This window comes from Eleginops maclovinus, chromosome 23, assembly GCF_036324505.1.
Source record: "Eleginops maclovinus isolate JMC-PN-2008 ecotype Puerto Natales chromosome 23, JC_Emac_rtc_rv5, whole genome shotgun sequence".
Lineage (NCBI taxonomy): Eukaryota > Metazoa > Chordata > Actinopteri > Perciformes > Eleginopidae > Eleginops > Eleginops maclovinus.
Window position 1 is genome coordinate 1,829,302 of NC_086371.1, and position 63,199 is coordinate 1,892,500.

Sequence of the window (63,199 nt, forward strand, 5' to 3'; positions counted from 1 at the left end):
GTCACAACACAACCTGAAACACTACTGGCATTTACATTAGGAGTACTCAAAGGAGATAAAGTGGCGGTTTCAGGTAGTAGTAAGATTTATGAACATGCATTTACATGTTTATCCTGCAGATTTGATTATTGCAATGTCCTGTTTTCTTGTTAAATCTTCGCCTTGTTCAGAATGCTTCAGCTATAATCCTGCAGAAACAGTACCAGTAAAAGCTGAAGCCACCTTGCACCAGGTTACCTATCTGAGCTAATAGCATCGTACAGAACACACCGTAATCTTGCCCTCCCTGCTGTCCTGGTCTTTGCTTCAGCTAAAAATATATCAGTTAGCCTCAGAGTATTTGCCTACCGTGCTACTTATCTCTGACATGTACAAGAAGCACCTTCAGTTGAGATATCAAACGTTGCTTTATTATCTTTATTCCAACGTAACTTACAACAGGTGCATCACTCTTTTTACTATCCCATTGACACTTTGAGAAATGTTAAACTTTGGGGGCTGGGGGTTTATTGACTTAATGGATAAAGGCAAATCATAGTAAAGCTCTGTCTGGTAACTACTGTCAGGCACCCTTTAGAACCAGGAAGAGACAACGCTCATACTGTAATGAGGATGTCTTGACTCTGTTTAAAAGTTTAAAGCAATAAGAGGAATTTAAATGTGTGTTAACGTGTGACTGATGTGCCTCATTCTTTCACATTCAGTTTGCACAGTGAAGGCAGGTGCAGCATGATAAATATCCATGCTTCTGTCCAATGTATTGAAGTGTAAGGAACGACAACAATTAAATGCATGTGTAACAATATCGCAGCAGGAATGGATTGATAAGTTTAACAGACATCTTTTCCATACCATCGTAAAAGGGTGATTCATACAAGACGGTTGTATTTTGAGCTGTATGGTCGGGGTTAGTGTTACAGTTGGGGTTAGGGTTGGCAGTAAACCAATAAACCGAGGTCAGAGCAGGTTAATTACAAGGTAAAATGGCATGTGAAACACTTATATAGCCTTTTGTTTGTTTACTATGTCTGGCAACACACCCTTCACACCTATCCTCACGAGATTACGTTTTATTGACGCCTTCAAACACGCTTTGGCCTCGACTTTAGATAGATCTTTATGATGGTGCAAAATGCCAGAAAACATCAGAACACCCCGTGAGTTTATTTTGTGGTTATGTGATCTGAATTGATAGTCCTGGTACATGTTGCTTTATCCTGCAAATCTCGAGGATACAAAGTTAGTCATTCAACCGCCAACCACAGGAAACGAGTCCTGATGATGACAGGAAACGTCAAAATGCTCTATAATGCTTCCTATTTTTGTGACTCCACTCCCAATTTACAGCAGAACAATGATTACAGCAAAGTGTCCAAGACTACTTTAGACAATGTCTTTGGAAAATCGACCATTCGTTTCATCTAGTTTTTTAATCCGTGTTGAGAAATGGAAATACCTGAGTAATAAAGTCTCTGCTGAACTTAACACAGACATCATTAGGTTTGTGTATATTAAATGCATGTTATTAAAGAATTTGAGGACAACTTCAGCAAATATGCACACAAACCAAAGCATTTCTTTTAAGACTTTCCATTTTCCACTGATCAGAAATCACAACATCTGCTTTTATTATTATTTATTTATTGTATTTTTAATATAGTATTCTTTTAGATATGAAAGAGAGTAGCAGCTATCAGACAGAAAACCATAAGAGGAAAAACAGCAGCAGAAAATGACATAACATGTCTACTTATTTCCCACAGAGAACTTGAACCTGGCTGGCAGCGTATCAAACGGCACCAACATGCCCTTGCGCTCCATCAGCATGCCAAGCCAGACACTGTACCGAGGGCCCATCCACTGCATCAGCAGCACCCTGCAGACGGAGGGCCTGCAGGGCCTGTACCGGGGGGCCGGGGCCATGATCCTGAGGGACGTCCCCGGGTACACACTCTACTTCATCCCTTACACCATCTTCTGCAACCTGCTGAAGCCGGACGCCTCCGCCACCCCCCACCCGGGAGCCATCTGGCTGGCTGGAGGACTAGCAGGTAAATCTCCCCGATGATAGAGAGGTGCAGGAATGAGTCCTAAAAACCTGGAAATTAGATCTGAAGTCATGTGACGTGACCGTGCTGTAGTTCCTTTATAGCCCAACATTAGCCGTCTTTAGCTTAGCGGTGGAGACGTGAAGTCATGTGATCCTGCTGTAGTTCCTTTATAGCCCAACATTAGCCACCTTTAGCTTAGCGGTGGTGACGTGAAGTCATGTGACGTGGAGTAGTTCCTTTATCCCGTGGGTTTTTTGTAGAGGGGCCCTTGTAATGCTTACTTCTGATCTGCTTACAAAAATACGTCATCCATGCACCACTCTTTGTCTATCTTAACGTTTCTAATCAATATAGTAGGATATTTTTGTGTGGTTCTGTTTGCCAGCAGAGGTTGATGGACATTCGTTTTACCGTTGGACAAATACTGGAGGGTCAGATACATAAAGAGAGAATACACATCTTCTTCTACTGAATCAGAGCTCATGGGGTTGGAATTAGCATGCAGTCCTCTGTGATTCATAAAGGGTGTGATTGCTTTATGAGCTGTTTGTCTCAATCAGTGATGTATCAACGGGGCCACAGAGTTTAACGTGTATTTTATGAAAGGATTTGTACTAGTAAATGAACTGAATGCTTATTTGACACAAATGAATGCCAGACATGGATGAAGTTCGTCGGTTTCTAATGTATTTTAGTGAGGATTTCTTGAAGTGCGATTGTGAAGATCTCTTTCTTTCACTTTTGATTTGCACATTTAACAGAGGAGCAGCGTTATCAATATCCGTACGATGTTAATCAGTGAGATGCATGACTCCATGGAAAGGTTATTTGATTGTAAAAGGTTATATTTTGAGGTGTGTATTCAGGGTTGCCTCTTTCGTTTAAGAGTAGACCAATAAACCGAGGTCAGAGCAGGTTCATGACTCGGCACGTGAAACATTTATTGACCTTTATTTGTTTACTATGTCTGTGACGCCCGGACTCTTCGATGCAAATAGAGAAAGAAAGAGAGGGTTAATTAGTCTGTGATTTAGATTTTGGTTTCCATGCATGTCAGTAAAGTACATTTGGTATGAATACAGAACAAGTTTGGAGCGAATCTGGTCTCAAAATAGCTCTTTTTGTGGACCATCTGTCAAATAGCTTTAATTATATGCAGATGGAGAGGTCATTAGACAAGAGGAATGTAAATGTAAAAAAGAAATTCTGTTTCACTGACATGTGAACGCATCGAGATCCAAAACTCAGCGTCCACGTGTTTTTGTTTCAGTCAAATCATCCCGTTTTTTCAAAGTAAAGCTCTGGTTGGTCGAGACGGTGGAAGTGTGTGAACTTATAGGAACAACATGTTCCAGCTGCAGTGAAAAAGTGTGTGGCCTGTGGTGTTTCGGTCTCAGAGGTTCAGCTAAGCTGGAAAGAGGAAATCAGCCGTCGTAAATCACAGATGCTTTGGTGTTTAGCCCGCCGCCAGGTCTGCATGTAAAGAAATAATGCCCTTTGATATGAAAGTTAACATTATTTAGAAATATATTTTAGAAAGTAAAAGTGATTTATTGTAACTGAAATGTGTAGATTTCATTTTGTATATAAAACATTCATAGGAAAGCTCAGTACCATACTATATTATGCTCTTTACTCTCACACGTTTAGATAATAGCCGTTTGTTTGATGCTGATATAAAGCATGCTCTTCTACAACATGTGAAAGCCGTAAAAATGAAGATCCATGACTCCAGGATCCACTGGTTTTTCAAAGTAAAAGCTCTGAGCAAATTGGAGTCATTTTGGCAAATTCAAAGTAAAGCTGCACCCAACAAGTGTGTACATGACCAATTAATCTGCTGAACTAATCCTGGTTAGGTTTAGATGATCCTGTAGGTTTGCAGATTTCTTGATTAATCAGTATACTTACCCTCAAATCAATATATGACCCGTCAGGTTTCATGAACGGTACCTGAATGCATCATTACTTTAAGTCGGTTAGTTTTAGTCTTATGAAGCAGGTTCTTCTCACACCTTGACTTGAACCAGCAGGCTTTAGGAGTAATATTGCATGCTCAGGAGACAAGAAAGATGTACATTTCTTTACAGGTAACTGGAAATTGTAACGGATGACATTAACCCTCCCAACCCTGTCCGTAACCCTGGCAGTGTTTGTGCGTCCACACGTCGACAGCAGCTAAAGGTTTCTTTCTCTACTTCTTAGGGTCTATTTCCTGGGTGACGGCCACCCCCGCTGACGTGGTGAAGAGTCGGCTGCAGGCGGACGCTCAGCTGCAGAGGAAGTACAAAGGCATCGTACACTGCATCGTGCACAGCTACCGGACGGAGGGCGCTCAGGTGAGTCTTAAAGAGGAGTTAGGTTTACCTCTGAATAAAAACTGTCACAAAGACGGGGATGCTGAAGTTGTAAAATAGCAGCCAGAAGCAATATTATTAAATTGTAAAAAGTCACATATATAAAATCTTCTGCCCCATTTTTGATCTATGAAGTCCAAATCTGAATTCTGCTTAAGCTATTATATGCATTTGACAGAAATCATCATCATGCATCATCTTCAAACACCTGCAGAAGGACCAGAGACTGTAATGTCTTAAATCTCTGGTCCTTCTCACAACAGGAGCACGAGGTGTCTGCAGTGGTTTATACCTGAAGTGATGGGTCATAAAGCAATCTTCAAGGGAACGAGAAGAGGCAGCAAATGCCATTTGAGTGTGACCGTTTGTACGTCACCTACTGAAATAGAGGGGGGATTTGAGCGTTTGCAGACCACTTACATGCACACAATCCTTTATAACACACTACAGGAATAGGGCTTTAAATGAACCATATTCTATTCTAGATGGCTGTTAAATATTCTATAAATACATCATTTGGGTTTTAAAACCTGTAGTTTATCCCAGTCTTTTGCCCAGCTTCTGCACATAAAACACACGGTTAAACGTTTGAGGTCTGAAAAGCAATTCAACCCAGATACAGTCGAGCTGTTTCCTCTGAACCTGATTCCCTGAAGGGTTTCGGACCACGTGATTGTGCGAATCCCGAATGAACGCTCGGTATCCAGATGAGCCTCTCGATCAATATCTGCATGATATGTAGAAAAAACATGGAGGCAGTTAGCAGTCGTAAACAGAACATTTAGCTTACTTTAAATCAAAAACACTTGAGTATGTTCATTGCTTAGAGAAGCCTCCATGGAGGTTACACAAGGGGGATAGGGAGGAATTTTGTGGATCAACATCCACAACACGTGGTGTCCACGGAACAATGTTCACGAGGTTACAAAAAGTAGACGAACTGTAGAGACATGATTCAGCAGATATGTGATCAATAACAGAAGGTCAGTGTGATGCAACAGCGCGGGCTGATGGACGGGTCAATGACTGAATCACAGCACAAACTCAAACATCTGTTTATGGACAAACTGTATAATGGTGCATAAATAAGAACAGTATAGGAGGAAATAAGTTGTAGAAAAAGGAGCCAAAAAAACAACTAAATACTAGATTTTAAAATGGAGAGCTGTGCAGGTTTTAAAGAGATGTGCGGGAGTCACAGTATTACAATCAGTGGTGGTTCTGGACCAATTTTACTGGGGGGGTTACGCAATAAATGAGGGTTAAAGACAGTATAAATGAATTGAATAAAACACAATAATTGGTGTTTATTTCAGTAACTTTAAGCCACAGTTCTTTGTTTTAATAGATATTTTTTTCATTTACAGTATTTGTTTTTGTTAATTGGTTACAGTTTTGGAGGGGGGTCCCAGGTCAGAACCGCCCCTGATTAAAATGAACATGATGTTGGGGGTGAAATTCAAATATAGATAAATATAGGGAAATTAAATCCACAAGAGTTATAAGAAAGGATCTAATAATGACTCAAATGAATGCTGTAGGTAAACAATTAAACAGTGTTAAAAGTTACAGAGTAAAAACGATATGGATAAATAAATAATAGAAGCTAGAAACAACAATTATACATCATTAAATCCCCTAACTTTTATTAGTAAGCTCAATAATTTACAAAGATAACACGTGAAAACTAGATTACTATCATAAACTCTGTCCCTAAATTACCAGCTAACTTTTACACATCATTAGTTCCCCTAAAAATAACAGATTCAAATTCATTTCATGCAAGAATTAAGTTAATCAATCGTCCTAAATGTACTTATTTTTATTTCTAACTACCCTGTGTGTCTTTATTCGTCTGGATTCATATTCAGAACATGCTCTCATACTTTAAAAGTCCCAAATATTTAAAAATAAAACTGAAATTTTGAGGTTTTTTTTATTATAAAGCAGAAAAAAGTGAGATTTGAATACTGTAAAGTGTGGAAAGCATAGCGTAGCATTCTACCACATCCCAAAATACCTGAAAAAGAGCTTAATAGGTCCCCCTTTAAAACCAGGGCTGTGGCTCATTGTGTAATTGTTCTGGAAAACGAAAGCAACATGTGCTAATTGCTAACGCTATACGTTCCGTTTCGCAGGTGTTCTTCCGCGGCGCATCAGTAAATGCTATCCGAGGCTTCCCGATGAGCGCCACCATGTTCCTGACCTACGAACTCTCCCTGCAGTTCTTCCGGAGCTTATAGGACCGAGGAAACACTTTGGTGGGAGAAGGAATCAAAACTCAGTCAGGCAATCTCAGGCTAAATGAGCTAGCAGGCCCCAGTTTACAGTAGCTGTGAGTCAGCAGTTTTAAAGCTTACTGAGCTGTGAAGCTAATATGTTAGCGTGCTACTACTTCCCTTATGCAACGCGTAGACCTGTCGTTCCTCATTTGATCAATTATGTTTTGAAATGAGTTTTAAATTAGATTTAATACACTAAAATCATCCATGTGTTCCTGGATAGCGCTTTGGCTGCAGTATGCTACTTATATAATACTTGTGTTGTGTGTTAAGGTAGCATATTTAATGCTAATACCTTAAAATCCGTCTGCTCTTTGTGATTAGCACCGACTCTTTTTTAAATATTTGTATCGTACAAATACCGCTTGTAACCTGAGAGATACACACAGAATATACAAGGCTAGCTGTAGCTCCATAGCTTTGGTAAATTATGGTGATAATAATTCAGGTGTAAAATGTGAAATCAACAACCAGTCATCCTGCTAGCCGCAACATAACAGTAGTTGCTAAATAAATGCTAATACAATGCTAATGCCAATATGAGCTAATGCTATAAGCGTAACATAGCTAACGGAGGACATGGAAGGTTTTGATGTCAGTATTTAATTGAAGAGATGAAAGCCAAATACACCAAAAATACACCATTTTGGTTCATTTTATGGTGGTTTGGAGGCAAAAATGGTATATTGGGATCATTCTGACCTCAGACAGAAGCATTACACAATCATATTTTGTTTCATCAAGGCTCTTTAAAACACTAATTTAATGTCACATCTGTATATTCATTGACATCTTTAAATATTAATTCATTAATACATTTTAACAAACCTAAGCTCTTTTTTTTAGGACGCCTTGTGACCTGCAGTCGCCAAATTAGGACTTTATGTCACAATGCAGTATTTAAAAAATCACTTAACAGTAAGATCTGTGCAGGATTACAGTTTTTATAAAAGGATGTGACCTTTTTCACACACCTGAGTCTAAATGTAACATTTGTGTTAGCTTTTAATTTGAATCTGTTTGTTTCAATTAGGTTTTTACTTAATTTCAGAGAAAATATTTACACTGAACCTTTTTAATGTTTCTTTTGTGTTGTCTCACAACATGAATTGTTGCCTTTAAACGCACACGGACTGAATGTGCATCCCATGTTGCTGCCACTTATACACATTCTGTTTGTGTTTCTTATATTAAGAACAGATAGTTATCACAATACCAATAATACAGTTAAAATGCATTGATCTGTGCTTTTCTGTTGCATGTTTTTTGCTTTATAAAGTCTGCAGCGTACATGTTTAATCTTTAGTGTCAACAGTTAGACAGCATGTACAGCTAATGATGCACAAAGCCTTACCTTAGACTGAAAATCCTTACGTTTATGGATAAAAAACACATTATTAAGCCTTTTTAAGACAATCAATATAGACCAAAACCTCTTTATATACTTTCATAATATCGTCAAAGAAATATATGTGAATTTGTGTGTCATGTAAATACTTGTAAATATGTATACTGCCATTCCAGCTGATGGAGGGACTAAATTGTCTTATTGTAAATAAACCTAGATTCTAAACGAGTGTTTCTGTGAACCCGCTCTTCTCAGAACGATGTCTGTGACAGCGGCGTGATGAATAGTCATCGCCAGATAAACCCTTTTATCTTTAGTGTTTACATGCTGTTGGTTTTCATGGTGTAACGCAGTCTGGGTTGGCCCTTTGCCTGCAGACAGCTGATAACAGAACCTACTCTCTGTGTTTTGTAAGTTGACCTGAGTCGGCCTGTGGTGTCGCTCAGTGTCCACTAGAGGGCAGCGCTTCACAACACACACAGTGTTTCTATACACTAAAACTGCTGCTCTGCTGGTGGAAGATCCAAGAAAGTCTGATAAAGAAACCTTAATAATTCTTAAAATGCTTTCATTCATGAGTGTTCAGTCATAGACCTGTATGTCAATAAATATAAACTATAAAATGTCTGAAAAGGTTAAAAAAAATAAGTAAGATAAGAAAGTAGTACTCATATATTAGTCAGAGTACAACTCTACATAACATGTTATTTGTTAAGCGCACAATCCCACTGAGACAGACCCACCCAATATGTTGAAAAGGGTTTATGGAAAGGTCATAGTATGACAAACTAAATCAAAGTCGGTTAAAAGAGAAAGTCATAGTTCAGGACGTCTTAAATAATACAGACAAATGTCTTTTTATAGTCGGTCGAAAAAATATCCAAAAAGACGAGTTTTATTTGTGTTCTGTTGAACATGTTTGGTTTGTTGAAATATAAAGACATGGTACAGTAAGTAAAAAAACTAGTCTGAAGTCATAGTATGATAAATCCGGGAAAAGTAAATTAAGGAATCGTAAAAAAAATGTAACGTATGTCCAGAAAAGTCTTCCTACAGTATTTCGAAAAAAAAAGAACTAAGTATTGAATGTCAGAACATTTTTTAATTGTTATATGTATGTTAAAAAAAAAGTTACAGCATCATATGTAAAAACCAAAATGAATAGTACAGCATTTAGAAAACAGTTGTAGTCGATAGTAAATCGAAAATGGGATGGAAAGTTGAAAAGAAATCTTTGAAAAGTTATAGAAATGTTTACATGTTACCGTACAATTATTGAAACCAGAAGGCCTTCATGGGACCGATGAAAATATGCATTCATTTTTCTCAAAAGTCTGTCCTTCCTTTTTTAGACTTCAGCTGAATTTGTCGTGTTGGTGTAGGCTGCACCAGCTCCTTACATCCAGCAGGCGGCAGACTTGTACAGAGCAATTTGAAACACATTAATGCAGCTTCTCTTCTGTAAAACTACCCAATGCTGTCAAACACGTGGCATTATCTTGATTTGTGGCTCAAGTTACAGTACATTGATTGATATAGCAGTTTTGTCCAATTAACACACATGCATGAATGTCTCCTACACAAAATGAATGCAAGAGTTTCTTTGTGTATTCAGTACTGAGATATTCTTGTTACTTATTTTCCCAACATGTGTGATAATAGAAATACATCTGCAGGAAGCTAATACCACCTGCTACATGCTATGTCTTAGCTTTACAGAAAAAAGCTAATTTAAAGCCAATTTGGTTCAAAATATTCCTCCTTTTTTGTCAATTTAATTTACGCTAAGCCGTGTACTGTCAGATGACCTTCCACAGAAACATGTCATGCTTCCTCAGGACGGTTTGGTATTTTGCTCAGAGAACAAATTGTATAGCTATTCTAAGAAACACAGAGTATACACGTGATGGAAATAGATTCAAATACACAACTACGACACACACATTGTTGTCCCCGTTAGCTGTGAGCATAACCTGAAATAAAAAGCGCCCCTCTCTCTCCATATAAATGTGTTGTGTTGAGTTTCCTCACACACACTAAACCCCCTCCCCGCCGTCAGTCATTCAAAGCCCCTGAACGAGGGGAGTGTAAATGTCTCTGGAAATTACAAACGGCCCACACACACTAATCTGTCACCGAGTCTTTCATTCAGGATTAACAAGGCTGTAAAAGAGCAGCAGGTGGAGTGTGTGTGTGTGTGTGTGTGTGTGTGTGTGTGTGTGTGTGTGTGTGTGTGTGTGTGTGTGTGTGTGTGTGTGTGTGTGTGTGTGTGTGTGTGTGTGTGTGTGTGTGTGTGTGTGTGTGTGTGTGTGAACCAGGGTGTCACTGCAAAAGAGTCAAATGAATGAACAGCCTCTGAACACACATTTCAGTCTTCCTTCTGAACCCGTTTATAAAAAATAGGAACAGGTGTTATAGTAACTGCACTACCTTTACCTTTCACATCGAGAACACTGTGTTTAATATCCTTACACACACAATAAAAGGAAGGTTTGTAAAGACATTTTCTAATGGAGGGACTGAAAACTATCATCTGCTTTGGTGGGTCAATAATTTCAACATTCCTAGCCCCTTATAACGTATAAATCTACCAGATTATCCAACTGGATGTGACAAATGCATCAATTCAAGCTTAATTTGAGTTGTAACCTGTCTGTTTACACATGGATGATAAGTAGTTGACATTACAGCTGCAACAATTAATGGATTAGTCCTTTAAAACTAATTGTTTACGAGAAAATCAATCATTAAAACTGTCAAGGGTCCCTGTTGTGCTCATTTTCAGGTTTCATATTTGCACTGTCACTACGATGTTAGCCTGTGCAGACCGTTTACATGCACAGAAACCCACAGGAAAGGCAAAACCCCAAATAGTAACAGAACACACTGAATAAAGAGAATGAGAAACAGCAGAAGCTTTTTATAAACCTGTTTTTAATTAGTGTTATGCATTTAATTTCCAAAAAGAATGATTCAATTCCATTGATGAGACCGTTTTACAGTGATTGGGCTCCACACATAGTATATGACATGCAATTAAGGAACAAATAGCATAATAACTCATATTTTACATTCTTAACCTCTGCACCCTGAAATGATTTCACCCTGAATTAAAAAAAACCTTTTGATTCAAATGAAGGAACTTTTAGAAAACTCCATTCCCTTTTTTAATGATTTCCAACATCTGCTGTAGTCCATTGCTGTGTCTCAATCCTCTCTGCTCGTACACTGAAGTGGTGCACTGCGAACACTTAGTAAAGTACATGTTGACATGGGGGTGTGCTATCACTGTTGTTAGCTACCTAGCCACTAAGCTAGCTAGCCCATCGTGGATGTGAATCATTACAGACTGCTCTATTAACCAAATACAATGAACTGTGTCTTCTGTTTGACACTAGTATAGTATGTTTAATAAATAGTGGAAAAAAAGCCAGATGAATAACTTGTATTACTTTTATAGCGCTGTGTTTATTGGAGCAACTGTAACCGCAGCGTATGCTAAATAGCCAAGATGCTACGACGCTAAGTGTTAGCAGCGTTCCACACTTGCCTAATGGGACAATATCACAGCACCATACATCAGTACAAAAGTGTCCTAATTGAGACACAGCTCATGTCTTGCAGACCCCCCAGTAAAGAGAGCTAGCTCAGCAACAGAAACGCTAACATCATCTGCAAACTGTGAACGGCGCCGATTACGTCGATCGGCACAAATGCGCGGACTAAAGGGATTGCTGCCAGGTATCTAACCCCGCTCACTGCGGTGGAGCTCCTCACCTCTCACACCTTTTAACTTTACCGTTGTTAGAGGGGCTGGCGGTCGGTAGAAAAAGAATTACAGGTAGTTGAAGAGATGCCATAACCATTGTAAGTGTAACATGTATTCAAGTGCAAAACGCCACAAAGACTGGAATGTATTTAAAGAGATTGGTTTTCGTTTCGCAGTGACAGCGGCGCTCGCCCCAGAAGTCTCGTCTTTCACTGGAGGGAAACGTAAACGTGGTGAGAAGACGAGCTTTTGCCGAGCGAGACGCGCTCACCGGATTGAAAGGCAGGATTCAGCATGGCAGTCACAATATAATGAAACATGTCACGAAGAAGACAAATGGCATGACATCGTTACAGTGTTCAGTGTTAAACAGTCCAGCCTTGGTTTGGAGGAACGATAAAGTTTAAAGGTTTTAAAATTCTCCTCTCAACCTCTCCTCTTTGCATTTCATAGTTATATTTAAGAAGTAAACATGTTGCACACGGCCAGAGTAAATGATCCCGTGTTTATATGAGATATCTCCAAACCTAGGGGAGCATCTTTGCTTTTTTTTAGGGGGGAAAGGATGGACTGTGGTTCTCAGTGTTTCCGGGCTCCTGACAACAGAAGATGCTTTGATAATCCAGTTGAACACCGGCCAGGATTGGGTGCTTCCTGTTCCCTCTCCTGCTTAAATCTACCCTCATTCACCCACTTCTGCTTTAGTTAAGAAAATATACAGTCAATATAATCCATGTAAAATCATCACTAGTTTACAACCTCCAACTTCCCCTTTCTCTAACTATCATCTACAGAGTGGTGCAGGAATGAGTCATCAAACCAGGGAATGAGTCAGCCCATTATCACCTCTAATTCCCTCGTTTCAAAGTCAATGGTTTGTTGTTTTTTGGCTTTAATGACATATTATATGACAGAACATACGTCAGTAAATACCCCACTGGGGAATTTAAAAACAGCGGTTGCTAACAAGTGTCTAAATAAGACGACTAAACGTCAACACGCCCAACGTTAGCCTCCTTTAGCTTAGCGGTGGAGGCGTGAAGTCATGTGACCGTGCTGTAGTTCCTTTATAGCCCAACGTTAGCTGCCTTTAGCTTAGCGGTGGAGACCTGAAGTCATGTGACCGTGCTGTAGTTCCTTTATAGCCCAACATTAGCCTCCTTTAGCTTAGCGGTGGAGACCTGAAGTCATGTGACCGTGCTGTAGTTCCTTTATAGCCCAACGTTAGCTGCCTTTAGCTTAGCGGTGGAGACCTGAAGTCATGTGACCGTGCTGTAGTTCCTTTATAGCCCAACATTAGCCTCCTTTAGCTTAAGTATCATAACGTTTGTTATTTTCTGCGAAATTCCAAAATCAAATCCTAATTTCCCATAGTTTTTTGTCGGGGGAGCTTTCGGTTTGCCTCATCATCACTGCACCACTCTGTTCAACCAAGGATTTCTCTTTACGTGTCGCTCGACAAACACTTTTACACACTCATGCAACTAGGATGGATTAAAACGTTGACACTTCACTCGGGGACGAGCGACAGATGAGTTAACCTCACACACAGGTGACAGACATGGTAATAGCCCTTATCAAAGGCAGTTCACAAGCTGTGACGCCTCGAGACGAGTCCCGCTGAGAGACTACTGAACACACACACAGGATGTATGGCTGTACCTTCCATGAAGAGGCCATGAATTAAGACTAGTCCAGGATCTATGTCTCCTCTTTCCAGCCGGGAGAAACAAGGCTTGGATGAACTTAATCCACATGCTGTTGGAGGGAGTGTAGTAATCCCTGTCTTCATGTCATACATGAAGGTGATTCTGCTAAATCAACTCATGGATTGTTAAGCATTGAAACAAGAACGCTGCATTTAACATTGAAATCAATTTCTCTTTAGACCTAGGTTGTTTTAGTTACAGTACCTCTCTTTTTTCTTTAAATTGCACGCCCCCCATTTAGTGTTTAAAAGCCTTCAAGCTTTCAACTAACTAAGAGATGATGTCTTAAAGGCGTGATCACACAGGACCTCTGCATCATATTTAGTAGGAAATCACCTTAATGTTTTGCACCCAACATATCCAACCCCCTCTTAAGGAAGCCACCGTAGATAACAATGGTGCCAATGAGCAATTTATCAAATGATCAGAAAGTAGTTGACATAAGACGTTTTTACGCCAATGTCAGAGATCCTATCAAGAAGCTTTTCCACAGAATTTCTAAAGAGCTTAAGCTGTATTCACCTGATATGCGCTAACATAGCTCTGTGCTCACGTTGTCGCTGTGTGTCTGTAGCGAGAGAGCTATAATCGACGTCGCACACCACTGAAAATTGTCACTGAGCGGTGCCGTCAAGGTTCAAATAACTTAAACTTTGCCCTAGTTTATCGCTGACACTTTGACGCACAAATGAATCACATCACAGCGTTCGCTAGCTGCATACACCATCAAACTTACATTTACTGGCTGTTTTTCCTGCACGATTCTGCACCCAACCTCGTGGTTAGCAAAGAACAAACCCCTTATCATGTGAAAGCAGCTTGACTCTGCAAACTCACATCTTTGACGACTTAATCTCTGTGCTAGCTACATCTACTATAAACCGGATGGATAGAACAGCTCCAGAGCTTTTGGCAGGCGACTCTCCAGACGTTTTTGTATCTTAGCTGATGCACAAAGCTCCCGTGCGATCACGACCCTAAGCTAACCTCAGACAACCAAAAACATCGAACGCTAAACACCCCAACGACCGACCGATCGCTCTGGATCCGAAGCACGGATTCTGTTGCCTGGAGCCTCGTACAGAAACAGGGAAATTGTCTTCAACTTTTTGTTGTATCTTTTGATATTTGGTGTATTCTCTTCTCTACGTACATTTTGCATGCTCAACATTTGAAAGGAATGTGTTAAGTATAACTCGTGTAAGACGTGGCACGACCAGGGAGGCACCCATAGCTTCTGCCTGTGCACAAAATAGTTCAAAGACACATTTATACGGGACTACATGGATTAACAACATGGTCACAGACACGTAGAAAGACACACACATATAAACACACACACACACACACACTTACACGTGTAGTACACAGAGACAGTTATAACAAAGGCTTCTTTTTTTACGGAACATTTTCTTTGCGTATACATCAGCATACATGTTTAAAGGTACAGGAACGGTGAGGACTCTACGAACAGAAATGAGGATTTGTTTCTACAGAAAACAAACTTTCAATGTGGAAATATTCTCCTTTTTTTTAGCATTTTAAGTAATTATTGCGATCTAAACGATATGGCTTTGTCTAGTGGAAAGTCCTATCTGAGCTAGAAAATGGAAAATAAAAGGAGGTGTTTTTATCGTGCTTTGAGACAACTCTTTTTTTAAACTCATGGAAAGGTGTGTTTATCGTAAATCGTCGCATAACTACCCACTGAAAAACCCCCGGGTCATTAAGGAATAACCCACATGCTTACCGATAAACGTCTATATATTCCGGCAGTTTCACTAAATAGAGATTGTTTCCATTTACAGCACGTCTACTTTGATGCTCTATGACAAATCACCATGTTGGATTAAAGGATTCAGGAAGCCGAAAAGACTCAGCTTCTCAAACCGTTCTTTACAGGTTTCAGTGAAAGTATCTATTTCTTTTTTAGCCATGAAACACTTTTCGTTTAGTGGTGGTCTTTGGGACGCATGCACACTCTGGACAGGATGCTCCTGCAGGTATTGCACGGACAATAAAAAACCAATGGGCATGCACGTCTTTTTTATTTGGCGGTGACAAAAGAGTATGATCTCACCAGTATTTTCTTTGGTCTCGATGTTGATGATCAAATTAAGGATGTTGGGGGAAAGGTGAGCTCATCGAGAAAGGAAATCATAAGCTTGGTTGCGTCGAAATACATTGGCAGCACATTCCCAATAAGAAAAGTAAATCAAAAGCAGACATTCCCTGGCATTGCATCCATGTGTGAAGAAGAAAAAGGATAAAGAAGACGTGGATAAATCGAGACACTCCAGGGCTTCATGTTGAACCCACTTTGAACCAATCATAGATGGGATGGCAGGAAATGACAACTACTGCAGTGGTCAATGCTTTATTGATTGTCTATGGGGACGCACCACCTCAAATGATTCAAACAAGTACAAAGAGTCTTGTTTGCTTGAACGGATGATACGAAAAACTATCCCAAAATACTTGTGATTGAAAGTCCACATATTGACATGAGTTTGTGACACGTTGGAGATCTTAAATGTTGCTTTCCCAGCATGTTGGCAGTCTAACTAGCTGACCTTTGTACATCTAGAGGTTGATTTAGGAAGGATATTAAACTATTCTTCAGCAGACAGGTCTTCAGGGAGACTTTGGTAACCGTGAGTTGTGTTTTTGAATCTCTTTGTGGGCTTTCAAAACTTGCTCTGGGGTTTCCAGAAGTAGTGGCTTCTGGAAACCCCAGTGTCCGATGTCTTCCAACAACTGTACACCTGTTTGACGCAAAATGAAACCCTCGTTTACAATTCCTCTGCTGGAGGAGATGGTATGAAGGCACATGTCCTAAAAACTCAAATGCAGATTTATTTTTTTTTCAATATAAAGACCTACACAAGGTTTCATAAAAGTAGAAAACACTCACTGAAAGAAACATGCTCCATCTACTGGAAAACATGGTGGCAGTGCCGTGTGAAGAACCACAGAAGCATGGGGACAGAAGTGTCCGCTGTCCGTCTTTAAAAGGGAATACTGGTCTCCATCGGTCCCCATCGCCTGTCAACAGATCACAGCCAACCAATCCAACAAAGTCTGATCTCAACAGGTGTAAAAATAGCAACGAGAAAAAGGACAAAAAGACGTACTAAGTCGTAAGAAATGTGCTGAGTGGCAGTTGAACGTTTGTACGGCAATTTGGCAAACAAAAGAGGGGGAATGACGCAATCGTCGAGGAGTAGAAAAGAATAAACGGTTTCTAGAAAGGCAGTGTGTAGCCTCTAACAGTTTGGCAAGAAACACCCCCCCAATCCACTTTCAACTTCCTACTTCTACCCTGCCTTACCCCCCTCCCCACCCCCCACCCCCCCCCAGTCTCTCCTGCAACCCTGGCAGTCCGGCCACAGAGAGATCCCCACCTCCCCAGGCCAGACTGGACCCTGAATGTAGGGTTCGTTTTGATTTGTTGTTGTTGTTGTTGTTTTACTTCTTGAACATGTCCTGGAGAGGTCCGGGCAGAAACTTGAGGACGGTGTCGAGGATGCTCTCCTCGTCCTCTTCGTCGTCGTCTCCGCACCCCCGCGGGATCGCCTTCTTGGGGCGAGTCAGCGACCCCTCACAGGCCTGCTCCATGGCCGCCTTCTCCTCCGCCTCCTTCTCCTCCTTCTTCTTCAGCCCGTACTGAAGAGAGAGAGGGGTGAGGTGCAGGGAAGGACACGTCAAGGTGAAGGAGAAACATATAGCATAGCAGTTAGCTTAGCTGCAGTTCCAAAGAATTTTTGATCAACAGTTGCAGAGTTGGAACTTTTTTGGGTGGAAAAATGAACAAATTCATTCAAGTTTCAGTGTAATATAAAAACCTGAATACTGTTTGAAAGTCTTTGGATTATGCAGGGAATGAAATTCTTCAAAAACAATACTAGATTACTGAAGATTTAGCAAATAAGGTCTACTTATTGCTCCATTTCCCCTGCACCATTGTGTCTCTTGCACGATATTTATCTTGTTAGTTTAAAGTATTTAGTAAGTTTCATTGTTGGAGAACCCTGTGACTTTATTGGCAAAACCAAGCTGTGCATACGGTAATAAAACATCTAAATATTGAAGTTTATTTAATAGAAGAATATACGGAGGAAGAAAGGGCCACATACGAAATTAACTCTGACAAAAAGTGACACATTTTCGGGGATAAAAACGCAGAATTCTGAGGTAGTTCTGGAGTCGTTCACCCCAAGAAATGTAATCATTTTTTACTTAGAAATGAATCCTGACTTTTTGCTCAGAATTCCCAATTTGTATTAAGACTTTCGGGCAGTGTGTGGTCTCTGTGTTTGGATCGTGCTCTATCCGTGCATGCTTTTGTCTCTTCCTTTCATCAGGAAGTTGTTCTTATTTTCCTTTAAGTTTATTGTGCAACTCTGCTAGGGAGCCCTCTTCATTAGTTTCATTCAAACATTATCTTCAGGTTCTAGAAATCAGTTTCCTCTCTCTTTCTTTTCTCCCGGTTATGTTATATCTTGTTGCTCCCCTTTGTAACCCTAGTTTAGAAGGGAACGTAACAATAACCGTAACTCCGTAAAGCTTGTGAAAAGTCAGCTCTAAAATCATGTTTATCACGGGACTTGTTTTTTAAAGTCTGTTAGTTGGTGCATAAGGTCCTAGACTTGGTTGGTACTTGGTGAACTCTACAGGCCTGCTCTCTATTTGAAGCATATTAACAGGACTAGAAACAGACTTCTCCTTTCCTCTGCAGCATCGTGTTGCTTTTAAAGGGGAAGCATTCGTCGAACCGGAGGAGTCTTCCCTACCTTGTCCCTGATGGTCTGCCGTACTTTTTCCCTCTCGGCCTCCATGCGGGTGTGTTTGGCCTTCCTTTCATCCTCCTGCTGCCTCAGCGCCTCCTGCCGTTCCTCCTCCTTCTTGGCTGCGTCCGGATCTTTCTCCTCCTCCCCGCCGAGCATCTTACCCATGTCTTTGGTGGCCCCTGAACAGAAAAACAGATGCACACACTGGAGGTCAACACGTGTTTTATTGCTGAATATTTGAACCTTTTGCTGATTCTCTTAGACACAAGGAACAACTGCGGATCTGATTCTGACACCCAGAGGGAAAGTGCTTTGATTCCTTTGTCACTTTGGATTCAGATAGACATAAGGAACCTACTTCATATGTACACAAACTCCCACGTCTATCACAGTCAACAATGAAAACCCTGTGTAAGCAGTTCTGAGGATGATGTCGGGTACAGATCCTCGAGGCGTCTCGGAAATTAAAACGGAAGAAGAGGAAGAGCCAGCTGGAAAAACTTCAAAGACACACTGAGACAGAGGAAGAGACGTTCTTCCATCTGGTGTCGGCCGTCTGTCGGAGCTACCTGTCCAGATATTCACCCTCATGCACCTGAAGTATTATTCAAAGATTAACACACTTGGTTTTGTGTGACAGTAATTAAGATGTGAAGAGAAATCTGAATGCAATTGAACAGGGAGTCTGGTTCTGCCACAGATAAAGAGGTAGGACTCTCAGCTGAAAGGACATGGAAGGTACAATGAAAAGCCAAAGAAATGCAATTTTCTACATGATGAGGAGATGAATTCTGGAGTTGGACAAGTGTTTAAATATTGAGTCAATTCATTGGGATAAGAAGAGGAAAATGGAACCCTTAATGGTCAAAAAAATGTCTAAAATGTGTTTGTTTTTGTAACTCTACGGAAGAGGATTAGGGACATTTTGTCATGTGGCATCTTTATTGGATTTTTCCCAAAAAGGATTTCGTTTTTTACTTCTTCGATTAAAGTCAGATTTCTGGGGAAAAAACGGTGAAGGTGAATTGGTGACAAAAGAGTTGCCATTGCTTTTCATTTAGTAAAGAAGGTACGTTTGGAAGAAAAGTGCTTCCTCTTTCTTTTACACCGGTTAAAATTGTCCGCCTGTTACTTTTGCCTAAAATATATGACCCTGCGTAGATAAAGAACTGAACCGATCTGCAGGTTGTCTAGATGTTTGGTTTAATGCCTTGCTGCCTCTCTCCCAAACGTCTTCATCTGTGACAGAGGCAGCTTTCTAGACGTGAAAGCAACTCCCTCCGGCCTATCGATATTGCTGCGGTTACCTCCGTCTGATCAATAGTAAATACAGGACCACCTGAGCGAGTATGAATTATTGATCCTCCAGCTGAGGGAAAACTGCATCTGGGTATTGATCCTCCTCTCAGGCGCTGATGGGAGGAGGAGGGCCCGGCTGTCCCACTGCTTTAGCGTCCAGCGTCTTTCTTTAGCAGAGCCGGAATAAAGACAAGATATGTTTCACCGCCGAGGAGATCACTCCGGGAGAGGACACAACAATGTGTGCTTTTCTGCTGTGTAAACCAACTGCAACTGTGGCTCAAGGGGGGAATGTGTCTCTGTTAATTGAAGGATAGCTGGTTCAATCCCCAGCCAACATGTCAAAGTGTCCTTGAGGAACAGACGCTTAACCCCAAGGTTCTCCAGTAGGCAAGAGTCTCCGGTATCGATGAGTTGCTTTGGATAAAAGCACCAGGTAAATGACATAGAATATGGGTGAATAGTTTAATGGTATAATTAAAATTCAGCTGAAGCATCGACTGAGAAGACATCAGATCTTCGATTGCCAGCAGACAGTGTACTCTCCTGCTAAAGATGGGCAGAGTGAATGATATTGAATCTGGTTAACTCATGCCATTTTGCTCCTTCTTCACTCTCTCTTGAGGGCAGCAAATGTTGATCCTTGGTGCTGCTGTAACAAAACCTCACAGATAAATTGAGGTGCGGGTAATCCTGGTCCCAAAGGGGTTGAATCTCAATGACGTCGGTAATCCTCTGACTTTAACGGCAACCAATAAGTCAAAATGTTTTGATTCATGAAATGAACTGCACAGCTTTTTCTTTCGTTGTTCAACTGTTACCTGAGACATTGTTTGCATCAAATCTAATGCATAATAGGTGCCATTACCAATTTACCCAATGTTCTGATATTGTACAGATGAAGCCATTAATGACACTCATTTAGTGGTTAATTGCTTAGAAAATAATCAGGATGCCACCCTTAACTCGATCCTGGTCTCACTCCAGATATTAAATCGAAAATAGTGTTTGACTTACTGACTGTAAGGATCACATGACATCAAAGGTGTTCATTTTAAATTGGCAATTGTAATTAGGATTAGGGTTTATAGTTAGGGTTAGGGTTGGTTTAGCTTTAGTCCAGAACCTCCACGGACTGCAGTGTGGAGGTTCTGGTTTGAAAACATGACTGAAACATACTTTTTAAAGACAGGAAGTCCAATAAGCATTTACGGTCCAGTCATCACTATTTATCAGCGACCCTATCGGCGACCCTATCGGCGACCCTATCGGCGACCCTATCAGCCCCCACAGAAGTATTTGGGTCTTTTAATGTAATGTTTCCATATAAAAGCCTGACTCTTTCAGCACACTGGAGCTGTAGGAGAACCTTTCTGTACTCAGAAGGAGTGTGGCTTTAAGGACTCCCTCTCAGATGGGAGGGGCCGACTCATACTGCGTTCCTAATTGCCCTGCAGCGCTGTGTGGTGGCAGTAAACCTGAAGATGACAAATTAGCACTCAGCTGGGGGGAGTGTGTGGGGGGGGGGCGCTCCCCACGACTCACTGCAGAGTCGGGTTAAGGTCAGACCGTCTGCTGGGTTTTACTCAGTACAACATATGTACTGGTACTGGAACTGTGTGTGTGTGTGTGTGTGTGTGTGTGTGTGTGTGTGTGTATGTGTGTGTGTGTGTGTGTGTGTGTGTGTGTGTGTGTGTGTGTGTGTGTGTAAACATCTCAAGAGCAAGGACACATATGAGCAGAGTCAGTGTGTTATAGGTGCGCTGTGGCTCAAGCAAACAATGGAAATTGAAACAAAGATGATTTCGGTAAATTACACTTAGTTTGTCCATGCTGTAGACTCAGAGTTTTTATTCTTCTGATTGTTTTAGATAAACAGTTTAGTTTGATAGCATGCTAACGTTAAGTAGTCATTACTTCTGCCGGAAATCCTTTTCAAACAAAGCTGTCGCCTCGTGTTTGAACTGAAGGACGTCCCCAAAGTCACGTGGATTCATCCTCTGAGGACCAAGAATATTGGTACAGAATTTTAAGGCAATCACTTCGACTTTTTTTGAGATATTACAAACTTTGAAATCCCTGTACTGTCGGAGCCTGCCAGCAGATGTCTTAAGGGCCCTTTCATACTAACATTTGATCCAAGCTTTCACATTTTCAGTCTGAATCTCAACCAAATGTATAGGTGGGACTATAGGCAGAGGTCTTAACTAAACAACCTGCGTCGATTTGGTCTATATTTTCATCACACACTATGCTATGAAGGTTCACCTGCGGAATTAGAAACAGAACAAATGAACCAAAGAAAGAGAAAGCCATGAAGCAGAATCAGGCAGTACGCGTTTATAGATATCCTGATGATGTAATCCCTGTTACATGTAATCCATTGCTGCCTTCTCTGTATGAATGAGGAATCCTCAGGAGGAGGAGGTGCTGGTTCACCCGAGGAGAACAAGCTGAAGACAGTAAAAGGAAAGTCATTTTCACTCCACTCTCCTGAGAGCGGTTTCTCTTTAACCCGTCGGTGTGTTTACCCTTCACATGTTCAATCATCTACCCTTCCTCCGTCCTTCACTTGTGTCCTCTGAGGCTCCTTTCCTTAACCTTCTGTTTTGCTGTTCCTCTATTAACGGCAAGACACGCTTTATTTCATGCTCCTCTCGATTCATGTACTGTTTGTGTTCCTTTCAAACAGGATTTATCTCCAGCGTTCGACTCTGTCACCACAGCCACCACTTTAACTTCCCTGCAGTTAAGACCCGTCTATCCTCCCTCTTTTCTCTCCTTTGCTTCCTGTTCCTCACCCTCCACCACCTCCTCCCTCTCCGACAGTCCATTAGAGGCCGGCTCACAGATTTCCAACCACAGACAAAAGTGGGCAATTCGGGGCAAGTGCTCAAACGGCCCCGGTCCTCTTATTGTGCATTCAATCGCTCATTACTTCACTCAGTCTCTCCATGGGTCACGTCTTTGTGCCACAGGGGGATTCACACACAAAGGCTCCACATTTAAAGAGATGGAGATACAGTGGCATGATGGTGACCGCCCAGCAGAGAAATCTGACTCAAACTAGCTTATAAACGTCGCGTTAATTCAGATTTCTTGTTATGAACTCTAAAAAAAACCTCTTATGTATCCCGGGATGAGTCAACAAATCAGCTTTCTCTACACTCAGGGTACCATATAACTGTTGGGAGTTGGCGGTGGGTTTGTCTGCTCCTCTTTGTAGACGTTTATGGGTATCTTTGTCATCTATAATTCCACAAATAAAAGATGTTCTTGTCAAGAAAAGGAAAAAAAGAGATTGACTTTAGGGAGGAAACTTGTGCTCATGAGTGAAGAAGGAAATCAGGAGGGTTCGGAGATGCAGCACGGACCATTGAGTCCTCTGATGGATGGCAGTGCTTGTTCGGGGTGGAGGGGTTTGAAAAATGGAGCTCTTTTGAATAATATATGACCTCCATAAGTCACATAAACGCCTGCACTGGCGGACAGAGCTGCCCCATCGATCAGATGTTCGGGATAAGAAACACAAAATCCAAACCCACATAAACCCAGTGACTCTGTGGTTATCTGATACACCTTCCTGTTATCACACCTTCCTGCTCGTCATCAACCCGCCTGAACAGGAAATGAAACAGGGAGCCGATCCGCTGGTCAGGACCAGATCCGGCTGATCGTACAGATACACTATGTCCCTTCTTTATGAGAAAAGGCGAGGTGTTCTCCCGTTTGATATCCTGTGGGCCGGCGGTACATATTGGGGACAGAATAAATGTTTTTATGTCACCTTTCTGGAGACGAGGCCTGTGGTACTACGCTCGTTTCACATCCCCTATCTCATCATGCTCCATCTCTGGAAGGGCGGCACAGGACTAGTACTTGTCTCTGGAAAGTCCCTTGAGTTTTTTAGTAATTTAAATTAACCCTGATCTTTACTCATGTGAATGTAGAGAGTTCACAAGAGAGAGAGAGAGAGAGAGAGAGAGAGAGACAGAGAGAGACAGAGAGAGAGAGAGAGAGAGACCGAGAGACCGAGAGAGAGAGAGAGAGGGGATATGCTCAGGTCATTAAACATAAAAGAGAGTCTCTTTTGTGTTGGGACTGGGGAAATTATAAGGAGTTATGCAGTAGACAGGATGATAGTGGTCCTGAGTCGTGGTCCTCAGTCGTGGTCCTGAGTTGTGGTCCTGAGTCGTGGTCCTGAGTTGTGGTCCTGAGTTGTGGTCCTGAGTTGTTGGGCCTGAGTCTTGGCTGTGCCTGTCGCTGTGTTCTTGAGTCATGGTCCTGAGTCGTGGGTCCTGAGTCGTTGGATCCTGAGTCGTTGGATCCTGAGTCGTTGGTCCTGAGTCGTTGGACCCTGAGTCGTGGATCCTGAGTCGTGGTCCTGAGTTGTTGGGCCTTAGTCGTTGGGCCTGAGTCTTTGGTCCTGAGTTGTGGCTGTGTCTGTCGCTGTGGTCTTGAGTCCCTTTGCACTCCAAATGATTTGAATTAGAAATGTGTAAATGCAAAGATACCTAACTATTCATTTTATCCAAAATAATGAGAAATGTTTATGCATGTTTTGGAAAATGAAGATGGTCTGACTACTACTCGGTTAATACAGTTCTAGAGGTATCCTGTCCCGACCTAAGACAGCCTTTTTAACCTGTTGAGAGGAGTCAAGTGTTGCTGTCTTCAAATGTATTGTTGCATTTCAGGTTCCCAAACAGAGTCCATAGATCCGCCTCTCCTGTCCCGGACTGATTAATCTGACACACCATGGAAACTCACATGAATCCGATTTCTAATTAAACCCCCAGTAAATACAATCTGAGGCCCGCGGCGGAAATCTATACCTGAGTCTGAACCGATGAAATGTTCTGGAGCTGCCCTACGACTAACGACATTAGTGTGTGTGTGTGTGTGTGTGTGTGTGTGTGTGTGTGTGTGTGTGTGTGTGTGTGTGTGTGTGTGTGTGTGTGTGTGTGTGTGTGTGTGTGTGTGTCAGGTTTAGTTGAATAACAGTTTGAGTGCAGCTTAACTGGATGGAGTGAATGTGTTGAGGACTACGGTGTTGGGTTCCTGTTTGTGACATTTTTTGTTTGGTTGTTGATTGATTGACGTCCTGACACGCCCACCCAAACACCGGCCTCCCATTGGCTGGAGGACACTTCATCTCAAAATGCACTTGTTCCCCCTTGGGACAAAACACCAAACTGAAATCTCATCTGTGTGTGTGTGTGTGTGTGTGTGTGTGTGTGTGTGTGTGTGTGTGTGTGTGTGTGTGTGTGTGTGTGTGTGTGTGTGTGTGTGTGTGTGTGTATTCATGGATGGCCAGCTGGATCCCAATGAAATAAATGCCAGTCTGTTCCAGGAGAAAAGGTCACGGCACGTTGACAGGAGGGAAATTACAAGGCGTCATTCTGGGATGGATGGACTGGTAAACTGGCATACTATAGCGTGCAAGGAAGTAAAGATGGAAGAGAGAGATAGATAACAGAGGGTAAGTTGTTCTTGGAATGTAATTAAAGCTATGAGATCCAGGATTAGAGGGATACTTCAAATTAAAAGAGGAGGGAACAATGCCCAATTCGCACATTTCAAAGAAGGAAGGAAAAAAGTGTTTGAGGGGAGGACGGTGGACTGAGTGGAGATGGATGGAGTAAATTGCAAAAAGCCCATGGGACTAAAGGATGAATTAGAAGAGAGAGAGAGATCAAGCAATGTGGAGCAGGGGGATTACCCAATGCCAGGCCTTCACCAAGCACAGAGGAAAGAGGAAAGCATGGAAGGAAAGGAGGAGGATAAAACAATGGAGTAAACCCAGACTAACGGTGTTTGGAAGTACTTTTATCTGTGCAAATTCAAGGGCTTGATGAAATGTGTAGCCAGACCAGGACCAGACAAAGTATCGGGATCCAGTTCTGGCCACTTTGGTGTCAAGTTAACTCTCTTTCTGTCTCTGGGCCAAGAGAGCGGTACAAGAAGAGTCTTAAACATGACAATGAGTTAGCATTAAGCTAGGGTTTCCTCGTCTCAAAGTCAATTGTTTCTTTAGTTACAAGCCTGTAAAAGCTTATTTTCTGCAAAATACCGAAATCCAATGGAAAAGGGTCCTAAAAAAATACGTCATCTCTGCACCGCTCTATCGGAGAAAGCTAGCCGTCAACGGATGAAATAAAGCAGAAATATTTTAGGCCCACAGTTGGCAGAACCAGGTTAGGCGGATACACAAATCCTGTTCTACTGTTGTCCACATCGAGGTGCCTCAGTGGAGGTCCGAGCCCTATTGCCTTTCTTGTCCATACTTAAAGATGAGGATACCATCTCCAGGCTAAGCTTTGGGATAAGCTACAGTTTTCAAAAGAACCAGTCCAAGTACTTCTCCTACATCTTCCCAGATCCTCAATTCTGTCTACAGCTCAGGAGAATCAAACACCTAAATGTTTTGATAAGATTTCAACCACAAGTCCTTAAAATAAAGAGGGTAGCTGCTTAGAAACAAGACTTAGGATGTCAATCAAAGAAGACCCATGGAAAATCTGAACTCGACAGCCATAAATAAAACTTCAGATAAGAGAACCAGAACCAAGGGGAGCCAAGGACAATCAGGCCCAATACAGAAACAGCCCGGAGGATAATAAGAACCGATCCAGAACGCGGTCAACGTGAACCAATCGAAAGAGAGAGGGAACAGCAAGGCCCAGACCCAATTAGTCTGAATATAATTTAGCCCCGGCTCGAGTGGAGAAAGAAATGAAGCAAAGGAGGAAAAATGTAAGTGCAGGAAAAGCTTTAGCGACCAGGGGAATAAAACAAGGAGGAATCGATGGGAAAACCGAGAGGAAGAAATGAGAAAGGGGCGATGAGGGGAGCGGGGGAGAAATAAAAATAAAGAGAGGGAGGATGAGAGAGGGAGAGGGAGAGGGAGAGGCCGGGTCGGCTATAAAAAGGAATACATCTCATTCCATTCTGCTGGTCACTGAGCTGATGAAAGCAGATGAGAGGGTTGATTTAAGGAGACATTGACCCCTGGCCCCTGGAGGCCCCCAGGAACACAGCCTTTTATATTCGCTCTCACTGAATGAGTCCCGCCTCAGTGGAAATCACCTCGGGGGTGAATGAAAAGCAGAAGCAAAGCGAACAGAATAATTCCTCCTGGACAGGAGAAAGAGTACGTTATCATGCTGATTAGTATATCCTGTGAAGGGTTCAAAACGTAAACACCTTTTATTCTTCATTCTGACATTTATTATCTCTGATACAGGCGGCCTCCTCTTTCGGCTCGTCAGGTTTAAAAGTAATGTTGTTTGATTAAAACAATAATCGGAGGGATCCCAAACTCCTGCCAAGGCCACATGCGCATCTATGTGTGTGACATCAGAAATACTTAAAAAATACATCCATGTACTGACAGTGACAGCTTTATGTCATATGATGCATCCTTAAAGGGGCCCTATTATTCTTTTCGGGGTATTCCCTTTCCTGTAGGTTTGTGTGCATGTAAAGGGTCTGCAAAGACTAAAATCTCACACTGCCTGAAACACCTCCATCGGACTCCTTTGTTTACTTCCAGGTCATAGTGACATCACTGAGGAACAGTTGTGCTTCTATTGGCTTGTGCTCAATCAAGAGATAGGCTAAGGGGCGGGACATCTTGAAGCAGTTGACCAATCACAACAGAGCTGGTATTAACTCTTTTTCTGAGCTTTGCGAACTTTCACCACTTTGATCATTTAAGTGTATATCCAATCTCTTTCGAGCCACACTGGGATCCAGAAACCATCTCCAGTGGAACATGAAACTCCCCTGAATCACTACAAATATATATTAAGGAGCTCTCCAAAAACAAGATGGATTTGAACAAGAGTCTACAGCAGTCTATAGCACTTCTGAGACGTATAATAAACACCATTAAGTGACTCTCTGTTGCTCAAATACGGAAAAACCTTTGGCTTAGCATGCTGACATTCTGTGGATTATCTCTGTGAACACACTAGGGTTGGTTTAGCAGCTATTTGCTCAAAATCCAAATCATTAATAATGATAATGTTCTTTTGAAATGTGGGCTAAATTTCCAACATGCAACTCAGGACAACCACAAAAACAAACATTGAAACGAGGCCGGTTATTTACTGGCAGATTTTCTCCCTTTCATTCAGTTGGAACCAGCAGAAGAACACAGCGTTACTGGGCACCAGTTCCAAACCATTCCAACAGAAATGAATTGATTCTTGTTCCCACATGATGGCAACACAGAAAGAGAGTACTTACCACCTAAAGCTTGCTTCATTACAAAATCCATGGTTGCTTCTGATTCCTGTGGTTGTTCTTCTTAAAACCGAAGAGAGCTGAGCATGTAGCCGCCTGACCGGGATCTCTGGGAGTCTTTAGCCTTCTCACTTTCCCCTTCGGCTGTGGTGATGAAGAACGACTTCTGGACCTGAGAGAGAAGAAACAAACATCCCATGAAACCTTATAAACACGTAGTTTTATGCAGTGTTGTAAAGTAACTTAGTACATTTACTCAAGTACAACACCAGAGTACTTCTACTCTTACTCAAGTACAAGACCTGAGTACTTCTACTCTTACTCAAGTACAAGACCTGAGTACTTCTACTTTACTCAAGTACAAGATCTGAGTACTTCAAGTTTGACTCAAGTACAAGATCTGAGTACTTTTACTTTACTCAAGTACAATATCTGAGTACTTCTACTTTTACTCAAGTACAAGATCTGAGTACTTTTACTTTACTCAAGTACAAGACCTGAGTACTTCTACTTTTACTCAAGTACAAGATCTGAGTACTTCTACTCTTACTCAAGTACAAGACCTGAGTACTTCTACTTTACTCAAGTACAAGGTCTGAGTACTTCTACTCTTACTCAAGTACAAGATCTGAGTACTTCTACTTTACTCAAGTACAATACCTGAGTACTTCAAGTTTGACTCAAGTACAAAATCTGAGTACTTCTACTTTTACTCAAGTACAAGATCTGAGTACTTTTACTTTACTCAAGTACAATATCTGAGTACTTCTACTTTTACTCAAGTACAAGATCTGAGTACTTCTACTTTACTCAAGTACAAGATCTGAGTACTTTTACTTTACTCAAGTACAAGACCTGAGTACTTCTACTTTTACTCAAGTACAAGATCTGAGTACTTCTACTTTACTCAAGTACAAGATCTGAGTACTTCTACTTTACTCAAGTACAAGATCTGAGTACTTGTACTTTACTCAAGTACAAGATCTGAGTACTTATACTTTTACTCAAGAACAAGACCTGAGTACTGAGTACTTTTACTTTACTCAAGTACAAGACCTGAGTACTTCTACTTTTACTCAAGTACAAGACTTGAGTACTTCTACTTTTACTCAAGTACAAGATCTGAGTACTTCTACTTTACTCAAGTACAAGATCTGAGTACTTCTACTTTACTCAAGTACAAGATCTGAGTACTTGTACTTTACTCATGTACAAGATCTGAGTACTTCTACTTTACTCAAGTACAAGATCTGGGTACTTCTACTTTACTCAAGTACAAGACCTGAGTACTTCTACTTTACTCAAGTACAAGATCTGAGTACTTGTACTTTACTCAAGTACAAGATCTGAGTACTTGTACTTTTACTTCCTGTAAATCAGGCCCCGGTTTGCAGAGGGGGAACTTCACTCAGAGACATATACTTATTGATAATAGATGCTACAGCTCCATATCCCTGTATAACCAATTGCTCTGGGTCAGGACATATCTTTCAATTGCAAATCCATCTCCAACATGTCAATATCGACACTGAACAGTGATTTGGGCATCGCGAGACAGTGGATCATGCTGGTGTTAAGACAACAGATAATGAGATCTTCTTAACACTGTCCATCCCGAGACAGGAATCCAATTCGCTGAAGAGCGTGGATCAATACTGAGGCCATTCACTCACAGCCCCACATCTGTCTGTATCTCATTACAATGGATCAGTCGTCTTCCATCGCTGACTGGTGATAAATATGTCATGGTAAATGAAACAATGTGGTCTTCAAACTCAGACTTTATCTGACATAGGTCTGCATCTTGCTCAAATCAGCTGATATCCACACATACATTAAAAACACACTTACTCAGTTACAATAGAGAGTCCACTCCATATTTTCTCATTCATATTTGGTAAACTATCCCGATCCACAGTCTCAGTTTCAGGAGCTACTTCCTGTGTTCCATCCAAGTTGGTAATACAATCACTGTGTGGTGGACTGCTCATTAAACAACACATTTGAAAGTGATTTTGAGTTTTGGGTGATATTTATTTCTTCCAGCAACATTCAATTACTCATATCATAAATGAACCACTGTCTTCAAGGGTAAGAAGTAGAAAAAGACAGAAAAGGAGTCTTAAAGTCGCCAAAACACTGATCAACTTTTTTGTGCAATTCAATGCAACTTGCTACAGACAGAACGAACAGCAGAAGAAGACAGACAGGAAGTAAACACTAAAGGGAACAGCAGAAGAAGACAGACAGGAAGTAAACACTAAAGGGAACAGCAGAAGAAGACAGACAGGAAGTAAACACTAAAGGGAACAGCAGAAGAAGACAGACAGGAAGTAAAGACTAAAGGAACAGCAGAAGAAGACAGACAGGAAGTAAACACTAAAGAGAACAGCAGAAGAAGACAGACAGGAAGTAAACACTAAAGGGAACAGCAGAAGAAGACAGACAGGAAGTAAACACTAAAGGGAACAGCAGAAGAAGACAGACAGGAAGTAAACACTAAAGGGAACAGCAGAAGACAGACAGGAAGTAAACACTAAAGGGAACAGCAGAAGAAGACAGACAGGAAGTGAACACTAAAGGGAACACTATGGGCCTTGCAGTGTCTTTGATAAAGTCTTCGACTGCCAACCAAGGTGAAATCCTTCAAAGTGTTGCACCTGGCAAACCAGAACATCATTTCCATTTTGAAAAAGGTCCCCCCTGCACCCCGGTGTCATTTTGCAACGCTAATATTTGCGGGAGCCGGGATGAGACGGGATGAGACGGGATGGGACGGCAGATTGAGCCGAACAGATTATTCTGGGAGGCAACCGGGGGAGGAGAGGCCGAGCGGGACAAAAAACCCATTTGTATTGTGACCGAGCGCCTCAGGGGCTGAAGAGCCTCATTTTCATAGACGCACACGCAGCGCACGCACACACACACACACACACACACACACACACACAGGACACAACCTCACTAGATTTCATTAACAAATATGAGCTGATAAACTATACGACAAATGCTACACACTTAACCTTCAGCGAGGAGAGCAAACTGTCTCTGCACGCACATAAGAGTGTTTGTGTGTATGCATAAAACCAATAAATCCATATATGAATGTGTGTGTGTCTGTGTGAGTACACAACAGTGTCGTTGACCTGAGTGTCTGTCAATTGCAAGCAGGAGAAGAATGGATTTCACCAAACTAAGACACACACTGAGGTTTGCAAAGAGCCTTCGACCCCTGCATCTTTTTTTGCAGCCGTGACCTCATAGTAAGATCTTACAGTGATACATCACAGTACAGTAGATGATCGACGTGTGTGTGTGTGTGTGTGTCTGTGTGTGTGTGTGTGTGTGTGTGTGTGTGTGTGTGTGTGTGTGTGTGTGTGTGTGTGTGTCTGTGTGTGTGTCTGTGTGTGTCTGTGTGTGTGGCCTCTGGTGTTTGTGGTCGGGCAGCAGAACATTTCTCTTATCATTACAGAAACAGAGTCAAGGACACACTAATGGAATAAAGGGGAGATGCTGCTGTCAGACAACAACATCTAGAAGACACACACACACACACACTTTTATCGAGGGCAAACAGTTACTAACCTTGACATTAAACCTAGAATCTGTCCTAGATTTTGTCCTATAACTGATATTTAATTGTGTATGTTCTATTTTACTATGGACTCTTTTCACTTGTCATACTGAGCATCTCTGGTGCAACAGACCTTTAATAGACCGTCCTATTACAGATTTCCTTTAATATATATCAGATTGAATACACTTTATTGATCCAAATAAGTATTTCGTTTAGCATTGTGTGCTTTATGGATTTTCTTTTATTATTCTTGAATATTTTTTGGACATTTATAAAACATTTTTAGATCATTTTTGAATATTTCTTTTATTTTTGTTCATCTTTTTTCAAATCATTTTGATATATTTATTCATCATTTATTCCTTTTTTATATTATAAATATTACATAATATTAATACAAATAAATATGTATTGATCTTCATCTTTTAAATACTTTTTGAACCTTTTTTTAATATTTATGCAGCTTTTTTAAATATCTTTTAAATGGTTTTGATTGCAAACAATAATCGTTCCCTTTAGCTTCACACTGATCCCCTCCAACACAACAGCACCAGGATAACAGAATCTTGGAAACCCCTTCATGTGAAGAACACAGGAACAATCCTGCGTGTGCTGGTGTAAAAGCGGCCTCACTCTACCTGCCTCCTTTACATCCTCCACCCTCCATTGAAGTCCTTATGTAAGAGCCTATCAGTGGGTGGTGTTGCTGGTGAGAAGCTGGAGCAGCTCTCACCCTGCACACTGAACTTCTCCATGCTGCTGACAGTGGAGGGGCTTTAAAACCTTACATAACCCTCCCTTTCACACTGGGCCAAATATACCATACATTGCACTGTGCCAGCACCCGAGGGCACCCCCCACCCCCTCAACCTACCATCGTCTCCCATCCCCCAACCATTCTCCTTCTTCCTCCTCCACCAGCCTTTCTTCCTCCACTTCTTCTTCTCCTTCCTCTTCCTTTTTAATTTTATAATCCAGGCGCTGGCAGCGGTGCGTGACGAGGGGATAATGTTATCAGGGCCGGGCAGGACGCCGCGCTGATCCTATCCCGTTAATTGGAAGTTGTTTCCGAGTTTCACGGCCGGAGACGAGCTTTGGGAGCAGCTCGGGAAGGCAAACATGAGCCTGTCAACGCTACGTGTTCGTGACAGGCAAAGGAGAAGTGTTATAGTGAGAAAAAAGGACAGAGAGCTTGAAATGTGTCGGATTTCAGCTCAAAGATGACAGGTTCATTACAGGAGGTACAACCGGTATGAAGGAGTAAAACTGGATCCAATAGCAGAGTTATTCCCTTGTTTTAAACATGGAAAAAATACATTTTGCAGAACAGAGTGTCTCTGATTTTGCTGATTTTCTCTTTAAGCTCTAAAGGATGAGATTATATTTAAAATGCTCCTTCTTGTGCACAAATCCCATTGAGAAACATACATAAAAATGTCTTTTATCCATCTCTTTATAGCAAAAACTCCTTAAACACTGTCACCTAATTTTAGGTATTTTAACAGGATTTTGATATAATTCCTGAAAGAGGTTTTAAGAGATTTGTTTAATGTAAAATAAGACATTTAATACCACAATTATTATCCATTGTATGTGTCCTAAACATGGCAATTGTTAGCAAGTGGTTTAATGAGACATCTTAACGTCTTAAAATAAAATAAATGAACCTAGTGGTGTTTCTTCTTGAAGATCCCACATCCTGAGTCTAGTTTAACCAGTATCTGTTGCTCTAGCCTATAGAAGGGCCAATCTCTTACTGTCAGCATTGAACTGAAGGAATGAACTGTGAATGCCACGTCAACATGGCTTTCTGAAATCAGCCTGAGTGAGACCTTTTGTCCAGGAGACTCTGGGTGCGGTCGAATGGTCAACTGTGTTCAGGAAGGTTCCTAACGTAGTAAACTGACCTGGAAGTCTCTGTCAGCCATGATAAGAGCTGTTTGGTTCTCTACTGTTAAAGCCTCAGGACCTACTTTTTCCTTCGTCAGTAAATCACAACCTAAAGTTTGGAACCACTGCAGTAATATATATATATATATATATATATATATATATATATATATATATATACAGCACATCATTTGTACTGTATTAAATAAAAAGACAGACTTGGAGGCAATGCTGAATCACTACCTGACAGCAGTTTTCAAAACCGTTTGTGGTCCCCGACATTTTCAGTCAAACGGCTGCTGCACGCGCACCATTAGAAATTCCGGCCTTCAAAATAAAAGTTTGACTTTTTTCCACGATTTTCTTTTTTTTTCTTTCCCAACTTTTTTTTTCACTTGCATGTCTGCGACCCACCAGCTGAGAACCACTGCTCTAGATGATGTGAAGAGCTCCTTTACGAAAGAGAAGGACATATTGTATCCGACTGGTTATAACGTTGATGTGTTTTATTATCAAGAGTTTGTATGCATTTCACAGAATGTCAGCGAACGTGTCACGGTTTTGATTGACAGTTCTTGTGACTTGTGGCTGTGAGGTGAGGGAGAGAGTGTCCTCTGATTGGTTGGGTGTCGAGGAGGGAGGTTCCTACAGAGGGAAACGTGGGAATGCTAAGAGAGAGCTAACGGAGCAAGTGTGTGAGAGAGCAACAATTGTCTTAGTTCTTTATTGTTTGTAGCGTGGTTATGGCCGACAGTAACCGGTGTTAGTGGTTAATAAAGTCACGGATAAAAGAGATACGAAGCCTACGGTGCTTATTCAGCATTGTACAACTTATACCAGGAACATATTCCTTCTCGTTATCTTTTGCTTAGTCCTGAAGAACCCTCCTTCACTTTCCTTTACTCCATGATGTTTTCACTGAGGTTAAGGAATAGTGGTTAGGAAAGGACATATGAGCTCAGTTTTAGGTCAATTTGAACGCAAAATATATTTCAATTTCAACCCAGGAAGCTGAGGAGCTCTCAAGATTAGAGAAAGTCTCACAAAAAATAAATCAAAGAGGTATACAATTCCTCCTGTCCCCTTTAACTAGTCTCACAGAGGGATACTGTACACACACACACACACACACACACACACACACACACACACACACACACAGCTAGCCTTTCACCCTGTGTTTGATGAGCTGAGCCTGGGGACTCAGCTGGGCCTGAATGGGAAAATCAATAAGGAGATGTGGATGAATGAATCGGGACGGATGTCTGACAGGAAGTGGATTGTCCCTGAGGTTAGCATGACTGCAGCAGGACACTCGGTCTCCATCATTAAGAGCTGCTGAAGTACAATATCTGTGCCATACCGATGTCAAAATACCATTATCATTAAAGGTGTTTCTCTTATTTTGACATACTGTTAAGATTTAATGTTATTTAATGTATTATTCACTACTGGATGTATTGTGTTAGTGTGCACATATTTCCTTAACCTTTTATTGTTTATATAAATACTTACTAACATCTTATGTTTATATATATATTTTATTTTGTATTATTTTATCTTTTTTTCAGACTATAACTTTAAATTCCTACAGTATGTTTGTATAAATATTTATATTCTACTTTTTCTGTATATTTTTATATCTAAAATCTAAATTTCCCCAGAATGTGAGTTTGTTTAAAAATGAGTTAATGTAGTTTTGAATTTAGATCTTGTAGCTAAATCTTGTGTTAAAAACTGGCTAATAAAAGTAATATTAATAGGATTTGTCAAAGAAAAATGTACAAGAAAACCATGTTCTTTAAGACAAGATGAAAATGAAAGCAGATGGAAATGAGTTTAAGGTATTATCTGGCATATTCACAGTTTCTCTCCTTGAGATGAATGTAGTTTTATACATGGTCCTTGTTCAATAAAGACCAAATAATAATAATACAAAAACAGGAGTTTGATGTCTTGAGGCCTAACTGAAAAACACCACACTTACCTCTCATGTAAAATAAACTCTCTCACACAGACACACAGACACACAGGCAGCAGAAAAAAGGTGTGTATCCTGAGTAAAACACTGCTGTGCACAACAGCACATCATGTCGCTAAAAGTCTCCGGACACAGGAAATAAACGTGGAGAATGAATGAATGATGAGCTGCTCACTGGGCGCCTCGCTCTCAGACCAGATCACTTATTCATGGGACTGTGGCTGATGAATTATTCCCTCAGCACAGACTGCGAGGCTCAGTAAGGCGACTTTTAATTCGGGCTCTCTTTGAAAGTGACTGACCCGCCTCGCGTGGTGAAGGATCTTCTGAGGAAGCTAATTTTAACTTGCATATTTAATATTTTATCAATACTTAATATGGTTCTATTATGGACTATAACGGACTTCCTGCAGGTTGGACATTATGACGGATTTCCAATTACACTTTTCTATTTCTGCCATGGCTTTAAATATGACTGTTGAGTTACTCTGAATGTGGTTGTAGTCTGATTAGCCGTCTCTATCTAAATTAAATAGATTATCCGACGGACCCAGATCATATTTCTTGTATGTGTTCTTTATGCCTGTCTTTTCTTTCTGGGTCATTTGTTTATTCCTCTCACTTTTGGTTTTGCCTGTTGGCGTTTTTGTTGGTTTTGTAATATATCTCTGGACGTGTGGAGGCAGGAGGACTCTCGGGGGTGTAGGTGGGTGGATGCTGGCTTTCCAGTTCATGTTTTTCTCATGTTCCTGTTGAGCTGTTCCAGACAAATGAAAAAGACTAAGACAAAAAATGAATTATTGAGATTACGCACAACAAAAGTCATTGGAGCCGATAACGCAGATATAGTCAGAAGTGTCACAATTAACATTGATGTTTCAAATAGGACTTACTTTCTGCAGGTTATACATCATTGTTAAACTACTAATGTTATTTTAAAGAGGAATTACAGCTGTGGTTTAAGCTTTTGATGCTTTAACACACAACATATATTGAGATGTGTAGCTATAGAGAAGAGTTAGTAACACAAGCTGAAGAGATCTTTATGAAACAACATAAAATATGTCTGTAAATAAACCACTGGTGAATTTAAAAATGGTGTTTGCTAACAAGTGTATAACTGACCAGACCAAACGTCATCACGCCCAACATTAGCCTCCTTTAGCTTAGCGGTGGTGACGTGAAGTCATGTGACCGTGCTATAGTTCCTTTATAGCCCAACATTAGCCTCCTTTAGCTTAGCGGTGGTGACGTGAAGTCATGTGACCGTGCTATAGTTCCTTTATAGCCCAACATTAGCCTCCTTTAGCTTAGCGGTGGTGACGTGAAGTCATGTGACCGTGCTGTAGTTCCTTTATAGCCCAACATTAGCCTCCTTTAGCTTAGCGGTGGTGACGTGAAGTCATGTGACCGTGCTATAGTTCCTTTATAGCCCAACATTAGCCTCCTTTAGCTTAGCGGTGGTGACGTGAAGTCATGTGACCGTGCTGTAGTTCCTTTATAGCCCAACATTAGCCTCCTTTAGCTTAGCGGTGGTGAGGTGAAGTCATGTGACCGTGCTGTAGTTCCTTTATAGCCCAACATTAGCCTCCTTTAGCTTAGCGGTGGTGAGGTGAAGTCATGTGACCGTGCTGTAGTTCCTTTATAACCCAACATTAGCTTTATACTTCAGAAATCATAAAGTGGTGTTAACATGTGGAGATAATCCTGCTGAACAAATGTAGTATCATAAATGTTTGTTTGCTGCGATAATCCAAAATCCCATTGGATTGCAGATCTCTGTACTCGCCTAGAGGAAGAGAATGAATGAAACAGTGTTCATGTGTATTCACACTCTCTGCAGTTCACCATCTGTTTCTGTCTCTCTCCCTCATTTTGTTTCACACTGACTCTATTGTTAGAGTCTCTCACTGAGCTACTCTGGATCTCCATTACAGCCTTTGGTCTTCATGTTCATTTAGAGAAATAAATTCCTGGTCTTCAACCTGCCATTGCATCATGAAAATAGAGGTTTGTTAAACTCTTGTCAGTTTAATTTGAAAGTGTATTCATACCTCTGTCTATATTGGTAATCCTAAAGGAAAGACTTTTGTGAATTTTTACTAAATTCTTATACAATATTTAGCGAATTCTCGCTCCATAATCCCCATTTTTATTCCCTACCAGCCTTTTAAAGCATGATATTTAGAAAGGTAAAGTGACCTAACGACCCTATAATCGCATCACTGTGACATTATCAGGGTAATGTTTTCAGACATGATAAAACTGCTTTAGGGCAAACAGACTTTAACCTGGTTACACAGGTCGAGTCATATTGATTAAGACGGTAAACGCACTTATTAAATTGAGAAATCAGTGGAAGGACACTTAAAGAAAATAGATCCTTCTTCACGGAGGAACAAATGATGTCAAAATAAGAACAATATAAGGAAAAATTACACTAAATTCAAGAAAGTGATCAAAAATAGATTGATTTCTGCCGTTAAAGTTATGATGTTTCTCAAAATACTGCTTTAAAAACAAACAATGATGCTCATCACATTAAGAGAAAGTGATTCAGACACACAGGCAAGGTCTCCTGGTTGCAGCTGAAACTCACCGGGTTGAATATTATGTAATTAATGAAGCAATTACCCGCTGCAGTGCGGAGCGTTCACTCAGCCGTCCGTCCAGATGACAAACAACGTAAAATCGATACGGCGCCGAGTCGCGACGCTTCGCCGCTGCTCGGCCTGTCAACCGTTTAACAAACCATTCAGAGGCAATGTGAGGAAACCCAACACCAAGGGATTCATGTTATAGCAGCTGAGCCTTTTCATTAACTCTACCCGTGTTCATCAAGGCAAATTCAGAGAAACTAAAACCAAATCATCCTCCGAAAATGACAAACGGATTGTTTATGAACAGATGAAAGAGTGATTTGCATTTAACATGTAAAAGACAAACAAACAGGCGCTCGGAGAACAGGGAAAAAGGCGACTGGTGATGAAGAGGAATCAAACAAGCGGTGACATTTCCACAGTGAACTCATTCAGCCTGAAGACAAAGGAAGCAAGGAGACAAAAGATCCTCCGACGCCGCGACACGCTCACCTCTGAGAGATGGCGCTCATTTTGTTGACATTTAATTATCTGCTGATATTTTAATATTTGCATTGATCCAGAATGTCATCCATCCTTTCAGCCGAGCACTTTCCATCCATTCTCTATTGCCCTTTTCTGCACATTCATCTACGACTACACAGATGTATTAACACATCCATCCTCCTGATTATTCCTCCGACCGATCATCATCCATCCATTCCTCCGCCACTGCATGAAGTCCCCCCGGCATATTTCCATCCATCCAACCATCCGTCAGCCTGTCTCTGCAGCCGTGTTTCTGCTAATTTCTCCCACAATCATCACTGGACCTTTTTTTGGCAATTTGTCCAAATAAACCACCAATGTTCTCCGTCTTTAATCTGCATCCATCAATTTAGCCATCAGTACGCAGCGGTGGAATAATTCTCAGATCTTAAATTTGGGTAAAAGAAGCAAAAATACATCGTAAAAAAATACCCTTTTAAGTGTAAAAGTCCTACAGACGTACTAAAAGTATCTAAAGTAAAGTACTTGGCGTAACGGCCTGTTGCAGAAAATGAAATCCATCAACCACCTTGAGTTTTTGGACCATTTTGTTGCCAATTTGTCCAAGTTAACCAACACTTTTCATCCATCCATCCATGCATCTTCTCCCGCTTTCCCGTCAGGGTCTCGGAGGTAACAGCTCCAGCAGAGAGCCCCAAACTTCTCTTTCCCTGGCCACATCAACCAGCTCTGACTGGGGGATTCCAAGGCGCTCCCAGGCCAGCGAAGAGATGTAACCCCTCCACCTGGTCCTAGGTCTACCCCTCGGTCTCTTCCCAGCTGGACGTGCCTGGAACACCACCCTAGGGAGGCGCCCAGGTGGCATCCTCACCATGTGCCCGAACCACCTCAACTGGCTCCTTTCAACGAAGGAGCAGCGGTTCTACTCCGAGTCCCTCCCGGATGACTGAACTTCTCACCTTATCCCTAAGGGAGATGCCAGCCACCCTGCGGAGAAATCCCATTTCGGCCGCTTGTATCCTCGTCTCGTTCTTTCGGCCGACCCATCCAACACTTTTTCTCCATTTTTAATTGTTGTTCCATCCGTCCATCAATATATGTATTTAGCCATCGAAAACGTGGAATAAGTTCTAAGATTAAGTAAAGTTAGACATGTTTATAATCTCTTTCGAGTAAAAGTCCTGCAAATTTACTGAAAGTATCAGAAGTACTCCCATTAACGGCCCATTTCAGAACCACCACCATGGTTTTTTGGACCATTTTGTTGGCAATTTGTCCAAATAAAACACACATTTTCTCCACGTTTAATCCTTATACCCTCCATCCATCCATCTATTCAGCCATCTGAACACAGTGGTGGAATACATTCTCAGTTTAAGTAAAAGTAGAAATGCTAAAACTCTCTTTCCAGTAAAAGTCCTGCAAATATACTCACAGTTCAATCAGTAACTGTCTCATGAGTAACAGCCCATTTCAGAAATTGAAATCAATGAACCAGCATGTTTTTTGGGACCATTATGTTGGTGATTTGTACAAATAAAGAGCCATTATTCTCCATGTTTAATTGTTATACCATCCATCCATCAGTCTGTCTAATGAGCCGTATGAACACACCGGTGGAATATCTTCTTAGATTAAGTAGAAGTAGAAATACCAAATCATAAAAACACAATTTTTCGAGTAAAAGTCGTGAAAATATACTGAAAGTGCAATCAGTACGGCCCATTTAAAAAAAATGAAATCCATCAACCAGCATGCTTTTTAATCTGTAAGGAGACTAAAGCGGTGGAATAATCGAAGTAGAATAATGGCTTCCAAATTGCAGTCGAGAATAAGTATAAAGTAGCATAACATATAAATACTTGCACTCCTAAATTGTACTTAATCACTTTTCGAGACATTTATCTTGGTTTGTGTTTGTTCTTCATCCAAAACGAAATCCACCCACTTTCTTCCACCATCATGCACCCCTACCTCCGTTCATAACTTCACCCATTTGTTACCCATGCATGGATTCATCCATCATGTATTTGCAGCTGTTGTGTTCGCCAGTTAATCATCCAATCCCTCCATCTATCATCCACTGTGCTGCTAATTTCTCCCTCCATTAATCCATCCCTCATGCTATCCACATTGCACCAAACCCTCACAATTTGGATATATCCATTAATCAACACATTTCTTCATCCATCATCCTTCAATACACCTTTAACCAGCAATCCATCAACCTTAATCATATTTACAGGTTTCCATTTTCATCTTCACCCCAGATGTTTGCATCTGTGATTTTCCTTCATTTATCAACTTCTATGTTCATTCTCTTTAAAGTAGAGACAGCTACATACTGATATACACCTGAACATCAGCAGGAGAGGACTCTTTAAAGTAGAGACACTACATACTGATATACACCTGAACATCAGCAGGAGAGGACTCTTTAAAGTAGAGACACTACATACTGATATACACCTGAACATCAGCAGGAGAGGACTCTTTAAAGTAGAGACTCTACATACTGATATACACCTGAACATCAGCAGGAGAGGACTCTTTAAAGTAGAGACACTACATACTGATATACACCTGAACATCAGCAGGAGAGGACTCTTTAAAGTAGAGACACTACATACTGATATACACCTGAACATCAGCAGGAGAGGACTCTTTAAAGTAGAGACGCTACATACTGATATACACCTGAACATCAGCAGGAGAGGACTCTTTAAAGTAGAGACACTACATACTGATATACACCTGAACATCAGCAGGAGAGGACTCTTTAAAGTAGAGACACTACATACTGATATACACCTGAACATCAGCAGGAGAGGACTCTTTAAAGTAGAGACACTACATACTGATATACACCTGAACATCAGCAGGAGAGGACTCTTTAAAGTAGAGACTCTACATACTGATATACACCTGAACATCAGCAGGAGAGGACTCTTTAAAGTACAGACGCTACATACTGATATACACCTGAACATCAGCAGGAGAGGACTCTTTAAAGTAGAGACGCTACATACTGATATACACCTGAACATCAGCAGGAGAGGACTCTTTAAAGTAGAGACGCTACATACTGATATACACCTGAACATCAGCAGGAGAGGACTCTTTAAAGTAGAGACGCTACATACTGATATACACCTGAACATCAGCAGGAGAGGACTCTTTAAAGTAGAGACACTACATACTGATATACACCTGAACATCAGCAGGAGAGGACTCTTTAAAGTAGAGACACTACATACTGATATACACCTGAACATCAGCAGGAGAGGACTCTTTAAAGTAGAGACGCTACATACTGATATACACCTGAACATCAGCAGGAGAGGACTCTTTAAAGTAGAGACACTACATACTGATATACACCTGAACATCAGCAGGAGAGGACTCTTTAAAGTAGAGACACTACATACTGATATACACCTGAACATCAGCAGGAGAGGACTCTTTAAAGTAGAGACACTACATACTGATATAAACCTGAACATCAGCAGGAGAGGACTCTTTAAAGTAGAGACTCTACATACTGATATACACCTGAACATCAGCAGGAGAGGACTCTTTAAAGTAGAGACACTACATACTGATATAAACCTGAACATCAGCAGGAGAGGACTCTTTAAAGTAGAGACTCTACATACTGATATACACCTGAACATCAGCAGGAGAGGACTCTTTAAAGTAGAGACACTACATACTGATATACACCTGAACATCAGCAGGAGAGGACTCTTTAAAGTAGAGACTCTACATACTGATATACACCTGAACATCAGCAGGAGAGGACTCTTTAAAGTAGAGACTCTACACACTGATATACACCTGAACATCAGCAGGAGAGGACTCTTTAAAGTAGAGACGCTACATACTGATATACACCTGAACATCAGCAGGAGAGGACTCTTTAAAGTAGATGTCCTCTTTAAGTATGAATCAGTGTTTTAGTCTGAGAACGTGAATCCAGAGAGCGGAGTAAAGTATCTGCAACAACAGCATCGTGTCACTGAGAATCCCTACACTAATGTATGGTAATGGAGCCAATGGTTCCACACCACCATACTCCATTGATTTCGGCTACTTTTCCTGGCTTATATGGCTGCAGACCTCAGCCACTCTCCCCCTCAGGCTGCGGAGGATGGAGGGGGGAGGAAGCAGGCTATATATCACCAGCGAGGCACTGGTCCATTTGTTTTGTGGCTGAAGGAGGAGAAAGAGGAAAAGAACCAAAGGATGTGAAGAGGGATGGGGGGTGGGGAGGGTAACGAAGAGAAATGAGGACAGAGGAAGGGAGTGGGAAGGAAGGAAGGAAGAAAGCATGACGAGAGGAGGAAGATGATTGGTGGAAAGAGTTTGGGGGTAAAGATAACGAGAAGAGTAAATGAGAGATAAATAATGAGGAATGAGGAGGAAGGGGAGTAAAAGTGGGACAGGAACAGAGACGTGTGGAGTTTGGTGACTGAAATGGAAAAAAAAAAAGGATGACAGATAGAGAGGAAGGAGGGGAGAGGAAGTAGGAGAGTGTGGTGAAGGACTAAAGAGGCTTTAGTGAGAGGACACAGGAAGGGAAATAGATCAGCAGAAAGACGAGGTAAAAAGAGAGGACGATGTGCATCATCTAAACAAATGTCCACCTCTCTAAAAGCAATGTCAAAACTACAAATTGATTAAGAAGGCCTTAAACAGGTATTTCTTTTAAACTCTGGAAAATGGAACTCCAAATCCCAAACATTTTCAAACTAAAAGACGTGGTCTTACACAATCAAAAGTCAGATTTCTCAATTAAGGGTTTAGTGATGGGATGGAAATGAAACTCTCCCGGATCAATCGTTATTCCATGGACACAGAAACTGAAGGAGAGAAGTCAACTTTAACACCAAAGGAGCATTTTCATAGCAAATATCCAATCAGAGAGCAGAACTTCAGCTACAATTGAAGGTTTTACTTGATAAAACTCGAAGTATGTAAGATGCCATTGAAAGGAAAACAACTTTTGGTTGGGTTTTGCTTCGGTAATATATCCAAAACCACTTGCTACCGCGTGATACTTGGCTCAGTAACTCAGTGGGTTGTCGTGTAGGATGTCTCAACGAACAGACCGAGCAGGACACCAATTTCGAGGCAATTAGCCATCATAAGTTTCAGAATACCACCAGAAATCTTCTTATTCAGTCCGGTAAATCACAGGCAACTTTTACAAGTCTTTTCACATTAACTTTGTTCTTGAATCCTTCAGACAAAGGACCCATATTACCCAAATGTACAAAGACCCATGTTATTCCTCCTAATAGCCATACATATAGTAGAACCCTAACCCTAACCTTACATGTTTAAATCTCGTGGCTCTGAGCTCCGCCAATGAAACTCCACTGTCATTGTATTAGGGTTGATGCAGAAGTCTAAGTAGAGACCGTACTCGGACTACTATGATAGGAATAATGTGTGTTTTCTGTAGTTTAATGACTTGATGGGAGTCCAGCACTGCCTTTATTCACAGATTGATATAAAAGCCATCACTCAGAGAGACTCGATGGACGGGGATGGACTTCATTCCTGTTTCACGTCACGGTCTGGTGCATTCTGACAGCTTGATGGTCCCACAGGTGCTAATTCTAGCTGTAGCTACAAGTACCCGGCTAACAGTTGTCTTGGTCAGCATGTGAACCCCCCTCCCCTGAGGCCCAACATCTGTCCTCAAGACTCAAGACAGCTGCTGACTGCTTCAGTGGAGGTCAGGTGGTGTTCAGCGAAGGGAAAAGTGATGGATGTGTCATCGTGGTAATACTTAAAGGCGCTGAAGGTGGGGTTCTTAAAGCTCCACGAGTCAGAGTAAATCAAGAGATTTTTGTTCATTTGTAAGAGGTGTCAACGTGTGACTGTGAGTCATTAGAAAAATACCCTTAAAACCCCAAAGAAATGACATTTAAATTGCTCTTGAAGGAACCCTTCTGCTTTCTACAAGTTAATGTGTTATGCCACATTCAATCATTAAGCAGGAGGACTTAATCAGACAAAGCAAAGAAGACTTAGGGCAGAACACCATGTAAACCCTTTCATTTTCTACAAGTACTCCGGTATTTTTACAAAGATCCTTAAAGCCAGTTCCCCAAAATGCTCTGAAATGCTGATACACAGTGCTTTGAATACACATGTTCATTGCCTGGAGTAGAAGCAGCCGAACACTGAATAAGTAATCACAAGCTGTGCAGCTCTTCTTCTTCCTGTGTTTGCAGAGGACACAGGTCCTCAGAGACTCCGAGCTGAGTGGTTTGTCTTCAGTCGGGCCGTCTGCTCCGCTGTGTCGGAGAGATCTGGGTCAAAAGGACTTCACGGAGTCACGGCAGACATGTCGGGGTTTCTGCAGCACTGGCGAGGTCAGGGCACCTTCAGCCCAGACAAGACTGAGGGACCAGTAGCTAACCAAATTAGCTTCCAGACACTGGTGCCGTCCTACCGTGCTGTCAATGGATCTGGTCCTTCCTGCACTTTCCTTCTTTGCACTTTCGTTCTGCATCGGCCAATCAGCTCGCTACTTTTTCGCAACAAATGGGACCCAGGTAGACCTCAACAAAAACACACCTGTTGGTAATCCTGGATCCAAATCGGTGAAACAACTACCATAACAGACTGAAAACCCAGCTGTTGGATTGTACCTTTGCCCTTAAAATATTTCCCTTCTGTATTTAGCACTTACAAATATGTGGCCTTGATTGAAAGTTAATTGGTCTGTCAGAGAAGGACTAAACTTTGTTCAGTTAATATGCTCCAAGAATCTGGAACAAACCAGAAACCCTTTAATTGACTGTCATTTTATCTAAATACTCTCAATGTCTTCATTCTCTCTCTTGTGTTTGAAGGTGCGATATAATGCGTTAATGTTCTGGCAAGATTCTTATTTTAGGGCTTTGTACCTTCATGATTGAATTGACTTATTGGAAGTCGCTTTGCATAAAAGCTTCAGCTAAATAAAATGAAATGTCATAGGGTTTATGACAAAGGACAACATAAGTGTGTCCTACTTTTGTTCATAGATGCACTTCTCTTATATGTAGGTCTTGGTGTCAGGATTTTGTAACTTAGAAAAGTCCCTCTTATGCTTTCTTACGGTTGGAGGAACTTAATGCAACGACTAATGCTGTGATGCTCATTGGATAGGAAGTGAAACTCTTATAGAGATGAAGTACTGTGTCAGGCACGTTTGACCTGATGATGGGAATTGTCATGGTTTGGGGAAAATAGGACCCAAAAAGCGAGCTTTAATTGACAAAAGCTGTTACAAAAAAACACAAAACTGGGGACGCAGGCAAAGTACAACAAAACAGAAAAGTTGCAAAACAAAACTCTAACAGACCAGAGGATGTAAGAGGACAAGGGAGGGCAGACCAGGGAAATCCAGGACATGACACAGGGAACAGACCCACGGGAAAGACGACAATGAACCGACAAGAAACACAAGGGCAGACAAGACTAAATACACAGGGACCAATCACAAGACAAGACACAGCTGGGGAGGGGAAGCAGAAACACGAGGGCAATAGGTGAACACAGTCAGACAGGAGGGAAACTAGACAAGACACAAGAAGGGGAAACATTTCAAAATAAAACAGGAAACTATAAACCCAAAACCAGGACCATGACAGGAATAAATGAAAAGTATTTGCCAAGTTCACAAACACCATGATCATTCCTCCCCTAGCTGCCATGACATTTCCTCCCGAATCACAAATATCACCCGGCAGCTCGCGCTCAGGTCGGGATCCCCAGGATTTATACCCTGAATGTGTGTTGTTTTCCTGCATGAATCCACAGAAAAAGATAGCAAGGCTGCAAACCAGCAATCAGCAGGAGATAATCAGGGACTGGTATGTAAATGCGGCAGAGTATCGGTGCCTGAAACTGCTGTTTGTTTCTTCCTGATTTTTTCCTTTCAGTAAGCGCTCACTGAGCCTCTCCTTCACTCCATCAGGGTTAAGAGGGCTGTGGTAAGTGGCCAGCGGCATGCTGGGAGGGTGGGCGGAGAGCTGTGTGGGCGGGAGCTTCTCGCTTCGCCTGCCAACGGCTCAAGTGCAGAGATGAATGTTGCTGGGAGATGGAGCGCTGCACGGGAAAAATAAACCCTCAACACAAAAATCAAACTAAGAAACAAAAGAGGCGAGAGCGTGGTTAATGCCGTCCATTTAACAGTTAGTCAATGTTTTACCTTCTGTCTTCAGTCATTCAAAGATGCAAAAGCTGATTATGATCTCTCTTCTATCATTCAAAGGATTGGCTCATGGTTCCCAGAGGATGTTTCCTACTGGTTTTGGAGTTTCCAGACTTTTCCTCCAGTGCCTCCATGAGATTAAACCTGGTGCTCTTGGGTGTGATTTATTTTCTGCTATTGAACTGCCATGAAAGTCAGGCCGGGATGCATTTTGCTTCATCCAATGCTTTTAATTTAACACCAAACACCTGAAGAACTGAACGAATTTCCCAATTTGCTCTGTTTTAAATGCTAATTAGCCACTATTAGCATGCTACCACAGCTTCACACTCTGTACACTCTTGAAGTGTATAAACTTGGAGACCTCCCTTAGTACACCACCATGTCGTACACTGTGTACATTGCGCTGTATGATCGTTGGGACCATGTAGCAAAATAGCGTATGACTTTTTTGCCCTCGATAGAATTGACTAGCACCGCTGTTAGCTAGCTAGCTAGAACGATCAGTTATGGTACCACATCATCACAGATTGCTCAATCAACCCAATACAAATAACAGTTGCTTTTTTTCCACACCAGTGTAGGGTTACGTTACTTAACTAGTGAAAAAAAAAAGATTTCTATAGTTTAATGGAGTCGTGTAGCGAGAAGGCAATCTGTCCACGCTAATGTTTGGACTAATGATATTGCATGTATGTCACACTTAGCATCGGGACACACTCGAGCACTCTAAAAAGTAATTGTTATTACAAATTAAGACATGCAGTCCGTCTGGTTTCTGTTAATTGATAATTGATTGCTCTTCAATTGCTTTTAATGTCAACCTTTAGTCCAAAATGTACAATTATATAACGCAGAACAGAACCAAACTGGAATATATGATAGATCACCCGATTCATGCCTTTAAGCCATTCTCCAAATGACTGTTGATTTATTCTTGTCTAAAGACGTATTGATGTATTGCTTGAACACAATTGTCTGGTTTTGTGGAGCGAATCTCTTTCACACACATTATGAAGACACACACTTTGGCCTTTGACCTTTCCCCTTTAATGGCTGCTCCTGAAGCCTATTTGACTCTCTTGCAAATAACCTCGACATCCACATTGGGTCAGGACAATAATAATACGAGAGCGCTTTGTGTGTGTGTTGAGCGTCGGGGAGGAAGGGTTTCTGTGGGTAGGGGGAGTATATATAATCAAGTTACGCTCAATATAGCTCTTCCTCCTCGACAAAGTGAACGTGACAGCAGGAACAATGCATGATTAGCATCCAACACGGAGCTCTGCAGATCCCTGTGGGTCATGCACCACCAGGAAGATATGTTAGGGAATACCAAAAGAAGCTTGACATGCGTTACAACATTATTTAAAGAGGGAATGAAAGACCATTATGAAGCTGCAGGAAGTCTGTGGGGGAGCTGATGCTGGAGTACTTTCGGGTATGCACATTTCTATAAAGGGAGTCCAGTCTGCAGAGAGATCTGTGTTCATGCAAAGCAGAATTAAAAATAGGATCAGGTTTTGTGAGTAAAAGTAGAAGTACTCAGGTCTTGTACTTGAGTAAAGTAGAAGTACTCAGATCTTGTACTTGAGTAAAAGTAGAAGTACTCAGGTCTTGTACTTGAGTAAAAGTATAAGTACTCAGATCTTGTACTTGAGTAAAGTAGAAGTACTCAGATCTTGTACTTGAGTAAAGTAGAAGTACTCAGGTCTTGTACTTGAGTAAAGTAGAAGTACTCAGGTCTTGTACTTGAGTAAAAGTAGAAGTACTCAGATCTTGTACTTGAGTAAAGTAGAAGTACTCAGGTCTTGTACTTGAGTAAAAGTAGAAGTACTCAGATGTTGTACTTGAGTAAAAGTAGAAGTACTCAGTACTTGTACTTGAGTAAAGTAGAAGTACTCAGATCTTGTACTTGAGTAAAGTAGAAGTACTCAGATCTTGTACTTGAGTAAAGTAGAAGTACTCAGATCTTGTACTTGAGTAAAGTAGAAGTACTCAGGTCTTGTACTTGAGTAAAGTAGAAGTACTCAGATCTTGTACTTGAGTAAAGTAGAAGTACTCAGATCTTGTACTTGAGTAAAGTAGAAGTACTCAGATCTTGTACTTGAGTAAAGTAGAAGTACTCAGATCTTGTACTTGAGTAAAGTAGAAGTACTCAGATCTTGTACTTGAGTAAAGTAGAAGTACTCAGGTCTTGTACTTGAGTAAAGTAGAAGTACTCAGATCTTGTACTTGAGTAAAGTAGAAGTACTCAGATCTTGTACTTGAGTAAAGTAGAAGTACTCAGATCTTGTACTTGAGTAAAGTAGAAGTACTCAGGTCTTTTACTTGAGTAAAGTAGAAGTACCAGAGTGTAGGAATACTCTGTCACAGTAAAAGTCCTGCATTCAAGAAGAAGAAGAAGAAGGAGAAGAAGGAGGAGAAGGAGAAGACTTACTTTATAGATCAAACACAACAATGAGGACTGTTTTTTCAGACGATTTGAAAACATGTGGACCTTTAAATATCCTCCCATACTTTGCAGCAGCTGTCCTCAGTAAAAACGGGGACTCAATCTGTAACCCTCCCATTGTCCGGTCCATAAATAGCTCCGATCTAATTGGTGACCCGTTTCTGATTTTGGCCCGGTGCGGTGAAACGAGACACTGCTGTCAAGAGGCCAACATTGTGCCGAACAGTGAAGCCGGGGCCAAGATTTGCCCCACTTCTTGTCTCCGACTGACAGGGAGAGCAGCCGGGTGTTAGACATCAGAGCCTAGCATGCCTAAGTCCCGAACACACAACTAGTTATCATCGTAATAACAATAAAGCTTATTTAAAGAGCAGGTTTTAATACACAAAGTGCTCAAACGACATGGCACACATTAGAAATGACATACAATAAGTGACACAAGGAAGTAAAACACAAATAAAATACAATAAAATAAATAATGATCCCTTCGGCAAAATGAATAAATACAAAGAAATATTTAAAACCTATAAAATATATTTTAAAAATATATATATTTATAATAAAATAAATGTTTTAGTAATAATTAAAACTTAATAATAATTGTAATAAATATTAAAAGTGAATGTCGATATTAAAACTCAAAATATTTGTATTTATTTATTAAAACATTTAAATAAATAATAAAAGTGAACTTTAAAATGAATGAGATTAAAACAATTAATAAAATCATAAAGACTATTTAAAACGGGGGTTTCTCTAATACAAACATACAAAACCAAAGCCATAAGGTCCAAATATAGAGCTTAATGTCGATATTTGTTGGACGCCTTCAGCTGGAATTAAGTGAATCGGCTGGGCTTCAGTGTGGACCGGCCACAAGTTATTTAACTGAGCCGGGAGGGAACCTGCTGTGCCGTTAATTAGCTGGGGATTCTGGATGGAGGGATTCATTACATGGCTGATTGAACAATAAATCTGCCGTGTTTCTGAGTGGGGGGACGAGGCGGTCAGAGCGCAGAGAGCCACCTCTGTCCGAGGAGAGCGGGAAACACTTAGTTTAAGATGCGTTTCTAAATTCAAAGGATGAAAACGTTTGTTATTTTTTCCATGCATACAGGAGTACCAGAGTCAGAGTTTGGTGTATTGACGAGTAGATGTTCAGATAGTAAGGATCTGCTTTACTGAATTGGAACACAGTCTCGTTAAAGGAATAGGACAATGAAGGAGAATATTGAATATTATTAAAGAAAGATTTAAATGATTATTTTAATATAAAAAAGTGTACAAAAATAAAAATACAATGTAAATTATAAGAAACTACTATTGTTTTATGTCTAGTTAAAGAGCAGTTCAGTTTGAAACTGGTGGTACAGTAAAGCAGCGTGCAATAAAAATAGCATGTTTCCTACTGGATCATTTTTATTTGTATTCTATATTAAAATAAATACAATTATAATGTACTATAATATAAGATGCAGTGTTTTATTAATGAATAATATTATTAAAAATTAAAATAATTAAAATACTAATATATTCTTATATAAGATATAATGGTTTGTTAATTATTATTATTATTATTATTATTATTATTATTATTATTATTATATTATTATTATTATTATTATATTATTATTATTATTATATTATTATTATTATATTATTATTATTATTATTATTATTATATTATTATTATTATGTTATTATTATATTATTATATTATATTATTATTATTATTATTATTATTATTATATTATTATTATCATTATTATTATTATTATTATTATTATATTATTATTATTATTATTTTTATTATTATTATTATTATTATTATTATTATTATGTTATTATTATATTATTATATTATATTATTATTATTATTATTATTATTATTATTATTATTATATTATTATTATATTATTATTATTATTATTATTATATTATTATTATTATTATTATTATATTATTATTATTATTATTATTATTATTATATTTAATTTGTATGTTTTAATTGTATTTTTTTTAATTATTTGGGTCAATAGATTAAGGACAACAATGGAGCTCTTTGGCACAGAGGATGTTCATACACACATCAGTAGGATCAATGCTTTGTTGCTTCTGTTGCCAGGAAGATCTCATCTGGAAACAGGCCAGCATTATCCTGCCATCCTCACCTGCTCTGCTCTGCAAACTGTTCCTGTTTCGGCACAGAGCGGTGCAAACCAAGTCTGTCTGTTTCTCTGCTTCAAACTGAACGTCGACGCTTGGCGAGCGCCAACACGGTGAGCCACGGCAACAGGTACCACAGTGTCGTTACCGCGGCAACAGAGGGATTTTCATATCAGCTGTAGGGTAGCGTTACAGAGGCGGAGAGGCTCTGAGCAAAAGAGCTCAGATCGTGTACCAAAGTAAAGATAGAAATAACAACAAATCTAAATCTTGCCAAGTGTATGTGTCTACTGTCTACTCAGAATATGTCTTTGCACTTGATATAAGACCGGCAACCTTAAGGAGTTACAGTGCAGTGAAAGGTCAGACAGTCTTAAAAACAGGTCCTTTTGAGTTGTCTCTCAGGTTGTTTTTAAGCTGCTGTGGTTTTTATAAAAGATGGAGCATCTTGTGTCAAAGAATACATCTCGCTTGATTTTAGAAAACCCCCTTTTTATTGGAAAATCAACAACACTTTTGAGCATTTCTGACTTATTCAGTAACATCACATCTGCTGATCAAATATAGTTCAAAATAAGTCTCATCTATCTCCCCTCTTATTTCAGGAAATATAACCAAGCAGATGTTCACTTGTTCAATTGGCCGATTGTTTTGCTCGTTACAAGCAAAGACAGTCTTTGAATTGAGCAGCATTTTTTCCTGTAAGAGTAGAAGTACTCAGATCTTGTACTTGAGTAAAGTAGAAGTACTCAGATCTTGTAATTGAGTAAAGTAGAAGTACTCAGATCTTGTACTTGAGTAAAGTAGAAGTACTCAGATCTTGTACTTGAGTAAAGTAGAAGTACTCAGATCTTGTTCTTGAGTAAAGTAGAAGTACTCAGATCTTGTTCTTGAGTAAAGTAGAAGTACTCAGGTCTTGTACTTGAGTAAAGTAGAAGTACTCAGATCTTGTACTTGAGTAAAGTAGAAGTACTCAGGTCTTGTACTTGAGTAAAGTAGAAGTACTCAGATCTTGTACTTGAGTAAAGTAGAAGTACTCAGATCTTGTACTTGAGTAAAGTAGAAGTACTCAGATCTTGTACTTGAGTAAAGTAGAAGTACTCAGGTCTTGTACTTGAGTAAAGTAGAAGTACTCAGATCTTGTACTTGAGTAAAGTAGAAGTACTCAGATCTTGTACTTGAGTAAAGTAGAAGTACTCAGGTCTTGTACTTGAGTAAAGTAGAAGTACTCAGATCTTGTACTTGAGTAAAGTAGAAGTACTCAGATCTTGTACTTGAGTAAAGTAGAAGTACTCAGATCTTGTACTTGAGTAAAGTAGAAGTACTCAGATCTTGTACTTGAGTAAAGTAGAAGTACTCAGGTCTTGTACTTGAGTAAAGTAGAAGTACTCAGATCTTGTACTTGAGTAAAGTAGAAGTACTCAGATCTTGTACTTGAGTAAAGTAGAAGTACTCAGGTCTTGTACTTGAGTAAAGTAGAAGTACTCAGGTCTTGTACTTGAGTAAAGTAGAAGTACTCAGATCTTGTACTTGAGTAAAGTAGAAGTACTCAGATCTTGTACTTGAGTAAAGTAGAAGTACTCAGGTCTTGTACTTGAGTAAAGTAGAAGTACTCAGATCTTGTACTTGAGTAAAGTAGAAGTACTCAGGTCTTGTACTTGAGTAAAGTAGAAGTACTCAGGTCTTGTACTTGAGTAAAGTAGAAGTACTCAGGTCTTGTACTTGAGTAAAGTAGAAGTACTCAGGTCTTGTACTTGAGTAAAGTAGAAGTACCAGAGTGTAGGAATACTCTGTCACAGTGAAAGTATTCTAAATGTTCCTCCAGTGAAAGTAGAAAGTACTCTCCTCTAAATGTACTTAAAGTAGCGACAGTAAAAGTAGTCATTGTCTGATTGGTCCATTTCAGAATAATATCTCTGATATGTTTTATAATGATTGATCATTAAAGTGTTCTCAGAGCTGGTAAAGGTGCAGCTAGTTTGAATGGCTTTGTATACTGCAGGGTAGCTGCTGGATTTACTGCAGGTGAACTAAAGTCTGGTTTCAGGGTTGATTATATTTCATTAATCCAAATCTGCCTAGCAACTAAAGGTATTAAACACATGTAGTGGAGCAAAAGTACAGAGGTCAGAGCGAGGTCCCTCTGGCTCACCAAACGTCTGAGTGGTCATTAAAAAATAATAACTGTCAAAACATGTTATTATGAGTCGGCTAATGGGAAACAGAAGTGAACTCTATCACAGGTGTGAGACACATCATGAGCCGGAGAGGCGCCAGTGACTCAGTCCTTTTTAGGATGACTCATCAATTTAGAGCTGCAGGGACGAGGATATAGAGACAAACAGACAGACAGACAGACAGACAGACAGACAGACAGACAGACAGACAGACAGACAGACAGACAGACAGACAGACAGACAGACAGACAGACAGACAGACAGACAGACAGACAGACAGACAGACAGACAGACAGACAGACAGACAGACAGACAGACAGACAGACAGACTGATGTGTAGATTGACAGACTTCAGACGCTCTGTGTTTGTGGACTTGTACTTCAATCTCTTTTAGGACATGTTTCGACATATGAATGGAAACCAATCAGTCGGAAAAGCCTGTCTGCTACTCTAGAACTCCATCTCCCATGATGCTTTGCACCTCCAGCGAGACTCCCCTCTTCCCCTCTGTCGTCGTGGCATAATGTCTGGATAATAAATGAGTTATTAAATGTTTTACACCGCCATGCACAGACTGGCAGACTGATGAATAAATGAGAGGGTAAATCTGTTCTCACGCGTAGACGTATCTTCTCGTGTTTTCAGACTGAAGTTAAGTGTGTGTTCGAGAGTAGGGGTGTAGTGAGGGGCCGCACAGCAGGAAAACTCTGAGATTATTTCTAAATAAAGAACCGTATGCAGTCTAATTGAAGGTATTTGAGAGCACAGTCGGTATAAATAATGAATCTTTTGATGTACAGTCGCTCCTGGGGTGAGGCTCCTGCAGACTGAATGCAGGAAGAAAACCTCTCTCAGACACACACACACACACACACACACACACACACACACACACACACACACACACACACACACACACACACACAATTAGTCTGAGATTATCAGTGTGCAAGAGAGCATCAGGGAGGATTTGGGTGTGAAAACTTCACAAATGACTACACGGGGAGATACTTTTCCATTCACTATTTAAAGAAAGTTGCTTACAAGTGTATAAATGACTCGACTAAACGTCAACCCAACATTAGTGGCCTTTAGCTTAGCGGTGGTGTCCTGAAGTCATGTGACCGTGCTGTAGTTCCTTTATAGCCCAACATTAACCTCCTTTAGCTTAGCGGTGGTGAGGTGAAGTCATGTGACCGTGCTGTAGTTCCTTTATAGCCCAACATTAGCCTCCTTTAGCTTAGCGATGGTCACGTGAAGTCATGTGACCGTGCTGTAGTTCCTTTATAGCCCAACATTAGCCTCCTTTAGCTTAGCGATGGTCACGTGAAGTCATGTGACCGTGCTGTAGTTCCTTTATAGCCCAACATTAGCCTCCTTTAGCTTAGCGGTGGTGACATGAAGTCATGTGACCGTGCTGTAGTTCCTTTATAGCCCAATATTAGGTTTTTACTTCAGAAATCATAAAGTGATGTTAACATGTGGAGGTTATCCTTCTGAACTAAACGTTTAAGTATCATAAAAGTTTGTTAGACAAAGAGATTATTTTATGCAATATTCCAAAATCCCATTTACTTTTTGACGAGGGAACCAGGGAGATGCTAACTTCCAGATCAGCCTACAAAGACATGTCATCACTTTATAAACCTTGAGTTTATATGGACATAATAAGCACTGACTGGGCGTTATAAGGTTATTTAAAGGGGCCCTTTCCTGTGGTTTCAGTGCATGTAAATGATCTACAAAGGTTAAAATCCCTGTGTTCACTCCAGAGGGAGTTTCTCTCCCACACACTCTGACTCCAGTTACTGACAAAGACGCTACGAAACAAAACTAGACACAAAACGACACTTAGCGCTTTCTCCTCTTAGCATTTGAAGAAACCTCTTCCTTCAGTGTGGAGCAGCGTGGGTTGCCTCTCAGCGTACAGCTCTCCACATGTACAGATAACGTGCTGGATGACTGACCGAGGCTAATGGCGTATCAGTGCAGCGATAGCTCTATGCATGGAGGTCTGTTTACACCAACTGCGGCGTGACAGACGGATCAGCCGTCACTCAAACGTCTCTCTGCACAAGAGCACAAAGGCGGCGACTCAGCGATGCTCGGGGTTTATTCATCTGTTGGTACCATCTTCTATTGAGAAGGGGGAAACTGATGCAGCGCCGATAATGGAAACACACTCTGTTGCTCACACTCGCTCTGAGCCTGAAGTCAATGCAGCGAGATAATACTCGTCGTCTGCTTTGGTTGCTGATACATTGCAGCGTGATGAGTTACACCGAGGGGCTTTCTGTTGTGTTGTCATGACGAATAGGAGCCTTAAACAAACAGAAGTTATACAACCGTAAACGACCTTAAGAGGATGGATTGGATTACTCCGTTACGAAACACCATGAGTACAGGAAGTGCGCTTTAAAGTCAAAACGTTTCTTAGTTTTTCTGCTAACGAAGCTCCTGACCCACGGAGTGTGAACTGACTACTGGTCCCGTTGACTTTGAGGCATTTTTTAAATTATTAAAACACTTTACATGCCGTGTTCCCTTTAGTGTTTACTTCCTGTCTGTCTTCTTCTGCTGTTCCCTTTAGTGTTTACTTCCTGTCTGTCTTCTTCCACTGTTCTCTGTAGTGTTTACTTCCTGTCTGTCTTCTTCTGCTGTTCCCTTTAGTGTTTACTTCCTGTCTGTCTTCTTTTGCTGTTCCCTTTAGTGTTTACTTCCTGTCTGTCTTCTTCTGATGTTCCCTTTAGTGTTTACGTCCTGTCTGTCTTCTTCTGCTGTTCCCTTTAGTGTTTACTTCCTGTCTGTCTTCTTCTGCTGTTCCCTTTAGTGTTTACTTCCTGTCTGTCTTCTTCTGCTGTTCCCTTTAGTGTTGACTTCCTGTCTGTCTTCTCCTGCTGTTCCCTTTAGTGTTGACTTCCTGTCTGTCTTCTTCTGCTGTTCCCTTTAGTGTTGACTTCCTGTCTGTCTTCTTCTGCTGTTCCCTTTAGTGTTTAATTCCTGTCTGTCTTCTTCTGCTGTTCCCTTTAGTGTTGACTTCCTGTCTGTCTTCTCCTGCTGTTCCCTTTAGTGTTTACTTCCTCTCTGTCTTCTGCTGTTCCCTTTAGTGTTTACTTCCTCTCTGTCTGTCTTCTTCTACTGTTCCCTTTAGTGTTTACTTCCTGTCTGTCTTCTTCTGCTGTTCCCTTTAGTGTTTACTTCCTCTCTGTCTTCTTCTGCTGTTCCCTTAGTGTTTACTTCCTGTCTGTCTTCTTCTGTTTTTCTCTTCCCACAGTGTTTTCTGATGTAGAAAATTAATGTTTGTTGTCCACAGCTGACGTTAAATTGACCGGACTTCTTTCTGCGGATTGATATGACTGCGCATGGTCCCTTGATCCCCTTTCTATTGGCGAGAATTTACAACTTCTGGAATGTCTAAACTGACCAATCACAATCGAGTACTCAACCAGGCCCTGCAATAAAACTGTTTTACTTCATCCAGTTGTTGCACTGCATTTCTCCTGCTGTATAACACTGCAAAAGTATGGATTCTAATAAAAGAGTATGTCATATGAACAAAATATGATGTAATGATCTCTGAGAGCAGTAAGCTGCTGAACCATTCTTAAATGTCCTTAATGTTGGACTTGGAAACATGCTTCACAAGCTTGTCACATAGCCTAACTGTCTCCTTTATACTTCAAATAATCAGGTGACATACTTTTGAGATATCCTGGTAACAAAGGAAAAACACATCCTGCTTTAAAGACAGTTGTTATGCTTCACATTATTAAGTGTGTGTGCACAGGAAGCTCTTATATGTACTTTGCTGCACACTTTCACATCACTGATTTTCAGCCTGGAGGAACAAAGAGCTCTTTACTGGAAGCCCTCATCGTTTCTATGATCCTCTTATTGTTCAGTTTCTCTGGTTACCGCGCTGATAGTGAGGCTGTATACTGTGATTACTGACTAGTGTTTGCTTATTAGGACTTTATGTGGTTAGATAAGAAAACCTCAAAGCGCTTAATGTAGATGGGAGGAAGATCAGTCAGTCGGGGAAACTCTGAAATGCTCTGAGTCTGAGGGTTATTGCTTTAACGGCTGCTGTTTGGCTTTAAGACGTACTTTATTGAAATGCAGTTCTTTACATTACACTCGTATGACGCTAATACACACATGGACACATGCAAAGAAAAAACCTTCACATATGCACGACAGAGAGGTGTCAGAACAAACGAGCCCATAGACAGAATTACACATATTCTAATACAGCTATAATAATACGAATGCATACCTTTGCCCTGTGTTTCAAATTGCAGCAGGATTCAAAATCTCCCGTTGTCTTTGGTATAGAAAGACATCAGTGTTGATAGGCAGATGACAGACGATAGGCTTTACTCTGCTTTTGTGGGTTTTCCCCTGTCCTGTCCTGTGTGACATTCAGGTTGTTACGCTCAGACAGGAAACATCTGATCTCTTCGTATTTAAGAAGAAGTAGGTAAGTGTTTTCGAGAGCTTTGAGATGAATGTGGCTCTCATTCCTACAGGTGATTCCTACACCGATCAAACATCACAAACAACTCTGTTGGCTCCCAAGGAGAAACTGGACAAAAGGAGGGACTCAGATCTGCAAATGCTAATGTTTCAGGACCAAGGACAGCTCCGTGGATTTACAGAGGGACACAACCGCCTACTGCCATGGAGAGGCTTTGGGAGTAATGGATTACTTGTAACAGGATTACGTAATCAATATACAGACAAAAAGTAATTGTATTCCCTTACAGCTACATAAAAAAAGATCAGATTACTGGTTAATTTCTAACAAATTGGGGATTGCAAGCAGGATAACACTGTTAGGATGAACCTAAAAAGAGCATATTTTGATTCCCAGATTAGGCTACTGATTACATGTAGTACAGGACACTAGTAATCCTTACGGAATTTATCTTTTAAGTGACACTCCCGACCCTGATGATGCCACGTTGAAACAAAAATGCATTTTATTTTTGAGGGATCTTCCTTTAAATGTGCAGTGAAGCTGAGTTATAGGTTACTATGGTTCGGTCCCTGTCTGTGATTGACTGCAGGAACATCTCATACCCATACACACACACACACACACACACACACACACACACACACACACACACACACACACACACACACACACACACACACACACACACACACACACACACACACACACACACACACACGGCATTAGGCTACATGAAGCTAATCAATGCTCTGGCAGCTATAAATAATTCAGGCTCCTCTCCACCAGGCACCACCAGCCGGGGAGAGCTGCTGCTGGAGGCGGCCCTGCGGAGCCCCGGAGCCGGCCTCCCCACCCCCCTCCAGCAGCAGCGCGGGAACTGCCTCACCCTCATTAATGGTAATCAGTGAAAACAGCTGCACCCTCCTGCCCCTCTTTATCCTCCCCTGTTTCGCACCTTCACCCGAGATATGGCGCTGGAAGAAGCCATAGGCAAACATAAGGTTTGGAGGAAAGCACCCAGACAGGTGGAGCTGACCGACACCTGCAGCACACACACAAACTCACACACACACACACACACACACACACACACACACACACACACACACACACACACACACACACACACACACACACACACACACACACACACACACACACACACACACACACACACACACACACACCAAACACCACACAGTTCACGCCTAAAACCTGTGCGCACCCTCTCCATCTTCACATCTTCCGAGCTGCTGCTGCACCAACACACACACCAGTCACAATCACCTCCATCCCCGCAAAGAAACGGATAAACATAGGGAAGAAGCCCCGCCCCCCTCTGCACAAACAGGTTTTCTGTCAGATTGTGGTGCGTTCGTTTTACTGACCTGATGATGGAGAGAGACCGAGGACGCGCGAAAGGGATCCCGACCAGTCTGCAGCCAAACCCCCGTGTGAAGCCTGTCCTATATCCCCCTCTCTCTCTCTCTCTCTCTCTCTCTCTCTCTCTCTCGCTCTCTCTCTCTCTATCTCGCTCTCTCACACCCACTCCCCCCCCCACCCCACCCCGCCTCCTGCGCACTATTACCTCACAGCCTCTACTATGTTACTCCAAGAAAGCATATGGCAACAGATACAGTGCAAGGAGAGACACAACAGGTTTTTAGAGCATACTTTAAAATAAATTCATAATAATAATTCAATTAATTACATTTTAAAGAGGATTTCCAGGTTCATATGTGTTTGTTTTCTCTCTCCTGGGACATGTCTCCATGCTTTAATGTTCAGAAAGCTCTTTATGTTTCTCAGACTGCCTGTGCTGCAGCTCCTCTTTTCACCCTCTGTCTGAAACCAGAGCCCAGTCTGCTCTGATTGGTTAGCTGGCCGGCTCTGTCGTGGTCGATCAACCAGCTTAGAGATGTCCCGCCCCTTAGCCTATCACGTACAATGTGTTTGAGCGCTAGCCAATAGAAGCGTGAGAGTTCCGTAGTGATGTCACTATGTTCCAGAAGTAAACACAGGAGGCTTTTCAGGCAGGAAGTGGCTAGAACCTTTATAACTTTCAAAGCGTATAGCACACACTGATATATATATTATATTATTCCCAGTATCATGGTAAGAGTATGAGGTGATACTGTGGTGCTGATCTTGTGTATAAGATATATCAATTCTGACGCCTGTAGCTATACCGTCTGTGCCGTCTGACGAGACATTTGACACCATCTTCATATCTCTGGACTCATTATACCCTTTCTGACCAACAGAGATATTGTTTTCTGGCATAATTTGCTATTTTAAATTGCCCTCTGTCCCATCCACCCAGCTGAATGAAACGCAACACCTCATAGTATCTAATCTACCCTAATTAGGACCAGTGCTCTCCTAATTACACACAAACATGAGGATCAGGTGGACACACATTATCACCTGAGCTGCTGCAAAGCCTCATGGGAGCTGAAGCTAATGGATGCTAACAACGCAGCATTTTAACAGCTATGTCTTTATGTATATAGTTTCAACTACACACAGACAGGCATACACAGAGTACACCAGAAGCATCATGACACCTCAATATCAAATGCAATAAAGGATAAATTAATACAAGAACAAAGTAACCGTATTAAGAAGAAACCAGTGCAGCAGTAATCTGATTACATCTCTCTGAAATGTAACTGTAGTAACTGGTCGGATTTTCATTGGAAGTGTAGTGAGGCAGCAGGAGCAGATGGCAGCTGAGAGAAGGGGTGGGTCTTCAGCTCTTTATTAATAACAATACACTGCTGCTGCCGGCGGGGCGTTCAGGTGTCATCGGCTGTCAGAGTGCCTGGCGGTCTGACTGCTTCAGGCTGCGGATGTGAAGCCTGGTGTAACACTAATGGAGTCATTGTGAAAGTGTCATTACCAGCTCATTTATCACTGTTCAAACACACACACACACACACACACACACACACACACACACACACACACACACACACACACACACACACACACACACACACACACACACACACACACACACACACACACACACTGAGCAAACAGACAGGACAGGTGCTGCCTGCTGCTCAGCCTCATGTCACGCCAACAACACACTGAATCAGCTGAATCCGAGCAAACAACAACCACACACTCTGCCAGAGACACACCGACAGCAACAAGTGCAGGAGCATGGATTTTATGATGATACCCAAATCAAATGTAAATTGGCACAAATATTATAATTTTTGTGTCCCTGTTTACACAACGTATGATTAGAGGGGTGCAGAGACGATGTGATTCTGTAGGCCGACCCAGAAGATATCGTCCCAAGTCTTCCCACGTCAAAAAGCAATTTTTATTTCCCATTGGATTTTGGGATGAGTCAGAAATTAAGACCTGTGGCAAACATAATTTTCTAATACTTACACGTTTAGTTCAGCAAGATCATCTCCACACATACCACAATAGGCTATAAAGGAACTACAGCACGGTCACATGACCTCACATCACCACCGCTAAGCTAAAGGCGGCTAATGTTGGGCTATAAAGGAACTACAGCACGGTCACATGACTTCACATCACCACCGCTAAGCTAAAGGAGGCTAATGTTGGGCTATAAAGGAACTACAGCACGGTCACATGACTTCACCTCACCACCGCTAAGCTAAAGGCGGCTAACGTTGGGCTATAAAGGAACTACAGCACGGTCACATGACTTCACGTCACCACCGCTAAGCTAAAGGCGGCTAATGTTGGGCTATAAAGGAACTACAGCACGGTCACATGACTTCACGTCACCACCGCTAAGCTAAAGGAGGCTAATGTTGGGCTATAAAGGAACTACAGCACGGTCACATGACTTCACGTCACCACCGCTAAGCTAAAGGAGGCTAATGTTGGGCTATAAAGGAACTACAGCACGGTCACATGACTTCACGTCACCTCCGCTAAGCTAAAGGAGGCTAATGTTGGGCTATAAAGGAACTACAGCACGGTCACATGACTTCACGTCACCACCGCTAAGCTAAAGGCGGCTAATGTTGTCACATGACTTCACATGTTCTGTTTTAGTAGATATATTGTTTTCCACAGAGCATTAGTGATCTTCTCCTGAGGTCGGCGTCATTTTTCCCTCACAAATCTTTGTTATGGCGCACACGTCATTGTTCTCATCACTGTTAAATCCATTCTGTCTGGTCGGCGAGAGGTTATGAACACTGTGGAGAAACCTCTCTGAAATACGTCAGTAGGTTATTGGCAGTATATTAAAAGCCTTAATGTTGTCGTTGTGTGACATCAGAGCTAATGTGGTGATGAAGCAGCTAATGGCCTCCAGATCGGGTCACAGTTTTCTCTTTTTAGACATTTGAAGGGATTTTTCAATATTACACATTGCCTGCAAATTCAAAAAGTGATTATTTAATTATAGCAATTACTTGAGTTGTGTTTAATCTCCACATTTTCATGATTTAATTAAGTCTCTTCAATGGTCCTTCATGGGGAAAGCAGTGCTACAAATTTAACCATACACACTTTGGTCACCTACTCAAGCAACCGGGTTTATTGAAATGCACCGGGAGCTGGTTCCACAGGAAGCTGGCGTAAAATTATAAAGAATAAAAACACAGATCCAATAAAAAGGTAAACCACAAACACATTGACAGTGGTGTAAAAAATACCCAGATCCTCTTCTCCAGTCACAGTACTAATACAGTCTAGTTACTTATTGTGCAGGATGGCTCCCATAAAAATGATCATTCCATAAATGATTGCCTAAAAACTAGTAATAGTATCTTTGCTGCGGTGAATAAACTGGATCTTTATGTGGGATTCATCATGCACTATACTCTCCCTTTCTGCTCTAATGAACTTCAGACTGTATAATAATGCTGAGTGTAATAACCGTCTGGAGAAACGAGCCGCCTCTGATGGACAGCCGGACCTCGCCTCACAAAATCTAATCAGCAGCAGAACGCAGTGCGAGATTAGCTCCGTATTATTCCGTGAATCAGTGCATGGGTGATGGTGCTGGTGCAGGAAGGCAGTCACAGCTTCACCCTTTCAGAAAAAATACATCAGCATGTGTCCCCTTCTGTGTTCAGAGACTCAGGAACAAAGACCCCCCCCCTCTCTTTCTGTGCTGATCCATCTCTATAAAAACCTGTCTGAAAATCAGCAGATCAGATGTTGGCCCCTTTGTGATGTCACTATGTCTTTTTGTGGTTGTGCAATCATTAGCCAATCACCAACCAAGGTAACCCCCGCCCACCTTATCACCTGAATCTCCTCCTAGAGCACCATTGTGTTTTTAAACCAATCAAGTCACAAAGG

The 63,199-nt window shown here is 41.1% G+C and overlaps 2 protein-coding genes across 2 annotated transcripts in view; one reads left to right on the forward strand and one right to left on the reverse strand.

The window, feature by feature from the left end:
- Nucleotides 1–8,263, forward strand: part of slc25a48 (solute carrier family 25 member 48) — a 17,931-nt gene extending 9,668 nt beyond the window's left edge. The window contains exons 5-7 of the mRNA XM_063876952.1: nucleotides 1,764–2,051; nucleotides 4,257–4,390; nucleotides 6,547–8,263. Of these exons, the coding sequence (XP_063733022.1) occupies nucleotides 1,764–2,051; nucleotides 4,257–4,390; nucleotides 6,547–6,651 (527 nt within the window). The 3' untranslated portion in view covers nucleotides 6,652–8,263. The remainder of the gene's footprint in view (nucleotides 1–1,763; nucleotides 2,052–4,256; nucleotides 4,391–6,546) is intronic.
- An 8,614-nt stretch (nucleotides 8,264–16,877) lies between these two features.
- LOC134860044 (complexin-2) lies at nucleotides 16,878–59,363 on the reverse strand. The gene is made up of 4 exons (XM_063876885.1): nucleotides 59,275–59,363; nucleotides 27,859–28,027; nucleotides 18,310–18,485; nucleotides 16,878–17,182 (listed from the first exon to the last, which is right to left on the reverse strand). Exons 2-4 carry the CDS (start codon nucleotides 27,887–27,889, stop codon nucleotides 16,985–16,987), a joined length of 405 nt encoding a protein of 134 aa, XP_063732955.1. The 5' UTR covers nucleotides 27,890–28,027; nucleotides 59,275–59,363; the 3' UTR covers nucleotides 16,878–16,984.
- Nucleotides 59,364–63,199: the final 3,836 nt, after the last annotated feature.

Bases quoted from the DNA above. Each gene is read 5' to 3' on its own strand.
- LOC134860044 (XM_063876885.1), bottom strand. From the start codon at position 27,889: ATGGATTTTGTAATGAAGCAAGCTTTAGGTG. The intron at 18,486-27,858 runs GTAAGTACTCTC...TTTTCTGTTCAG, and splicing joins AATGAAGCAAGCTTTAGGTG to GGGCCACCAAAGACATGGGT. The intron at 17,183-18,309 runs GTAGGGAAGACT...CTCTCTCTTCAG, and splicing joins GGCAGACCATCAGGGACAAG to TACGGGCTGAAGAAGAAGGA.